Here is a 71,772-nt window from a genome sequence, read left to right on the forward strand (position 1 = left end):
GGTTCAGGGCATATTTGTGTGGTGTTCTGTAATGGTACGTTCCAGTGAGACAGAGAGGTTTTGCACGGTATAGGATCAGGGCATATTTGAGTGGAGATCGGCATTGGTGCGCTCCAGTGAGACTGGTAGGTTATGGTCGGGTACAGGTTCAGGGCATATTTGTGTGGTGTTCTGCAATGGTACGTTCCAGTGAGACTGGGAGGTTATGGAGGGGTACAGGTTCAGGGCATATTTGAGTGGAGTTCTGCATTTCTATGTTCCAGTGAGTCAGGGAGGTTATTGAGGGTACAGGTTCAGGGCATATTTGTGTGGAGTTCTGCATTGGTACGTTCCAGTGAGACAGGGAGGTTATGGAGGGGTACAGGTTCAGGGCAAATTTGTGTGGAGTTCTGCATTGGTGCCATCCAGTGAGACAAGTGGGTTATGGGCGGGTACACTTTCAGGGCATATTTGTGTGGTGTTCTGTAATGGTACGCTCCAGTGAGACAGAGAGGTTTTGCACGGTATAGGATCAGGGCATATTTGAGTGGAGATCGGCATTGGTGCGCTCCAGTGAGACTGGTAGGTTATGGTCGGGTACAGGTTCAGGGCATATTTGTGTGGTGTTCTGCAATGGTGCGTTCCAGTGAGACAAGGAGGTTATGGGCGGGTACACGTTCAGGGCATATTTGTGTGGAATTCTGCATTGGTACGTTCCAGAGAGACAGGGAGGTTATGGAGGGTACCGGTTCAGGGCATATTTGTGTGGAGTTCTGCATTGGTACGTTCCAGTGAGATAGGGAGGTTATGGAGGGTTACAGGTTCAGGGCCTATTTGTGTGGAGTTATGCATTGATACGTTCCAGTGAGACAGGGAGGTTATGCACGGTACAGGATCAGGGCATATTTGAGTGGAATTCTGCATTGGTACGTTCCAGTGAGACAGGGAGGCTATGGAGGGTTACAGGTTCAGGGCATATTTGTGTGGAGTTCTGCATTGGTACGTTCCAGTGAGACAGGGAGGTTATGGAGGTGTACAGGTTCAGGGCACATTTGTCTGGAGTTCTGCATTGGTACGTTCCATTGAGACAGGGAGGTTATGGAGGGTACATATTCAGGGCATATTTGTGTGGAGTTCTGCAGTGGTACGTTCCAGTGAGACAGGGAGGTTATGGTCGGGTGCAGGTTCAGGGCATATTTGTGTGGAGTTCTGCATTGGTACTTTCCAGTGAGACAGGGAGGTTATGGAGGGGTACAGGTTCAGGGCATATTTGTGTGGTGTTCTGTAATGGTACGCTCCAGTGAGACAGAGAGGTTTTGCACGGTATAGGATCAGGGCATATTTGAGTGGAGATCGGCATTGGTACGTTCCAGTGAGACAGGGAGGTTATTGAGGGTACAGGTTCAGGGCATATCTGTGTGGAGTTCTGCATTGGTACGTTCCAGTGAGACAGGGAGGTTATGGAGGGGTACAGGTTCAGGGCATATTTGTGTGGAGTTCTGCAGTGGTACGTTCCACTGAGACAGGGAGGTTATGGTCGGGTGCAGGTTCAGGGCATATTTGTGTGGAGTTCTGCATTGGTACTTTCCAGTGAGACAGGGAGGTTATGGAGGGGTACAGGTTCAGGGCATATTTGTGTGGTGTTCTGTAATGGTACGTTCCAGTGAGACAGAGAGGTTTTGCACGGTATAGGATCAGGGCATATTTGAGTGGAGATCGGCATTGGTGCGCTCCAGTGAGACTGGTAGGTTATGGTCGGGTACAGGTTCAGGGCATATTTGTGTGGTGTTCTGCAATGGTACGTTCCAGTGAGACTGGGAGGTTATGGAGGGGTACAGGTTCAGGGCATATTTGAGTGTAGTTCTGCATTTCTATGTTCCAGTGAGTCAGGGAGGTTATTGAGGGTACAGGTTCAGGGCATATTTGTGTGGAGTTCTGCATTGGTACGTTCCAGTGAGACAGGGAGGTTATGGAGGGGTACAGGTTCAGGGCAAATTTGTGTGGAGTTCTGCATTGGTGCCTTCCAGTGAGACAAGTGGGTTATGGGCGGGTGCACTTTCAGGGCATATTTGTGTGGTGTTCTGCAAAAGTACGTTCCAGTTAGACAGAAGGTTATGGAGGGTACAGGTTCAGGGCATATTTGTGTGGAGTTCTGCATTGGTACGTTCCAGTGAGACAGGGAGGTTATGGAGGGGTACAGGTTCAGGGCAAATTTGTGTGGAGTTCTGCATTGGTGCGTTCCAGTGAGACAAGGAGGTTATGGGCGGGTACACGTTCAGGGCATATTTGTGTGGAATTCTGCATTGGTACGTTCCAGAGAGACAGGGAGGTTATGGAGGGTACCGGTTCAGGGCATATTTGTGTGGAGTTCTGCATTGGTACGTTCCAGTGAGATAGGGAGGTTATGGAGGGTTACAGGTTCAGGGCCTATTTGTGTGGAGTTATGCATTGATACGTTCCAGTGAGACAGGGAGGTTATGCACGGTACAGGATCAGGGCATATTTGAGTGGAATTCTGCATTGGTACGTTCCAGTGAGACAGGGAGGTTATTGAGGGTACAGGTTCAGGGCATATTTGTGTGGAGTTCTGCATTGGTACGTTCCAGTGAGACAGGGAGGTTATGGAGGGGTACAGGTTCAGGGCAAATTTGTGTGGAGTTCTGCATTGGTGCGTTCCAGTGAGACAAGGAGGTTATGGGCGGGTACACGTTCAGGGCATATTTGTGTGGAATTCTGCATTGGTACGTTCCAGAGAGACAGGGAGGTTATGGAGGGTACCGGTTCAGGGCATATTTGTGTGGAGTTCTGCATTGGTACGTTCCAGTGAGATAGGGAGGTTATGGAGGGTTACAGGTTCAGGGCCTATTTGTGTGGAGTTATGCATTGATACGTTCCAGTGAGACAGGGAGGTTATGCACGGTACAGGATCAGGGCATATTTGAGTGGAATTCTGCATTGGTACGTTCCAGTGAGACAGGGAGGTTTATGCACGGTACAGGATCAGGGCATATTTGTGTGGTGTTCTGTAATGGTACGTTCCAGTGAGACAGAGAGGTTTTGCACGGTATAGGATCAGGGCATATTTGAGTGGAGATCGGCATTGGTGCGCTCCAGTGAGACTGGTAGGTTATGGTCGGGTACAGGTTCAGGGCATATTTGTGTGGTGTTCTGCAATGGTACGTTCCAGTGAGACTCTGAGGTTATGGAGGGGTACAGGTTCAGGGCATATTTGAGTGTAGTTCTGCATTTCAATGTTCCAGTGAGTCAGGGAGGTTATTGAGGGTACAGGTTCAGGGCATATTTGTGTGGAGTTCTGCATTGGTACGTTCCAGTGAGACAGGGAGGTTATGGAGGGGTACAGGTTCAGGGCAAATTTGTGTGGAGTTCTGCATTGGTGCCTTCCAGTGAGACAAGGGGGTTATGGGCGGGTACACTTTCAGGGCATATTTGTGTGGTGTTCTGCAATGGTACGTTCCAGTTAGACAGAAGGTTATGGAGGGAACAGGTTCAGGGCATATTTGTGTGGAGTTCTGCATTGGTACGTTCCAGTGAGACAGGGAGGTTATGGAGGGGTACAGGTTCAGGGCAAATTTGTGTGGAGTTCTGCATTGGTGCCTTCCAGTGAGACAAGTAGGTTATGGGCGGGTACACGTTCAGGGCATATTTGTGTGGAATTCTGCATTGGTACGTTCCAGAGAGACAGGGAGGTTATGGAGGGTACCGGTTCAGGGCATATTTGTGTGGAGTTCTGCATTGGTACGTTCCAGTGAGACAGGGAGGTTATGGAGGGTTACAGGTTCAGGGCCTATTTGTGTGGAGTTATGCATTGATACGTTCCAGTGAGACAGGGAGGTTATACACGGTACAGGATCAGGGCATATTTGAGTGGAATTCTGCATTGGTACGTTCCAGTGAGACAGGGAGGTTATGGTCAGGTGCAGGTTCAGGGCATATTTGTGTGGAGTTCTGCAATGGTACGTTCCAGTGAGACAGGGAGGTTTATGCACGGTACAGGATCAGGGCATATTTGAGTGAAGTTCGGCATTGGTGCGTTCCAGTGAGACAGGGAGGTTATGGAGGGTTACAGGTTCAGGGCATATTTGTGTGGAGTTCTGCATTGGTACATTCCAGTGAGACAGGGAGGTTATGGTCAGGTGCAGGTTCAGGGCATATTTGTGTGGAGTTCTGCAATGGTACGTTCCAGTGAGACAGGGAGGTTTATGCACGCTACAGGATCAGGGCATATTTGAGTGAAGTTCGGCATTGGTGCGTTCCAGTGAGACAGGGAGGTTATGGAGGGTACCGGTTCATGGCATATTTGTGTGGAGTTCTGCAGTGGGACGATCCAATGAGACAGGGAGGTTATGGACCAGTACAGGTTCAGGGCATATTTGTGTGGAGTTCTGCACTGGTACGTTCCAGTGAGACAGGGAGGTTATGGAGGGGTATAGTTTCAGGGCATATTTGTGTGGTGTTCTGCAATGGTACGTTCCAGTGAGACAGGGAGCTTATGCACGGTACAGGATCAGGGCATATTTGAGTGGAGTTCGGCATTGGTGCGTTCCAGTGAGACAAGGAGATTATGGAGGGGTACAGGTTCAGGGCATACTTGTGTGGAGTTCTGCATTGGTACGTTCCAGTGAGACAGGAGGTTATGGAGGGGTACAGGTTCAGGGCAAATTTGTGTGGAGTTCTGCATTGGTGCGTTCCAGTGAGACAAGGAGGTTATGGGCGTGTACACGTTCAGGGCATATTTGTGTGGAATTCTGCTTTGGTACGTTCCAGTGCGACAGGGAGGTTATGCACGGTACAGGATCAGGGCATATTTGAGTGGAGTTCTGCATTGGTACGTTCCAGTGAGACAGGGAGGTTATTGAGGGGTACAGGTTCAGGGCAAATTTGTGTGGAGTTCTGCATTGGTGCGTTCCAGTGAGACAAGGAGGTTATGGGCGGGTACACGTTCAGGGCATATTTGTGTGGAATTCTGCATTGGTACGTTCCAGTGAGACAGGGAGGTTTATGCACGGTACAGGATCAGGGCATATTTGTGTGGTGTTCTGTAATGGTACGTTCCAGTGAGACAGAGAGGTTTTGCACGGTATAGGATCAGGGCATATTTGAGTGGAGATCGGCATTGGTGCGCTCCAGTGAGACTGGTAGGTTATGGTCGCGTACAGGTTCAGGGCATATTTGAGTGTAGTTCTGCATTTCTATGTTCCAGTGAGTCAGGGAGGTTATTGAGGGTACAGGTTCAGGGCATATTTGTGTGGAGTTCTGCATTGGTACGTTCCAGTGAGACAGGGAGGTTATGGAGGGGTACAGGTTCAGGGCAAATTTGTGTGGAGTTCTGCATTGGTGCCTTCCAGTGAGACAAGGGGGTTATGGGCGGGTACACTTTCAGGGCATATTTGTGTGGTGTTCTGCAATGGTACGTTCCAGTTAGACAGAAGGTTATGGAGGGTACAGGTTCAGGGCATATTTGTGTGGAGTTCTGCATTGGTACGTTCCAGTGAGACAGGGAGGTTATGGAGGGGTACAGGTTCAGGGCAAATTTGTGTGGATTTCTGCATTGGTGCCTTCCAGTGAGACAAGTAGGTTATGGGCGGGTACACGTTCAGGGCATATTTGTGTGGAATTCTGCATTGGTACGTTCCAGAGAGACAGGGAGGTTATGGAGGGTACCGGTTCAGGGCATATTTGTGTGGAGTTCTGCATTGGTGCGTTCCAGTGAGACAAGGAGGTTATGGGAGTGTACACGTTCAGGGCATATTTGTGTGGAATTCTGCTTTGGTACGTTCCAGTGCGACAGGGAGGTTATGCACGGTACAGGATCAGGGCATATTTGAGTGGAGTTCTGCATTGGTACGTTCCAGTGAGACAGGGAGGTTATTGAGGGGTACAGGTTCAGGGCAAATTTGTGTGGAGTTCTGCATTGGTGCGTTCCAGTGAGACAAGGAGGTTATGGGCGGGTACACGTTCAGGGCATATTTGTGTGGAATTCTGCATTTTTACGTTCCAGTGAGACAGGGAGGCTATGGAGGGTTACAGGTTCAGGGCATATTTGTGTGGAGTTCTGCATTGGTACGTTCCAGTGAGACAGGGAGGTTATGGAGGGTACATATTCAGGGCATATTTGTGTGGAGTTCTGCAGTGGTACGTTCCAGTGAGACAGGGAGGTTATGGTCGGGTGCAGGTTCAGGGCATATTTGTGTGGAGTTCTGCATTGGTACTTTCCAGTGAGACAGGGAGGTTATGGAGGGGTACAGGTTCAGGGCATATTTGTGTGGAGTTCTGCAGTGGTACGTTCCAGTGAGACAGGGAGGTTATGGTCGGGTGCAGGTTCAGGGCATATTTGTGTGGAGTTCTCCATTGGTACTTTCCAGTGAGACAGGGAGGTTATGGAGGGGTACAGGTTCAGGGCATATTTGTGTGGTGTTCTGTAATGGTACGTTCCAGTGAGACAGAGAGGTTTTGCACGGTATAGGATCAGGGCATATTTGAGTGGAGATCGGCATTGGTGCGCTCCAGTGAGACTGGTAGGTTATGGTCGGGTACAGGTTCAGGGCATATTTGTGTGGTGTTCTGCAATGGTACGTTCCAGTGAGACTGGGAGGTTATGGAGGGGTACAGGTTCAGGGCATATTTGAGTGTAGTTCTGCATTTCTATGTTCCAGTGAGTCAGGGAGGTTATTGAGGGTACAGGTTCAGGGCATATTTGTGTGGAGTTCTGCATTGGTACGTTCCAGTGAGACAGGGAGGTTATGGAGGGGTACAGGTTCAGGGCAAATTTGTGTGGAGTTCTGCATTGGTGCCTTCCAGTGAGACAAGTGGGTTATGGGCGGGTACACTTTCGGGGCATATTTGTGTGGTGTTCTGCAAAAGTACGTTCCAGTTAGACAGAAGGTTATGGAGGGTACAGGTTCAGGGCATATTTGTGTGGAGTTCTGCATTGGTACGTTCCAGTGAGACAGGGAGGTTATGGAGGGGTACAGGTTCAGGGCAAATTTGTGTGGAGTTCTGCATTGGTGCGTTCCAGTGAGACAGGGAGGTTATGGTCGGGTGCAGGTTCAGGGCATATTTGTGTGGAGTTCTGCATTGGTACTTTCCAGTGAGACAGGGAGGTTATGGAGGGGTACAGGTTCAGGGCATATTTGTGTGGAGTTCTGCAGTGGTACGTTCCAGTGAGACAGGGAGGTTATGGTCGGGTGCAGGTTCAGGGCATATTTGTGTGGAGTTCTGCATTGGTACTTTCCAGTGAGACAGGGAGGTTATGGAGGGGTACAGGTTCAGGGCATATTTGTGTGGTGTTCTGTAATGGTACGCTCCAGTGAGACAGAGAGGTTTTGCACGGTATAGGATCAGGGCATATTTGAGTGGAGATCGGCATTGGTACGTTCCAGTGAGACAGGGAGGTTATTGAGGGTACAGGTTCAGGGCATATTTGTGTGGAGTTCTGCATTGGTACGTTCCAGTGAGACAGGGAGGTTATGGAGGGGTACAGGTTCAGGGCATATTTGTGTGGAGTTCTGCAGTGGTACGTTCCAGTGAGACAGGGAGGTTATGGTCGGGTGCAGGTTCAGGGCATATTTGTGTGGAGTTCTGCATTGGTACTTTCCAGTGAGACAGGGAGGTTATGGAGGGGTACAGGTTCAGGGCATATTTGTGTGGTGTTCTGTAATGGTACGTTCCAGTGAGACAGAGAGGTTTTGCACGGTATAGGATCAGGGCATATTTGAGTGGAGATCGGCATTGGTGCGCTCCAGTGAGACTGGTAGGTTATGGTCGGGTACAGGTTCAGGGCATATTTGTGTGGTGTTCTGCAATGGTACGTTCCAGTGAGACTGGGAGGTTATGGAGGGGTACAGGTTCAGGGCATATTTGAGTGGAGTTCTGCATTTCTATGTTCCAGTGAGTCAGGGAGGTTATTGAGGGTACAGGTTCAGGGCATATTTGTGTGGAGTTCTGCATTGGTACGTTCCAGTGAGACAGGGAGGTTATGGAGGGGTACAGGTTCAGGGCAAATTTGTGTGGAGTTCTGCATTGGTGCGTTCCAGTGAGACAAGGAGGTTATGGGCGGGTACACGTTCAGGGCATATTTGTGTGGAATTCTGCATTGGTACGTTCCAGAGAGACAGGGAGGTTATGGAGGGTACCGGTTCAGGGCATATTTGTGTGGAGTTCTGCATTGGTACGTTCCAGTGAGATAGGGAGGTTATGGAGGGTTACAGGTTCAGGGCCTATTTGTGTGGAGTTATGCATTGATACGTTCCAGTGAGACAGGGAGGTTATGCACGGTACAGGATCAGGGCATATTTGAGTGGAATTCTGCATTGGTACGTTCCAGTGAGACAGGGAGGCTATGGAGGGTTACAGGTTCAGGGCATATTTGTGTGGAGTTCTGCATTGGTACGTTCCAGTGAGACAGGGAGGTTATGGAGGTGTACAGGTTCAGGGCACATTTGTCTGGAGTTCTGCATTGGTACGTTCCATTGAGACAGGGAGGTTATGGAGGGTACATATTCAGGGCATATTTGTGTGGAGTTCTGCAGTGGTACGTTCCAGTGAGACAGGGAGGTTATGGTCGGGTGCAGGTTCAGGGCATATTTGTGTGGAGTTCTGCATTGGTACTTTCCAGTGAGACAGGGAGGTTATGGAGGGGTACAGGTTCAGGGCATATTTGTGTGGAGTTCTGCAGTGGTACGTTCCAGTGAGACAGGGAGGTTATGGTCGGGTGCAGGTTCAGGGCATATTTGTGTGGAGTTCTGCATTGGTACTTTCCAGTGAGACAGGGAGGTTATGGAGGGGTACAGGTTCAGGGCATATTTGTGTGGTGTTCTGTAATGGTACGCTCCAGTGAGACAGAGAGGTTTTGCACGGTATAGGATCAGGGCATATTTGAGTGGAGATCGGCATTGGTACGTTCCAGTGAGACAGGGAGGTTATTGAGGGTACAGGTTCAGGGCATATCTGTGTGGAGTTCTGCATTGGTACGTTCCAGTGAGACAGGGAGGTTATGGAGGGGTACAGGTTCAGGGCATATTTGTGTGGAGTTCTGCAGTGGTACGTTCCACTGAGACAGGGAGGTTATGGTCGGGTGCAGGTTCAGGGCATATTTGTGTGGAGTTCTGCATTGGTACTTTCCAGTGAGACAGGGAGGTTATGGAGGGGTACAGGTTCAGGGCATATTTGTGTGGTGTTCTGTAATGGTACGTTCCAGTGAGACAGAGAGGTTTTGCACGGTATAGGATCAGGGCATATTTGAGTGGAGATCGGCATTGGTGCGCTCCAGTGAGACTGGTAGGTTATGGTCGGGTACAGGTTCAGGGCATATTTGTGTGGTGTTCTGCAATGGTACGTTCCAGTGAGACTGGGAGGTTATGGAGGGGTACAGGTTCAGGGCATATTTGAGTGTAGTTCTGCATTTCTATGTTCCAGTGAGTCAGGGAGGTTATTGAGGGTACAGGTTCAGGGCATATTTGTGTGGAGTTCTGCATTGGTACGTTCCAGTGAGACAGGGAGGTTATGGAGGGGTACAGGTTCAGGGCAAATTTGTGTGGAGTTCTGCATTGGTGCCTTCCAGTGAGACAAGTGGGTTATGGGCGGGTGCACTTTCAGGGCATATTTGTGTGGTGTTCTGCAAAAGTACGTTCCAGTTAGACAGAAGGTTATGGAGGGTACAGGTTCAGGGCATATTTGTGTGGAGTTCTGCATTGGTACGTTCCAGTGAGACAGGGAGGTTATGGAGGGGTACAGGTTCAGGGCAAATTTGTGTGGAGTTCTGCATTGGTGCGTTCCAGTGAGACAAGGAGGTTATGGGCGGGTACACGTTCAGGGCATATTTGTGTGGAATTCTGCATTGGTACGTTCCAGAGAGACAGGGAGGTTATGGAGGGTACCGGTTCAGGGCATATTTGTGTGGAGTTCTGCATTGGTACGTTCCAGTGAGATAGGGAGGTTATGGAGGGTTACAGGTTCAGGGCCTATTTGTGTGGAGTTATGCATTAATACGTTCCAGTGAGACAGGGAGGTTATGCACGGTACAGGATCAGGGCATATTTGAGTGGAATTCTGCATTGGTACGTTCCAGTGAGACAGGGAGGCTATGGAGGGTTACAGGTTCAGGGCATATTTGTGTGGAGTTCTGCATTGGTACGTTCCAGTGAGACAGGGAGGTTATGGAGGTGTACAGGTTCAGGGCACATTTGTCTGGAGTTCTGCATTGGTACGTTCCAGTGAGACAGGGAGGTTATGGAGGGTACATATTCAGGGCATATTTGTGTGGAGTTCTGCAGTGGTACGTTCCAGTGAGACAGGGAGGTTATGGAGGGGTACAGGTTCAGGGCAAATTTGTGTGGAGTTCTGCATTGGTGCGTTCCAGTGAGACAGGGAGGTTATGGTCGGGTGCAGGTTCAGGGCATATTTGTGTGGAGTTCTGCATTGGTACTTTCCAGTGAGACAGGGAGGTTATGGAGGGGTACAGGTTCAGGGCATATTTGTGTGGAGTTCTGCAGTGGTACGTTCCAGTAAGACAGGGAGGTTATGGTCGGGTGCAGGTTCAGGGCATATTTGTGTGGAGTTCTGCATTGGTACTTTCCAGTGAGACAGGGAGGTTATGGAGGGGTACAGGTTCAGGGCATATTTGTGTGGTGTTCTGTAATGGTACGCTCCAGTGAGACAGAGAGGTTTTGCACGGTATAGGATCAGGGCATATTTGAGTGGAGATCGGCATTGGTACGTTCCAGTGAGACAGGGAGGTTATTGAGGGTACAGGTTCAGGGCATATTTGTGTGGAGTTCTGCATTGGTACGTTCCAGTGAGACAGGGAGGTTATGGAGGGGTACAGGTTCAGGGCATATTTGTGTGGAGTTCTGCAGTGGTACGTTCCAGTGAGACAGGGATGTTATGGTCGGGTGCAGGTTCAGGGCATATTTGTGTGGAGTTCTGCATTGGTACTTTCCAGTGAGACAGGGAGGTTATGGAGGGGTACAGGTTCAGGGCATATTTGTGTGGTGTTCTGTAATGGTACGTTCCAGTGAGACAGAGAGGTTTTGCACGGTATAGGATCAGGGCATATTTGAGTGGAGATCGGCATTGGTGCGCTCCAGTGAGACTGGTAGGTTATGGTCGGGTACAGGTTCAGGGCATATTTGTGTGGTGTTCTGCAATGGTACGTTCCAGTGAGACTGGGAGGTTATGGAGGGGTACAGGTTCAGGGCATATTTGAGTGGAGTTCTGCATTTCTATGTTCCAGTGAGTCAGGGAGGTTATTGAGGGTACAGGTTCAGGGCATATTTGTGTGGAGTTCTGCATTGGTACGTTCCAGTGAGACAGGGAGGTTATGGAGGGGTACAGGTTCAGGGCAAATTTGTGTGGAGTTCTGCATTGGTGCCTTCCAGTGAGACAAGTGGGTTATGGGCGGGTACACTTTCAGGGCATATTTGTGTGGTGTTCTGCAAAAGTACGTTCCAGTTAGACAGAAGGTTATGGAGGGTACAGGTTCAGGGCATATTTGTGTGGAGTTCTGCATTGGTACGTTCCAGTGAGACAGGGAGGTTATGGAGGGGTACAGGTTCAGGGCAAATTTGTGTGGAGTTCTGCATTGGTGCGTTCCAGTGAGACAAGGAGGTTATGGGCGGGTACACGTTCAGGGCATATTTGTGTGGAATTCTGCATTGGTACGTTCCAGAGAGACAGGGAGGTTATGGAGGGTACCGGTTCAGGGCATATTTGTGTGGAGTTCTGCATTGGTACGTTCCAGTGAGATAGGGAGGTTATGGAGGGTTACAGGTTCAGGGCCTATTTGTGTGGAGTTATGCATTGATACGTTCCAGTGAGACAGGGAGGTTATGCACGGTACAGGATCAGGGCATATTTGAGTGGAATTCTGCATTGGTACGTTCCAGTGAGACAGGGAGGCTATGGAGGGTTACAGGTTCAGGGCATATTTGTGTGGAGTTCTGCATTGGTACGTTCCAGTGAGACAGGGAGGTTATGGAGGTGTACAGGTTCAGGGCACATTTGTCTGGAGTTCTGCATTGGTACGTTCCATTGAGACAGGGAGGTTATGGAGGGTACATATTCAGGGCATATTTGTGTGGAGTTCTGCAGTGGTACGTTCCAGTGAGACAGGGAGGTTATGGTCGGGTGCAGGTTCAGGGCATATTTGTGTGGAGTTCTGCATTGGTACTTTCCAGTGAGACAGGGAGGTTATGGAGGGGTACAGGTTCAGGGCATATTTGTGTGGTGTTCTGTAATGGTACGCTCCAGTGAGACAGAGAGGTTTTGCACGGTATAGGATCAGGGCATATTTGAGTGGAGATCGGCATTGGTACGTTCCAGTGAGACAGGGAGGTTATTGAGGGTACAGGTTCAGGGCATATTTGTGTGGAGTTCTGCATTGGTACGTTCCAGTGAGACAGGGAGGTTATGGAGGGGTACAGGTTCAGGGCATATTTGTGTGGAGTTCTGCAGTGGTACGTTCCACTGAGACAGGGAGGTTATGGTCGGGTGCAGGTTCAGGGCATATTTGTGTGGAGTTCTGCATTGGTACTTTCCAGTGAGACAGGGAGGTTATGGAGGGGTACAGGTTCAGGGCATATTTGTGTGGTGTTCTGTAATGGTACGTTCCAGTGAGACAGAGAGGTTTTGCACGGTATAGGATCAGGGCATATTTGAGTGGAGATCGGCATTGGTGCGCTCCAGTGAGACTGGTAGGTTATGGTCGGGTACAGGTTCAGGGCATATTTGTGTGGTGTTCTGCAATGGTACGTTCCAGTGAGACTGGGAGGTTATGGAGGGGTATAGGTTCAGGGCATATTTGAGTGTAGTTCTGCATTTCTATGTTCCAGTGAGTCAGGGAGGTTATTGAGGGTACAGGTTCAGGGCATATTTGTGTGGAGTTCTGCATTGGTACGTTCCAGTGAGACAGGGAGGTTATGGAGGGGTACAGGTTCAGGGCAAATTTGTGTGGAGTTCTGCATTGGTGCCTTCCAGTGAGACAAGTGGGTTATGGGCGGGTGCACTTTCAGGGCATATTTGTGTGGTGTTCTGCAAAAGTACGTTCCAGTTAGACAGAAGGTTATGGAGGGTACAGGTTCAGGGCATATTTGTGTGGAGTTCTGCATTGGTACGTTCCAGTGAGACAGGGAGGTTATGGAGGGGTACAGGTTCAGGGCAAATTTGTGTGGAGTTCTGCATTGGTGCGTTCCAGTGAGACAAGGAGGTTATGGGCGGGTACACGTTCAGGGCATATTTGTGTGGAATTCTGCATTGGTACGTTCCAGAGAGACAGGGAGGTTATGGAGGGTACCGGTTCAGGGCATATTTGTGTGGAGTTCTGCATTGGTACGTTCCAGTGAGATAGGGAGGTTATGGAGGGTTACAGGTTCAGGGCCTATTTGTGTGGAGTTATGCATTAATACGTTCCAGTGAGACAGGGAGGTTATGCACGGTACAGGATCAGGGCATATTTGAGTGGAATTCTGCATTGGTACGTTCCAGTGAGACAGGGAGGCTATGGAGGGTTACAGGTTCAGGGCATATTTGTGTGGAGTTCTGCATTGGTACGTTCCAGTGAGACAGGGAGGTTATGGAGGTGTACAGGTTCAGGGCACATTTGTCTGGAGTTCTGCATTGGTACGTTCCAGTGAGACAGGGAGGTTATGGAGGGTACATATTCAGGGCATATTTGTGTGGAGTTCTGCAGTGGTACGTTCCAGTGAGACAGGGAGGTTATGGAGGTGTACAGGTTCAGGGCACATTTGTCTGGAGTTCTGCATTGGTACGTTCCATTGAGACAGGGAGGTTATGGAGGGTACATATTCAGGGCATATTTGTGTGGAGTTCTGCAGTGGTACGTTCCAGTGAGACAGGGAGGTTATGGTCGGGTGCAGGTTCAGGGCATATTTGTGTGGAGTTCTGCATTGGTACTTTCCAGTGAGACAGGGAGGTTATGGAGGGGTACTGGTTCAGGGCATATTTGTGTGGAGTTCTGCAGTGGTACGTTCCAGTGAGACAGGGAGGTTATGGTCGGGTGCAGGTTCAGGGCATATTTGTGTGGAGTTCTGCATTGGTACTTTCCAGTGAGACTGGGAGGTTATGGAGGGGTACAGGTTCAGGGCATATTTGTGTGGTGTTCTGTAATGGTACGCTCCAGTGAGACAGAGAGGTTTTGTACGGTATAGGATCAGGGCATATTTGAGTGGAGATCGGCATTGGTACGTTCCAGTGAGACAGGGAGGTTATTGAGGGTACAGGTTCAGGGCATATTTGTGTGGAGTTCTGCATTGGTACGTTCCAGTGAGACAGGGAGGTTATGGAGGGGTACAGGTTCAGGGCATATTTGTGTGGAGTTCTGCAGTGGTACGTTCCAGTGAGACAGGGAGGTTATGGTCGGGTGCAGGTTCAGGGCATATTTGTGTGGAGTTCTGCATTGGTACTTTCCAGTGAGACAGGGAGGTTATGGAGGGGTACAGGTTCAGGGCATATTTGTGTGGTGTTCTGTAATGGTACGTTCCAGTGAGACAGAGAGGTTTTGCACGGTATAGGATCAGGGCATATTTGAGTGGAGATCGGCATTGGTGCGCTCCAGTGAGACTGGTAGGTTATGGTCGGGTACAGGTTCAGGGCATATTTGTGTGGTGTTCTGCAATGGTACGTTCCAGTGAGACTGGGAGGTTATGGAGGGGTACAGGTTCAGGGCATATTTGAGTGTAGTTCTGCATTTCTATGTTCCAGTGAGTCAGGGAGGTTATTGAGGGTACAGGTTCAGGGCATATTTGTGTGGAGTTCTGCATTGGTACGTTCCAGTGAGACAGGGAGGTTATGGAGGGGTACAGGTTCAGGGCAAATTTGTGTGGAGTTCTGCATTGGAGCCTTCCAGTGAGACAAGTGGGTTATGGGCGGGTACACTTTCAGGGCATATTTGTGTGGTGTTCTGCAAAAGTACGTTCCAGTTAGACAGAAGGTTATGGAGGGTACAGGTTCAGGGCATATTTGTGTGGAGTTCTGCATTGGTACGTTCCAGTGAGACAGGGAGGTTATGGAGGGGTACAGGTTCAGGGCAAATTTGTGTGGAGTTCTGCATTGGTGCGTTCCAGTGAGACAAGGAGGTTATGGGCGGGTACACGTTCAGGGCATATTTGTGTGGAATTCTGCATTGGTACGTTCCAGAGAGACAGGGAGGTTATGGAGGGTACCGGTTCAGGGCATATTTGTGTGGAGTTCTGCATTGGTACGTTCCAGTGAGATAGGGAGGTTATGGAATGTTACAGGTTCAGGGCCTATTTGTGTGGAGTTATGCATTAATACGTTCCAGTGAGACAGGGAGGTTATGCACGGTACAGGATCAGGGCATATTTGAGTGGAATTCTGCATTGGTACGTTCCAGTGAGACAGGGAGGTTATGGAGGGGTACAGGTTCAGGGCAAATTTGTGTGGAGTTCTGCATTGGTGCCTTCCAGTGAGACAAGTGGGTTATGGGCGGGTGCACTTTCAGGGCATATTTGTGTGGTGTTCTGCAAAAGTACGTTCCAGTTAGACAGAAGGTTATGGAGGGTACAGGTTCAGGGCATATTTGTGTGGAGTTCTGCATTGGTACGTTCCAGTGAGACAGGGAGGTTATGGAGGGGTACAGGTTCAGGGCAAATTTGTGTGGAGTTCTGCATTGGTGCGTTCCAGTGAGACAAGGAGGTTATGGGCGGGTACACGTTCAGGGCATATTTGTGTGGAATTCTGCATTGGTACGTTCCAGAGAGACAGGGAGGTTATGGAGGGTACCGGTTCAGGGCATATTTGTGTGGAGTTCTGCATTGGTACGTTCCAGTGAGATAGGGTGGTTATGGAGGGTTACAGGTTCAGGGCCTATTTGTGTGGAGTTATGCATTAATACGTTCCAGTGAGACAGGGAGGTTATGCACGGTACAGGATCAGGGCATATTTGAGTGGAATTCTGCATTGGTACGTTCCAGTGAGACAGGGAGGCTATGGAGGGTTACAGGTTCAGGGCATATTTGTGTGGAGTTCTGCATTGGTACGTTCCAGTGAGACAGGGAGGTTATGGAGGTGTACAGGTTCAGGGCACATTTGTCTGGAGTTCTGCATTGGTACGTTCCAGTGAGACAGGGAGGTTATGGAGGGTACATATTCAGGGCATATTTGTGTGGAGTTCTGCAGTGGTACGTTCCAGTGAGACAGGGAGGTTATGGAGGTGTACAGGTTCAGGGCACATTTGTCTGGAGTTCTGCATTGGTACGTTCCATTGAGACAGGGAGGTTATGGAGGGTACATATTCAGGGCATATTTGTGTGGAGTTCTGCAGTGGTACGTTCCAGTGAGACAGGGAGGTTATGGTCGGGTGCAGGTTCAGGGCATATTTGTGTGGAGTTCTGCATTGGTACTTTCCAGTGAGACAGGGAGGTTATGGAGGGGTACTGGTTCAGGGCATATTTGTGTGGAGTTCTGCAGTGGTACGTTCCAGTGAGACAGGGAGGTTATGGTCGGGTGCAGGTTCAGGGCATATTTGTGTGGAGTTCTGCATTGGTACTTTCCAGTGAGACTGGGAGGTTATGGAGGGGTACAGGTTCAGGGCATATTTGTGTGGTGTTCTGTAATGGTACGCTCCAGTGAGACAGAGAGGTTTTGTACGGTATAGGATCAGGGCATATTTGAGTGGAGATCGGCATTGGTACGTTCCAGTGAGACAGGGAGGTTATTGAGGGTACAGGTTCAGGGCATATTTGTGTGGAGTTCTGCATTGGTACGTTCCAGTGAGACAGGGAGGTTATGGAGGGGTACAGGTTCAGGGCATATTTGTGTGGAGTTCTGCAGTGGTACGTTCCAGTGAGACAGGGAGGTTATGGTCGGGTGCAGGTTCAGGGCATATTTGTGTGGAGTTCTGCATTGGTACTTTCCAGTGAGACAGGGAGGTTATGGAGGGGTACAGGTTCAGGGCATATTTGTGTGGTGTTCTGTAATGGTACGTTCCAGTGAGACAGAGAGGTTTTGCACGGTATAGGATCAGGGCATATTTGAGTGGAGATCGGCATTGGTGCGCTCCAGTGAGACTGGTAGGTTATGGTCGGGTACAGGTTCAGGGCATATTTGTGTGGTGTTCTGCAATGGTACGTTCCAGTGAGACTGGGAGGTTATGGAGGGGTACAGGTTCAGGGCATATTTGAGTGTAGTTCTGCATTTCTATGTTCCAGTGAGTCAGGGAGGTTATTGAGGGTACAGGTTCAGGGCATATTTGTGTGGAGTTCTGCATTGGTACGTTCCAGTGAGACAGGGAGGTTATGGAGGGGTACAGGTTCAGGGCAAATTTGTGTGGAGTTCTGCATTGGTGCCTTCCAGTGAGACAAGTGGGTTATGGGCGGGTACACTTTCAGGGCATATTTGTGTGGTGTTCTGCAAAAGTACGTTCCAGTTAGACAGAAGGTTATGGAGGGTACAGGTTCAGGGCATATTTGTGTGGAGTTCTGCATTGGTACGTTCCAGTGAGACAGGGAGGTTATGGAGGGGTACAGGTTCAGGGCAAATTTGTGTGGAGTTCTGCATTGGTGCGTTCCAGTGAGACAAGGAGGTTATGGGCGGGTACACGTTCAGGGCATATTTGTGTGGAATTCTGCATTGGTACGTTCCAGAGAGACAGGGAGGTTATGGAGGGTACCGGTTCAGGGCATATTTGTGTGGAGTTCTGCATTGGTACGTTCCAGTGAGATAGGGAGGTTATGGAATGTTACAGGTTCAGGGCCTATTTGTGTGGAGTTATGCATTAATACGTTCCAGTGAGACAGGGAGGTTATGCACGGTACAGGATCAGGGCATATTTGAGTGGAATTCTGCATTGGTACGTTCCAGTGAGACAGGGAGGCTATGGAGGGTTACAGGTTCAGGGCATATTTGTGTGGAGTTCTGCATTGGTACGTTCCAGTGAGACAGGGAGGTTATGGAGGTGTACAGGTTCAGGGCACATTTGTCTGGAGTTCTGCATTGGTACGTTCCAGTGAGACAGGGAGGTTATGGAGGGTACATATTCAGGGCATATTTGTGTGGAGTTCTGCAGTGGTACGTTCCAGTGAGACAGGGAGGTTATGGTCGGGTGCAGGTTCAGGGCATATTTGTGTGGAGTTCTGCATTGGTACTTTCCAGTGAGACAGGGAGGTTATGGAGGGGTACAGGTTCAGGGCATATTTGTGTGGAGTTCTGCAGTGGTACGTTCCAGTGAGACAGGGAGGTTATGGTCGGGTGCAGGTTCAGGGCATATTTGTGTGGAGTTCTGCATTGGTACTTTCCAGTGAGACAGGGAGGTTATGGAGGGGTACAGGTTCAGGGCATATTTGTGTGGTGTTCTGTAATGGTACGCTCCAGTGAGACAGAGAGGTTTTGCACGGTATAGGATCAGGGCATATTTGAGTGGAGATCGGCATTGGTACGTTCCAGTGAGACAGGGAGGTTATTGAGGGTACAGGTTCAGGGCATATTTGTGTGGAGTTCTGCATTGGTACGTTCCAGTGAGACAGGGAGGTTATGGAGGGTTACAGGTTCAGGGCAAATTTGTGTGGAGTTCTGCATTGGTGCGTTCCAGTGAGACAAGGAGGTTATGGGCGGGTACACGTTCAGGGCATATTTTTGTGGAATTCTGCATTGGTACGTTCCAGAGAGACAGGGAGGTTATGGAGGGTACCGGTTCAGGGCATATTTGTGTGGAGTTCTGCATTGGTACGTTCCAGTGAGATAGGGAGGTTATGGAGGGTTACAGGTTCAGGGCCTATTTGTGTGGAGTTATGCATTGATACGTTCCAGTGAGACAGGGAGGTTATGCACGGTACAGGATCAGGGCATATTTGAGTGGAATTCTGCATTGGTACGTTCCAGTGAGACAGGGAGGTTTATGCACGGTACAGGATCAGGGCATATTTGTGTGGTGTTCTGTAATGGTACGTTCCAGTGAGACAGAGAGGTTTTGCACGGTATAGGATCAGGGCATATTTGTGTGGTGTTCTGCAATGGTACGTTCCAGTGAGACTGGGAGGTTATGGAGGGGTACAGGTTCAGGGCATATTTGAGTGGAGTTCTGCATTTCTATGTTCCAGTGAGTCAGGGAGGTTATTGAGGGTACAGGTTCAGGGCATATTTGTGTGGAGTTCTGCATTGGTACGTTCCAGTGAGACAGGGAGGTTATGGAGGGGTACAGGTTCAGGGCAAATTTGTGTGGAGTTCTGCATTGGTGCCTTCCAGTGAGACAAGGGGGTTATGGGCGGGTACACTTTCAGGGCATATTTGTGTGGTGTTCTGCAATGGTACGTTCCAGTTAGACAGAAGGTTATGGAGGGTACAGGTTCAGGGCATATTTGTGTGGAGTTCTGCATTGGTACGTTCCAGTGAGACAGGGAGGTTATGGAGGGGTACAGGTTCAGGGCAAATTTGTGTGGAGTTCTGCATTGGTGCCTTCCAGTGAGACAAGTAGGTTATGGGCGGGTACACGTTCAGGGCATATTTGTGTGGAATTCTGCATTGGTACGTTCCAGAGAGACAGGGAGGTTATGGAGGGTACCGGTTCAGGGCATATTTGTGTGGAGTTCTGCATTGGTACGTTCCAGTGAGACAGCGAGGTTATGGAGGGTTACAGGTTCAGGGCCTATTTGTGTGGAGTTATGCATTGATACGTTCCAGTGAGACAGGGAGGTTATACACGGTACAGGATCAGGGCATATTTGAGTGGAATTCTGCATTGGTACGTTCCAGTGAGACAGGGAGGTTATGGAGGTGTACAGGTTCAGGGCACATTTGTCTGGAGTTCTGCATTGGTACGTTCCAGTGAGACAGGGAGGTTATGGAGGGTACATATTCAGGGCATATTTGTGTGGAGTTCTGCAGTGGTACGTTCCAGTGAGACAGGGAGGTTATGGTCGGGTGCAGGTTCAGGGCATATTTGGGTGGAGTTCTGCATTGGTACTTTCCAGTGAGACAGGGAGGTTATGGAGGGGTACAGGTTCAGGGCATATTTGTGTGGAGTTCTGCAGTGGTACGTTCCAGTGAGACAGGGAGGTTATGGTCGGGTGCAGGTTCAGGGCATATTTGTGTGGAGTTCTGCATTGGTACTTTCCAGTGAGACAGGGAGGTTATGGAGGGGTACAGGTTCAGGGCATATTTGTGTGGTGTTCTGTAATGGTACGCTCCAGTGAGACAGAGAGGTTTTGCACGGTATAGGATCAGGGCATATTTGAGTGGAGATCGGCATTGGTGCGCTCCAGTGAGACTGGTAGGTTATGGTCGGGTACAGGTTCAGGGCATATTTGTGTGGTGTTCTGCAATGGTACGTTCCAGTGAGACTGGGAGGTTATGGAGGGGTACAGGTTCAGGGCATATTTGAGTGTAGTTCTGCATTTCTATGTTCCAGTGAGTCAGGGAGGTTATTAAGGGTACAGGTTCAGGGCATATTTGTGTGGAGTTCTGCATTGGTGCGTTCCAGTGAGACAAGGAGGTTATGGGAGTGTACACGTTCAGGGCATATTTGTGTGGAATTCTGCTTTGGTACGTTCCAGTGAGACAGGGAGGTTATGCACGGTACAGGATCAGGGCATATTTGAGTGGAGTTCTGCATTGGTACGTTCCAGTGAGACAGGGAGGTTATTGAGGGTGCAGGTTCAGGGCATATTTGTGTGGAGTTCTGCATTGGTGCGTTCCAGTGAGACAAGGAGGTTATGGGCGGGTACACGTTCAGGGCATATTTGTGTGGAATTCTGCATTGGTACGTTCCAGAGAGACAGGGAGGTTATGGAGGGTACCGGTTCAGGGCATATTTGTGTGGAGTTCTGCATTGGTACGTTCCAGTGAGATAGGGAGGTTATGGAGGGTTACAGGTTCAGGGCCTATTTGTGTGGAGTTATGCATTGATACTTTCCAGTGAGACAGGGAGGTTATGCACGGTACAGGATCAGGGCATATTTGAGTGGAATTCTGCATTGGTACGTTCCAGTGAGACAGGGAGGTTTATGCACGGTACAGGATCAGGGCATATTTGTGTGGTGTTCTGTAATGGTACGTTCCAGTGAGACAGAGAGGTTTTGCACGGTATAGGATCAGGGCATATTTGAGTGGAGATCGGCATTGGTGCGCTCCAGTGAGACTGGTAGGTTATGGTCGGGTACAGGTTCAGGGCATATTTGTGTGGTGTTCTGCAATGGTACGTTCCAGTGAGACTGGGAGGTTATGTAGGGGTACAGGTTCAGGGCATATTTGAGTGTAGTTCTGCATTTCTATGTTCCAGTGAGTCAGGGAGGTTATTGAGGGTACAGGTTCAGGGCATATTTGTGTGGAGTTCTGCATTGGTACGTTCCAGTGAGACAGGGAGGTTATGGAGGGGTACAGGTTCAGGGCAAATTTGTGTGGAGTTCTGCATTGGTGCCTTCCAGTGAGACAAGGGGGTTATGGGCGGGTACACTTTCAGGGCATATTTGTGTGGTGTTCTGCAATGGTACGTTCCAGTTAGACAGAAGGTTATGGAGGGTACAGGTTCAAAGCATATTTGTGTGGAGTTCTGCATTGGTACGTTCCAGTGAGACAGGGAGGTTATGGAGGGGTACAGGTTCAGGGCAAATTTGTGTGGAGTTCTGCATTGGTGCCTTCCAGTGAGACAAGTAGGTTATGGGCGGGTACACGTTCAGGGCATATTTGTGTGGAAATCTGCATTGGTACGTTCCAGAGAGACAGGGAGGTTATGGAGGGTACCGGTTCAGGGCATATTTGTGTGGAGTTCTGCATTGGTACGTTCCAGTGAGACAGGGAGGTTATGGAGGGTTACAGGTTCAGGGCCTATTTGTGTGGAGTTATGCATTGATACGTTCCAGTGAGACAGGGAGGTTATACACGGTACAGGATCAGGGCATATTTGAGTGGAATTCTGCATTGGTACGTTCCAGTGAGACAGGGAGGTTTATGCACGGTACAGGATCAGGGCATATTTGTGTGGAGTTCTGCATTGGTACGTTCCAGTGAGACAGTTAGGTTATGGAGGGTTACAGGTTCAGGGCATATTTGTGTGGAGTTCTGCATTGGTACATTCCAGTGAGACAGGGAGGTTATGGTCAGGTGCAGGTTCAGGGCATATTTGTGTGGAGTTCTGCAATGGTACGTTCCAGTGAGACAGGGAGGTTTATGCACGGTACAGGATCAGGGCATATTTGAGTGAAGTTCGGCATTGGTGCGTTCCAGTGAGACAGGGAGGTTATGGAGGTGTACAGGTTCAGGGCACATTTGTCTGGAGTTCTGCATTGGTACGTTCCAGTGAGACAGGGAGGTTATGGAGGGTACATATTCAGGGCATATTTGTGTGGAGTTCTGCAGTGGTACGTTCCAGTGAGACAGGGAGGTTATGGTCGGGTGCAGGTTCAGGGCATATTTGTGTGGAGTTCTGCATTGGTACTTTCCAGTGAGACAGGGAGGTTATGGAGGGGTACAGGTTCAGGGCATATTTGTGTGGAGTTCTGCAGTGGTACGTTCCAGTGAGACAGGGAGGTTATGGTCGGGTGCAGGTTCAGGGCATATTTGTGTGGAGTTCTGCATTGGTACTTTCCAGTGAGACAGGGAGGTTATGGAGGGGTACAGGTTCAGGGCATATTTGTGTGGTGTTCTGTAATGGTACGCTCCAGTGAGACAGAGAGGTTTTGCACGGTATAGGATCAGGGCATATTTGAGTGGAGATCGGCATTGGTACGTTCCAGTGAGACAGGGAGGTTATTGAGGGTACAGGTTCAGGGCATATTTGTGTGGAGTTCTGCATTGGTACGTTCCAGTGAGACAGGGAGGTTATGGAGGGTTACAGGTTCAGGGCAAATTTGTGTGGAGTTCTGCATTGGTGCGTTCCAGTGAGACAAGGAGGTTATGGGCGGGTACACGTTCAGGGCATATTTTTGTGGAATTCTGCATTGGTACGTTCCAGAGAGACAGGGAGGTTATGGAGGGTACCGGTTCAGGGCATATTTGTGTGGAGTTCTGCATTGGTACGTTCCAGTGAGATAGGGAGGTTATGGAGGGTTACAGGTTCAGGGCCTATTTGTGTGGAGTTATGCATTGATACGTTCCAGTGAGACAGGGAGGTTATGCACGGTACAGGATCAGGGCATATTTGAGTGGAATTCTGCATTGGTACGTTCCAGTGAGACAGGGAGGTTTATGCACGGTACAGGATCAGGGCATATTTGTGTGGTGTTCTGTAATGGTACGTTCCAGTGAGACAGAGAGGTTTTGCACGGTATAGGATCAGGGCATATTTGTGTGGTGTTCTGCAATGGTACGTTCCAGTGAGACTGGGAGGTTATGGAGGGGTACAGGTTCAGGGCATATTTGAGTGGAGTTCTGCATTTCTATGTTCCAGTGAGTCAGGGAGGTTATTGAGGGTACAGGTTCAGGGCATATTTGTGTGGAGTTCTGCATTGGTACGTTCCAGTGAGACAGGGAGGTTATGGAGGGGTACAGGTTCAGGGCAAATTTGTGTGGAGTTCTGCATTGGTGCCTTCCAGTGAGACAAGGGGGTTATGGGCGGGTACACTTTCAGGGCATATTTGTGTGGTGTTCTGCAATGGTACGTTCCAGTTAGACAGAAGGTTATGGAGGGTACAGGTTCAGGGCATATTTGTGTGGAGTTCTGCATTGGTACGTTCCAGTGAGACAGGGAGGTTATGGAGGGGTACAGGTTCAGGGCAAATTTGTGTGGAGTTCTGCATTGGTGCCTTCCAGTGAGACAAGTAGGTTATGGGCGGGTACACGTTCAGGGCATATTTGTGTGGAATTCTGCATTGGTACGTTCCAGAGAGACAGGGAGGTTATGGAGGGTACCGGTTCAGGGCATATTTGTGTGGAGTTCTGCATTGGTACGTTCCAGTGAGACAGCGAGGTTATGGAGGGTTACAGGTTCAGGGCCTATTTGTGTGGAGTTATGCATTGATACGTTCCAGTGAGACAGGGAGGTTATACACGGTACAGGATCAGGGCATATTTGAGTGGAATTCTGCATTGGTACGTTCCAGTGAGACAGGGAGGTTATGGAGGTGTACAGGTTCAGGGCACATTTGTCTGGAGTTCTGCATTGGTACGTTCCAGTGAGACAGGGAGGTTATGGAGGGTACATATTCAGGGCATATTTGTGTGGAGTTCTGCAGTGGTACGTTCCAGTGAGACAGGGAGGTTATGGTCGGGTGCAGGTTCAGGGCATATTTGGGTGGAGTTCTGCATTGGTACTTTCCAGTGAGACAGGGAGGTTATGGAGGGGTACAGGTTCAGGGCATATTTGTGTGGAGTTCTGCAGTGGTACGTTCCAGTGAGACAGGGAGGTTATGGTCGGGTGCAGGTTCAGGGCATATTTGTGTGGAGTTCTGCATTGGTACTTTCCAGTGAGACAGGGAGGTTATGGAGGGGTACAGGTTCAGGGCATATTTGTGTGGTGTTCTGTAATGGTACGCTCCAGTGAGACAGAGAGGTTTTGCACGGTATAGGATCAGGGCATATTTGAGTGGAGATCGGCATTGGTGCGCTCCAGTGAGACTGGTAGGTTATGGTCGGGTACAGGTTCAGGGCATATTTGTGTGGTGTTCTGCAATGGTACGTTCCAGTGAGACTGGGAGGTTATGGAGGGGTACAGGTTCAGGGCATATTTGAGTGTAGTTCTGCATTTCTATGTTCCAGTGAGTCAGGGAGGTTATTAAGGGTACAGGTTCAGGGCATATTTGTGTGGAGTTCTGCATTGGTGCGTTCCAGTGAGACAAGGAGGTTATGGGAGTGTACACGTTCAGGGCATATTTGTGTGGAATTCTGCTTTGGTACGTTCCAGTGAGACAGGGAGGTTATGCACGGTACAGGATCAGGGCATATTTGAGTGGAGTTCTGCATTGGTACGTTCCAGTGAGACAGGGAGGTTATTGAGGGTGCAGGTTCAGGGCATATTTGTGTGGAGTTCTGCATTGGTGCGTTCCAGTGAGACAAGGAGGTTATGGGCGGGTACACGTTCAGGGCATATTTGTGTGGAATTCTGCATTGGTACGTTCCAGAGAGACAGGGAGGTTATGGAGGGTACCGGTTCAGGGCATATTTGTGTGGAGTTCTGCATTGGTACGTTCCAGTGAGATAGGGAGGTTATGGAGGGTTACAGGTTCAGGGCCTATTTGTGTGGAGTTATGCATTGATACTTTCCAGTGAGACAGGGAGGTTATGCACGGTACAGGATCAGGGCATATTTGAGTGGAATTCTGCATTGGTACGTTCCAGTGAGACAGGGAGGTTTATGCACGGTACAGGATCAGGGCATATTTGTGTGGTGTTCTGTAATGGTACGTTCCAGTGAGACAGAGAGGTTTTGCACGGTATAGGATCAGGGCATATTTGAGTGGAGATCGGCATTGGTGCGCTCCAGTGAGACTGGTAGGTTATGGTCGGGTACAGGTTCAGGGCATATTTGTGTGGTGTTCTGCAATGGTACGTTCCAGTGAGACTGGGAGGTTATGTAGGGGTACAGGTTCAGGGCATATTTGAGTGTAGTTCTGCATTTCTATGTTCCAGTGAGTCAGGGAGGTTATTGAGGGTACAGGTTCAGGGCATATTTGTGTGGAGTTCTGCATTGGTACGTTCCAGTGAGACAGGGAGGTTATGGAGGGGTACAGGTTCAGGGCAAATTTGTGTGGAGTTCTGCATTGGTGCCTTCCAGTGAGACAAGGGGGTTATGGGCGGGTACACTTTCAGGGCATATTTGTGTGGTGTTCTGCAATGGTACGTTCCAGTTAGACAGAAGGTTATGGAGGGTACAGGTTCAAAGCATATTTGTGTGGAGTTCTGCATTGGTACGTTCCAGTGAGACAGGGAGGTTATGGAGGGGTACAGGTTCAGGGCAAATTTGTGTGGAGTTCTGCATTGGTGCCTTCCAGTGAGACAAGTAGGTTATGGGCGGGTACACGTTCAGGGCATATTTGTGTGGAAATCTGCATTGGTACGTTCCAGAGAGACAGGGAGGTTATGGAGGGTACCGGTTCAGGGCATATTTGTGTGGAGTTCTGCATTGGTACGTTCCAGTGAGACAGGGAGGTTATGGAGGGTTACAGGTTCAGGGCCTATTTGTGTGGAGTTATGCATTGATACGTTCCAGTGAGACAGGGAGGTTATACACGGTACAGGATCAGGGCATATTTGAGTGGAATTCTGCATTGGTACGTTCCAGTGAGACAGGGAGGTTTATGCACGGTACAGGATCAGGGCATATTTGTGTGGAGTTCTGCATTGGTACGTTCCAGTGAGACAGTTAGGTTATGGAGGGTTACAGGTTCAGGGCATATTTGTGTGGAGTTCTGCATTGGTACATTCCAGTGAGACAGGGAGGTTATGGTCAGGTGCAGGTTCAGGGCATATTTGTGTGGAGTTCTGCAATGGTACGTTCCAGTGAGACAGGGAGGTTTATGCACGGTACAGGATCAGGGCATATTTGAGTGAAGTTCGGCATTGGTGCGTTCCAGTGAGACAGGGAGGTTATGGAGGGTACCGGTTCATGGCATATTTGTGTGGAGTTCTGCAGTGGGACGATCCAATGAGACAGGGAGGTTATGGACCAGTACAGGTTCAGGGCATATTTGTGTGGAGTTCTGCACTGGTACGTTCCAGTGAGACAGGGAGGTTATGGAGGGGTATAGTTTCAGGGCATATTTGTGTGGTGTTCTGCAATGGTACGTTCCAGTGAGACAGGGAGATTATGCACGGTACAGGATCAGGGCATATTTGAGTGGAGTTCGGCATTGGTGCGTTCCAGTGAGACAAGGAGATTATGGAGGGGTACAGGTTCAGGGCATACTTGTGTGGAGTTCTGCATTGGTACGTTCCAGTGAGACAGGAGGTTATGGAGGGGTACAGGTTCAGGGCAAATTTGTGTGGAGTTCTGCATTGGTGCGTTCCAGTGAGACAAGGAGGTTATGGGCGTGTACACGTTCAGGGCATATTTGTGTGGAATTCTGCTTTGGTACGTTCCAGTGCGACAGGGAGGTTATGCACGGTACAGGATCAGGGCATATTTGAGTGGAGTTCTTCATTGGTACGTTCCAGTGAGACAGGGAGGTTATTGAGGGGTACAGGTTCAGGGCAAATTTGTGTGGAGTTCTGCATTGGTGCGTTCCAGTGAGACAAGGAGGTTATGGGCGGGTACACGTTCAGGGCATATTTGTGTGGAATTCTGCATTGGTACGTTCCAGTGAGACAGGGAGGTTATGGAGGGTTACAGGTTCAGGGCCTATTTGTGTGGAGTTATGCATTGATACGTTCCAGTGAGACAGGGAGGTTATGCACGGTACAGGATCAGGGCATATTTGAGTGGAATTCTGCATTGGTACGTTCCAGTGAGACAGGGAGGTTTATGCACGGTACAGGATCAGGGCATATTTGTGTGGTGTTCTGTAATGGTACGTTCCAGTGAGACAGAGAGGTTTTGCACGGTATAGGATCAGGGCATATTTGAGTGGAGATCGGCATTGGTGCGCTCCAGTGAGACTGGTAGGTTATGGTCGGGTACAGGTTCAGGGCATATTTGTGTGGTGTTCTGCAATGGTACGTTCCAGTGAGACTGGGAGGTTATGGAGTGGTACAGGTTCAGGGCATATTTGAGTGTAGTTCTGCATTTCTATGTTCCAGTGAGTCAGGGAGGTTATTGAGGGTACAGGTTCAGGGCATATTTGTGTGGAGTTCTGCATTGGTACGTTCCAGTGAGACAGGGAGGTTATGGAGGGGTACAGGTTCAGGGCAAATTTGTGTGGAGTTCTGCATTGGTGCCTTCCAGTGAGACAAGGGGGTTATGGGCGGGTACACTTTCAGGGCATATTTGTGTGGTGTTCTGCAATGGTACGTTCCAGTTAGACAGAAGGTTATGGAGGGTACAGGTTCAGGGCATATTTGTGTGGAGTTCTGCATTGGTACGTTCCAGTGAGACAGGGAGGTTATGGAGGGGTACAGGTTCAGGGCAAATTTGTGTGGAGTTCTGCATTGGTGCCTTCCAGTGAGACAATTAGGTTATGGGCGGGTACACGTTCAGGGCATATTTGTGTGGAATTCTGCATTGGTACGTTCCAGAGAGACAGGGAGGTTATGGAGGGTACCGGTTCAGGGCATATTTGTGTGGAGTTCTGCATTGGTACGTTCCAGTGAGACAGGGAGGTTATGGAGGGTTACAGGTTCAGGGCCTATTTGTGTGGAGTTATGCATTGATACGTTCCAGTGAGACAGGGAGGTTATACACGGTACAGGATCAAGGCATATTTGAGTGGAATTCTGCATTGGTACGTTCCAGTGAGACAGGGAGGTTTATGCACGGTACAGGATCAGGGCATATTTGTGTGGAGTTCTGCATTGGTACGTTCCAGTGAGACAGTTAGGTTATGGAGGGTTACAGGTTCAGGGCATATTTGTGTGGAGTTCTGCATTGGTACATTCCAGTGAGACAGGGAGGTTATGGTCAGGTGCAGGTTCAGGGCATATTTGTGTGGAGTTCTGCAATGGTACGTTCCAGTGAGACAGGGAGGTTTATGCACGGTACAGGATCAGGGCATATTTAGGTGAAGTTCGGCATTGGTGCGTTCCAGTGAGACAGGGAGGTTATGGAGGGTACCGGTTCATGGCATATTTGTGTGGAGTTCTGCAGTGGGACGATCCAATGAGACAGGGAGGTTATGGACCAGTACAGGTTCAGGGCATATTTGTGTGGAGTTCTGCACTGGTACGTTCCAGTGAGACAGGGAGGTTATGGAGGGGTATAGTTTCAGGGCATATTTGTGTGGTGTTCTGCAATGGTACGTTCCAGTGAGACAGGGAGATTATGCACGGTACAGGATCAGGGCATATTTGAGTGGAGTTCGGCATTGGTGCGTTCCAGTGAGACAAGGAGATTATGGAGGGGTACAGGTTCAGGGCATACTTGTGTGGAGTTCTGCATTGGTACGTTCCAGTGAGACAGGAGGTTATGGAGGGGTACAGGTTCAGGGCAAATTTGTGTGGAGTTCTGCATTGGTGCGTTCCAGTGAGACAAGGAGGTTATGGGCGTGTACACGTTCAGGGCATATTTGTGTGGAATTCTGCTTTGGTACGTTCCAGTGCGACAGGGAGCTTATGCACGGTACAGGATCAGGGCATATTTGAGTGGAGTTCTGCATTGGTACGTTCCAGTGAGACAGGGAGGTTATTGAGGGGTACAGGTTCAGGGCAAATTTGTGTGGAGTTCTGCATTGGTGCGTTCCAGTGAGACAAGGAGGTTATGGGCGGGTACACGTTCAGGGCATATTTGTGTGGAATTCTGCATTGGTACGTTCCAGTGAGACAGGGAGGTTATGGAGGGTTACAGGTTCAGGGCCTATTTGTGTGGAGTTCTGCATTGGTACGTTCCAGTGAGACAGGGAGGTTATGCACGGTACAGGATCAGGGCATATTTGTGTGGCGTTCTGCAGTGGTACGTTCCAGTGAGACAGGGAGGTTATGGTCGGGTGCAGGTTCAGGGCATATTTGTGTGGAGTTCTGCATTGGTACTTTCCAGTGAGACAGGGAGGTTATGGAGGGGTACAGGTTCAGGGCATATTTGTGTGGTGTTCTGTAATGGTACGTTCCAGTGAGACAGAGAGGTTTTGCACGGTATAGGATCAGGGCATATTTGAGTGGAGATCTGCATTGGTGCGCTCCAGTGAGACTGGCAGGTTATGGTCGGGTACAGGTTCAGGGCATATTTGTGTGGTGTTCTGCAATGGTACGTTCCAGTGAGACTGGGAGGTCATGGAGGGGTACAGGTTCAGGGCATATTTGAGTGTAGTTCTGCATTTCTATGTTCCAGTGAGTCAGGGAGGTTATTGAGGGTACAGGTTCAGGGCATATTTGTGTGGAGTTCTGCATTGGTACGTTCCAGTGAGACAGGGAGGTTATGGAGGGGTACAGGTTCAGGGCAAATTTGTGTGGAGTTCTGCATTGGTGCGTTCCAGTGAGACAAGGAGGTTATGGGCGGGTACACGTTCAGGGCATATTTGTGTGGAATTCTGCATTGGTACGTTCCAGAGAGACAGAGAGGTTATGGAGGGTACCGGTTCAGGGCATATTTGTGTGGAGTTCTGCATTGGTACGTTCCAGTGAGACAGGGAGGTTATGGAGGGTACATATTCAGGGCATATTTGTGTGGAGATCTGCAGTGGTACGTACCAGTGAGAAAGGGAGGTTATGGTCGGGTGCAGGTTCAGGGCATATTTGAGTGGAGTTCGGCATTGGTGCGTTCCAGTGAGACAGGGAGGTTATGGAGGGTTACAGGTTCAGGGCATATTTGTGTGGAGTTCTGCATTGGTACATTCCAGTGAGACAGGGAGGTTATGGTCAGGTGCAGGTTCAGGGCATATTTGTGTGGAGTTCTGCAATGGTACGTTCCAGTGAGACAGGGAGGTTTATGCACGGTACAGGATCAGGGCATATTTGAGTGGAGTTCGGCATTGGTGCGTTCCAGTGAGACAGGGAGGTTATGGTCGGGTACAGGTTCAGGGCATATTTGTGTGTAGATCAGCATTGGACCGTTCCAGTGCGTCAGGGAGGTTATGGAGGGTACAGGTTCACGGCATATTTGTGTGGAGTTCTGCGTTGGTGCGTTCCAGAGAGACAGGGAGGTTATGAAAGGAACCGGTTCAGGGCATATTTGTGTGGAGTTCTGCATTGGTACGTTCCAGTGAGACAGGGAGGTTATGGAGGGGTACAGGTTCAGGAAATGATTGTGTGTAGTTCTGCATTGGTACGTTCCAGTGAGACAGGGAGGTTATGGAGGCTACAGGTTCAGGGCATATTTGTGTAGAGTTCTGCAGTGGTACGTTCCAGTGAGAGAGGGAGGTTATGGTCGGGTAAAGGTTCAGGGCATATTTGTGTGGAGTTCTGCATTGGTACTTTCCAGTGAGACAGGGAGGTTATGGAGGGTACCGGTTCATGGCATATTTGTGTGGAGTTCTGCAGTGGGACGATCCAATGTGACAGGGAGGTTATGGACCAGTACAGGTTCAGGGCATATTTGTGTGGAGTTCTGCACTGGTACGTTCCAGTGAGACAGGGAGGTTATGGAGGGCTATAGGTTCAGGGCATATTTGTGTGGTGTTCTGCAATGGTACGTTCCAGTGAGACAGGGAGATTATGCACGGTACAGGATCAGGGCATATTTGAGTGGAGTTCGGCATTGCTGCGTTCCAGTGAGACAAGGAGATTATGGAGGGGTACAGGTTCAGGGCATACTTGAGTGGAGTTCTGCATTGGTACGTTCCAGTGAGACAGGAGGTTATGGAGGGGTACAGGTTCAGGGCAAATTTGTGTGGAGTTCTGCATTGGTACGTTCCAGTGAGACAGGGAGGTTATTGAGGGGTACAGGTTCAGGGCATATTTGTGTGGTGTTCTGTAATGGTACGCTCCAGTGAGACAGAGAGGTTTTGCACGGTATAGGATCAGGGCATATTTGAGTGGAGATCGGCATTGGTGCGCTCCAGTGAGACTGGTAGGTTATGGTCGGGTACAGGTTCAGGGCATATTTGTGTGGTGTTCTGCAATGGTACGTTCCAGTGAGACTGGGAGGTTATGGAGGGGTACAGGTTCAGGGCATATTTGAGTGTAGTTCTGCATTTCTATGTCCAGTGAGTCAGGGAGGTTATTAAGGGTACAGGTTCAGGGCATATTTGTGTGGAGTTCTGCATTGGTACGTTCCAGTGAGACAGGGAGGTTATGGAGGGGTACAGATTCAGGGCAAATTTGTGTGGAGTTCTGCATTGGTGCCTTCCAGTGAGACAAGGGGTTTATGGGCGGGTACACTTTCAGGGCATATTTGTGTGGTGTTCTGCAATGGTACGTTCCAGTTAGACAGAAGGTTATGGAGGGTACAGGTTCAGGGCATATTTGTGTGGAGTTCTGCATTGGTACGTTCCAGTGAGACAGGGAGGTTATGGAGGGGTACAGGTTCAGGGCAAATTTGTGTGGAGCTCTGCATTGGTGCGTTCCAGTGAGACAAGGAGGTTATGGGCGGGTACACGTTCAGGGCATATTTGTGTGGAATTCTGCATTGGTACGTTCCAGAGAGACAGGGAGGTTATGGAGGGTACCGGTTCAGGGCATATTTGTGTGGAGTTCTGCATTGGTACGTTCCAGTGAGACAGGGAGGATATGGAGGGTTACAGGTTCAGGGCCTATTTGTGTGGAGTTATGCATTGATACGTTCCAGTGAGACAGGGAGGTTATGCACGGTACAGGATCAGGGCATATTTGAGTGGAATTCTGCATTGGTACGTTCCAGTGAGACAGGGAGGTTTATGCACGTTACAGGATCAGGGCATATTTGTGTGGAGTTCTGCATTGGTACGTTCCAGTGAGACAGGGAGTTTATGGAGGGTTACAGGTTCAGGGCATATTTGTGTGGAGTTCTGCATTGGTACATTCCAGTGAGACAGGGAGGTTATGGTCAGGTGCAGGTTCAGGGCATATTTGTGTGGAGTTCTGCAATGGTACGTTCCAGTGAGACAGGGAGGTTTATGCACGGTACAGGATCAGGGCATATTTGAGTGGAGTTCGGCATTGGTGCGTTCCAGTGAGACAGGGAGGTTATGGTCGGGTACAGGTTCAGGGCATATTTGTGTGTAGATCAGCATTGGACCGTTCCAGTGAGACAGGGAGGTTATGGTCGGGTACAGGTTCAGGGCATATTTGTGTGGAGTTCTGCATTGGTACTTTCCAGTGAGACAGGGAGGTTATGGAGGGTACCGGTTCATGGCATATTTGTGTGGAGTTCTGCAGTGGGACGATCCAATGAGACAGGGAGGTTATGGACCAGTACAGGTTCAGGGCATATTTGTGTGGAGTTCTGCACTGGTACGTTCCAGTGAGACAGGGAGGTTATTGAGGGGTACAGGTTCAGGGCCTATTTGTGTGGAGTTATGCATTGATACGTTCCAGTGAGACAGGGAGGTTATGCACGGTACAGGATCAGGGCATATTTGAGTGGAATTCTGCATTGGTACGTTCCAGTGAGACAGGGAGGTTTATGCACGTTACAGGATCAGGGCATATTTGTGTGGAGTTCTGCATTGGTACGTTCCAGTGAGACAGGGAGTTTATGGAGGGTACAGGTTCACGGCATATTTGTGTGGAGTTCTGCGTTGGTGCGTTCCAGAGAGACAGGGAGGTTATGAAAGGAACCGGTTCAGGGCATATTTGTGTGGAGTTCTGCATTGGTACGTTCCAGTGAGACAGGGAGGTTATGGAGGGGTACAGGTTCAGGAAATGTTTGTGTGTAGTTCTGCATTGGTACGTTCCAGTGAGACAGGGAGGTTATGGAGGCTACAGGTTCAGGGCATATTTGTGTAGAGTTCTGCAGTGGTACGTTCCAGTGAGACAGGGAGGTTATGGTCGGGTACAGGTTCAGGGCATATTTGTGTGGAGTTCTGCATTGGTACTTTCCAGTGAGACAGGGAGGTTATGGAGGGTACCGGTTCATGGCATATTTGTGTGGAGTTCTGCAGTGGGACGATCCAATGAGACAGGGAGGTTATGGACCAGTACAGGTTCAGGGCATATTTGTGTGGAGTTCTGCACTGGTACGTTCCAGTGAGACAGGGAGGTTATGGAGGGCTATAGGTTCAGGGCATATTTGTGTGGTGTTCTGCAATGGTAAGTTCCAGTGAGACAGGGAGATTATGCACGGTACAGGATCAGGGCATATTTGAGTGGAGTTCGGCATTGGTGCGTTCCAGTGAGACAAGGAGATTATGGAGGGGTACAGGTTCAGGGCATACTTGTGTGGAGTTCTGCATTGGTACGTTCCAGTGAGACAGGAGGTTATGGAGGGGTACACGTTCAGGGCATATTTGTGTGGAATTCTGCTTTGGTACGTTCCAGTGCGACAGGGAGGTTATGCACGGTACAGGATCAGGGCATATTTGAGTGGAGTTCTGCATTGGTACGTTCCAGTGAGACAGGGAGGTTATTGAGGGGTACAGGTTCAGGGCAAATTTGTGTGGAGTTCTGCATTGGTGCGTTCCAGTGAGACAAGGAGGTTATGGGCGGGTACACGTTCAGGGCATATTTGTGTGGAGTTCTGCATTGGTACGTTCCAGTGAGACAGGGAGGTTATGGAGGCTACAGGTTCAGGGCATATTTGTGTGGAGTTCTGCAGTGGTACGTTCCAGTGAGACAGGTAGGTTATGGTCGGGTACAGGTTCAGGGCATATTTGCGTGGAGTTCTGCATTGGTACTTTCCAGTGAGACAGGGAGGTTATGGAGGGTACCGGTTCATGGCATATTTGTGTGGAGTTCTGCAGTGGGACGATCCAATGAGACAGGGAGGTTATGGACCAGTACAGGTTCAGGGCATATTTGTGTGGAGTTCTGCACTGGTACGTTCCAGTGAGACAGGGAGGTTATGGAGGGGTATAGGTTCAGGGCATATTTGTGTGGTGTTCTGCAATGGTACGTTCCAGTGAGACAGGGAGATTATGCACGGTACAGGATCAGGGCATATTTGAGTGGAGTTCGGCATTGGTGCGTTCCAGTGAGACAAGGAGATTATGGAGGGTTACAGGTTCAGGGCATACTTGTGTGGAGTTCTGCATTGGTACGTTCCAGTGAGACAAGGAGGTTATGGGCGTGTACACGTTCAGGGCATATTTGTGTGGAATTCTGCTTTGGTACGTTCCAGTGCGACAGGGAGGTTATGCACGGTACAGGATCAGGGCATATTTGAGTGGAGTTCTGCATTGGTACGTTCCACTGAGACAGGGAGTTTATTGAGGGGTACAGGTTCAGGGCAAATTTGTGTGGAGTTCTGCATTGGTGCGTTCCAGTGAGACAAGGAGGTTATGGGCGGGTAGACGTTCAGGGCATATTTGTGTGGAATTCTGCATTGGTACTTTCCAGTGAGACAGGGAGGTTATGGAGGGTTAAAGGTTCAGGGCATATTTGTGTGGAGTTCTGCATTGGTACGTTCCAGTGAGACAGGGAGGTTATGGAGGTGTACAGGTTCAGGGCATACTTGTGTGGAGTTCTGCATTGGTACGTTCCAGTGAGACAGGAGGTTATGGAGGGGTACAGGTTCAGGGCAAATTTGTGTGGAGTTCTGCATCGGTGCGTTCCAGTGAGACAAGGAGGTTATGGGCGTGTACACGTTCAGGGCATATTTGTGTGGAATTCTGCTTTGGTACGTTCCAGTGCGACAGGGAGGTTATGCACGGTACAGGATCAGGGCATATTTGAGTGGAGTTCTGCATTGGTACGTTCCAGTGAGACAGGGAGGTTATTGAGGGGTACAGGTTCAGGGCAAATTTGTGTGGAGTTCTGCATTGGTGCGTTCCAGTGAGACAAGGAGGTTATGGGCGGGTACACGTTCAGGGCATATTTGTGTGGAATTCTGCATTGGTACGTTCCAGTGAGACAGGGAGGTTATGGAGGGTTACAGGTTCAGGGCATATTTGTGTGGAGTTCTGCATTGGTACGTTCCAGTGAGACAGGGAGGTTATGGAGGTGTACAGGTTCAGGGCACATTTGTCTGGAGTTCTGCATTGGTACGTTCCAGTGAGACAGTGAGGTTATGGAGGGTACATATTCAGGGCATATTTGTGTGGAGTTCTGCAGTGGTACGTTCCAGTGAGACAGGGAGGTTATGGTCGGGTGCAGGTTCAGGGCATATTTGTGTGGAGTTCTGCATTGGTACTTTCCAGTGAGACAGGGAGGTTATGGAGGGGTACAGGTTCAGGGCATATTTGTGTGGTGTTCTGTAATGGTACGTTCCAGTGAGACAGAGAGGTTTTGCACGGTATAGGGTCAGGGCATATTTGAGTGGAGATCGGCATTGGTGCGCTCCAGTGAGACTGGTAGGTTATGGTCGGGTACAGGTTCAGGGCATATTTGTGTGGTGTTCTGCAATGGTACGTTCCAGTGAGACTGGGAGGTTATGGAGGGGTACAGGTTCAGGGCATATTTGAGTGTAGTTCTGCATTTCTATGTTCCAGTGAGTCAGGGAGGTTATTGAGGGTACAGGTTCAGGGCATATTTGTGTGGAGTTCTGCATTGGTACGTTCCAGTGAGACAGGGAGGTTATGGAGGGGTTCAGGTTCAGGGCAAATTTGTGTGGAGCTCTGCATTGGTGCGTTCCAGTGAGACAAGGAGGTTATGGGCGGGTACACGTTCAGGGCATATTTGTGTGGAATTCTGCATTGGTACGTTCCAGAGAGACAGGGAGGTTATGGAGGGTACCGGTTCAGGGCATATTTGTGTGGAGTTCTGCATTGGTACGTTCCAGTGAGACAGGGAGGATATGGAGGGTTACAGGTTCAGGGCCTATTTGTGTGGAGTTATGCATTGATACGTTCCAGTGAGACAGGGAGGTTATGCACGGTACAGGATCAGGGCATATTTGAGTGGAATTCTGCATTGGTACGTTCCAGTGAGACAGGGAGGTTTATGCACGTTACAGGATCAGGGCATATTTGTGTGGAGTTCTGCATTGGTACGTTCCAGTGAGACAGGGAGTTTATGGAGGGTTACAGGTTCAGGGCATATTTGTGTGGAGTTCTGCATTGGTACATTCCAGTGAGACAGGGAGGTTATGGTCAGGTGCAGGTTCAGGGCATATTTGTGTGGAGTTCTGCAATGGTACGTTCCAGTGAGACAGGGAGGTTTATGCACGGTACAGGATCAGGGCATATTTGAGTGGAGTTCGGCATTGGTGCGTTCCAGTGAGACAGGGAGGTTATGGTCGGGTACAGGTTCAGGGCATATTTGTGTGTAGATCAGCATTGGACCGTTCCAGTGAGACAGGGAGGTTATGGTCGGGTACAGGTTCAGGGCATATTTGTGTGGAGTTCTGCATTGGTACTTTCCAGTGAGACAGGGAGGTTATGGAGGGTACCGGTTCATGGCATATTTGTGTGGAGTTCTGCAGTGGGACGATCCAATGAGACAGGGAGGTTATGGACCAGTACAGGTTCAGGGCATATTTGTGTGGAGTTCTGCACTGGTACGTTCCAGTGAGACAGGGAGGTTATTGAGGGGTACAGGTTCAGGGCCTATTTGTGTGGAGTTATGCATTGATACGTTCCAGTGAGACAGGGAGGTTATGCACGGTACAGGATCAGGGCATATTTGAGTGGAATTCTGCATTGGTACGTTCCAGTGAGACAGGGAGGTTTATGCACGTTACAGGATCAGGGCATATTTGTGTGGAGTTCTGCATTGGTACGTTCCAGTGAGACAGGGAGTTTATGGAGGGTACAGGTTCACGGCATATTTGTGTGGAGTTCTGCGTTGGTGCGTTCCAGAGAGACAGGGAGGTTATGAAAGGAACCGGTTCAGGGCATATTTGTGTGGAGTTCTGCATTGGTACGTTCCAGTGAGACAGGGAGGTTATGGAGGGGTACAGGTTCAGGAAATGTTTGTGTGTAGTTCTGCATTGGTACGTTCCAGTGAGACAGGGAGGTTATGGAGGCTACAGGTTCAGGGCATATTTGTGTAGAGTTCTGCAGTGGTACGTTCCAGTGAGACAGGGAGGTTATGGTCGGGTACAGGTTCAGGGCATATTTGTGTGGAGTTCTGCATTGGTACTTTCCAGTGAGACAGGGAGGTTATGGAGGGTACCGGTTCATGGCATATTTGTGTGGAGTTCTGCAGTGGGACGATCCAATGAGACAGGGAGGTTATGGACCAGTACAGGTTCAGGGCATATTTGTGTGGAGTTCTGCACTGGTACGTTCCAGTGAGACAGGGAGGTTATGGAGGGCTATAGGTTCAGGGCATATTTGTGTGGTGTTCTGCAATGGTAAGTTCCAGTGAGACAGGGAGATTATGCACGGTACAGGATCAGGGCATATTTGAGTGGAGTTCGGCATTGGTGCGTTCCAGTGAGACAAGGAGATTATGGAGGGGTACAGGTTCAGGGCATACTTGTGTGGAGTTCTGCATTGGTACGTTCCAGTGAGACAGGAGGTTATGGAGGGGTACACGTTCAGGGCATATTTGTGTGGAATTCTGCTTTGGTACGTTCCAGTGCGACAGGGAGGTTATGCACGGTACAGGATCAGGGCATATTTGAGTGGAGTTCTGCATTGGTACGTTCCAGTGAGACAGGGAGGTTATTGAGGGGTACAGGTTCAGGGCAAATTTGTGTGGAGTTCTGCATTGGTGCGTTCCAGTGAGACAAGGAGGTTATGGGCGGGTACACGTTCAGGGCATATTTGTGTGGAGTTCTGCATTGGTACGTTCCAGTGAGACAGGGAGGTTATGGAGGCTACAGGTTCAGGGCATATTTGTGTGGAGTTCTGCAGTGGTACGTTCCAGTGAGACAGGTAGGTTATGGTCGGGTACAGGTTCAGGGCATATTTGCGTGGAGTTCTGCATTGGTACTTTCCAGTGAGACAGGGAGGTTATGGAGGGTACCGGTTCATGGCATATTTGTGTGGAGTTCTGCAGTGGGACGATCCAATGAGACAGGGAGGTTATGGACCAGTACAGGTTCAGGGCATATTTGTGTGGAGTTCTGCACTGGTACGTTCCAGTGAGACAGGGAGGTTATGGAGGGGTATAGGTTCAGGGCATATTTGTGTGGTGTTCTGCAATGGTACGTTCCAGTGAGACAGGGAGATTATGCACGGTACAGGATCAGGGCATATTTGAGTGGAGTTCGGCATTGGTGCGTTCCAGTGAGACAAGGAGATTATGGAGGGTTACAGGTTCAGGGCATACTTGTGTGGAGTTCTGCATTGGTACGTTCCAGTGAGACAAGGAGGTTATGGGCGTGTACACGTTCAGGGCATATTTGTGTGGAATTCTGCTTTGGTACGTTCCAGTGCGACAGGGAGGTTATGCACGGTACAGGATCAGGGCATATTTGAGTGGAGTTCTGCATTGGTACGTTCCACTGAGACAGGGAGTTTATTGAGGGGTACAGGTTCAGGGCAAATTTGTGTGGAGTTCTGCATTGGTGCGTTCCAGTGAGACAAGGAGGTTATGGGCGGGTAGACGTTCAGGGCATATTTGTGTGGAATTCTGCATTGGTACTTTCCAGTGAGACAGGGAGGTTATGGAGGGTTAAAGGTTCAGGGCATATTTGTGTGGAGTTCTGCATTGGTACGTTCCAGTGAGACAGGGAGGTTATGGAGGTGTACAGGTTCAGGGCATACTTGTGTGGAGTTCTGCATTGGTACGTTCCAGTGAGACAGGAGGTTATGGAGGGGTACAGGTTCAGGGCAAATTTGTGTGGAGTTCTGCATCGGTGCGTTCCAGTGAGACAAGGAGGTTATGGGCGTGTACACGTTCAGGGCATATTTGTGTGGAATTCTGCTTTGGTACGTTCCAGTGCGACAGGGAGGTTATGCACGGTACAGGATCAGGGCATATTTGAGTGGAGTTCTGCATTGGTACGTTCCAGTGAGACAGGGAGGTTATTGAGGGGTACAGGTTCAGGGCAAATTTGTGTGGAGTTCTGCATTGGTGCGTTCCAGTGAGACAAGGAGGTTATGGGCGGGTACACGTTCAGGGCATATTTGTGTGGAATTCTGCATTGGTACGTTCCAGTGAGACAGGGAGGTTATGGAGGGTTACAGGTTCAGGGCATATTTGTGTGGAGTTCTGCATTGGTACGTTCCAGTGAGACAGGGAGGTTATGGAGGTGTACAGGTTCAGGGCACATTTGTCTGGAGTTCTGCATTGGTACGTTCCAGTGAGACAGTGAGGTTATGGAGGGTACATATTCAGGGCATATTTGTGTGGAGTTCTGCAGTGGTACGTTCCAGTGAGACAGGGAGGTTATGGTCGGGTGCAGGTTCAGGGCATATTTGTGTGGAGTTCTGCATTGGTACTTTCCAGTGAGACAGGGAGGTTATGGAGGGGTACAGGTTCAGGGCATATTTGTGTGGTGTTCTGTAATGGTACGTTCCAGTGAGACAGAGAGGTTTTGCACGGTATAGGGTCAGGGCATATTTGAGTGGAGATCGGCATTGGTGCGCTCCAGTGAGACTGGTAGGTTATGGTCGGGTACAGGTTCAGGGCATATTTGTGTGGTGTTCTGCAATGGTACGTTCCAGTGAGACTGGGAGGTTATGGAGGGGTACAGGTTCAGGGCATATTTGAGTGTAGTTCTGCATTTCTATGTTCCAGTGAGTCAGGGAGGTTATTGAGGGTACAGGTTCAGGGCATATTTGTGTGGAGTTCTGCATTGGTACGTTCCAGTGAGACAGGGAGGTTATGGAGGGGTTCAGGTTCAGGGCAAATTTGTGTGGAGTTCTGCATTGGTGCCTTCCAGTGAGACAAGGGGGTTATGGAGGGTACCGGTTCATGGCATATTTGTGTGGAGTTCTGCAGTGGGACGATCCAATGAGACAGGGAGGTTATGGACCAGTACAGGTTCAGGGCATATTTGTGTGGAGTTCTGCACTGGTACGTTCCAGTGAGACAGGGAGGTTATGGAGGGCTATAGGTTCAGGGCATATTTGTGTGGTGTTCTGCAATGGTAAGTTCCAGTGAGACAGGGAGATTATGCACGGTACAGGATCAGGGCATATTTGAGTGGAGTTCGGCATTGGTGCGTTCCAGTGAGACAAGGAGATTATGGAGGGGTACAGGTTCAGGGCATACTTGTGTGGAGTTCTGCATTGGTACGTTCCAGTGAGACAGGAGGTTATGGAGGGGTACAGGTTCAGGGCAAATTTGTGTGGAGTTCTGCATCGGTGCGTTCCAGTGAGACAAGGAGGTTATGGGCGTGTACACGTTCAGGGCATATTTGTGTGGAATTCTGCTTTGGTACGTTCCAGTGCGACAGGGAGGTTATGCACGGTACAGGATCAGGGCATATTTGAGTGGAGTTCTGCATTGGTACGTTCCAGTGAGACAGGGAGGTTATTGAGGGGTACAGGTTCAGGGCAAATTTGTGTGGAGTTCTGCATTGGTGCGTTCCAGTGAGACAAGGAGGTTATGGGCGGGTACACGTTCAGGGCATATTTGTGTGGAGTTCTGCATTGGTACGTTCCAGTGAGACAGGGAGGTTATGGAGGCTACAGGTTCAGGGCATATTTGTGTGGAGTTCTGCAGTGGTACGTTCCAGTGAGACAGGTAGGTTATGGTCGGGTACAGGTTCAGGGCATATTTGCGTGGAGTTCTGCATTGGTACTTTCCAGTGAGACAGGGAGGTTATGGAGGGTACCGGTTCATGGCATATTTGTGTGGAGTTCTGCAGTGGGACGATCCAATGAGACAGGTAGGTTATGGTCGGGTACAGGTTCAGGGCATATTTGTGTGGAGTTCTGCACTGGTACGTTCCAGTGAGACAGGGAGGTTATGGAGATGTATAGGTTCAGGGCATATTTGTGTGGTGTTCTGCAATGGTACGTTCCAGTGAGACAGGGAGATTATGCACGGTACAGGATCAGGGCATATTTGAGTGGAGTTCGGCATTGGTGCGTTCCAGTGAGACAAGGAGATTATGGAGGGGTACAGGTTCAGGGCATACTTGTGTGGAGTTCTGCATTGGTACGTTCCAGTGTGACAAGGAGGTTATGGGCGTGTACACGTTCAGGGCATATTTGTGTGGAATTCTGCTTTGGTACGTTCCAGTGCGACAGGGAGGTTATGCACGGTACAGGATCAGGGCATATTTGAGTGGAGTTCTGCATTGGTACGTTCCACTGAGACAGGGAGTTTATTGAGGGGTACAGGTTCAGGGCAAATTTGTGTGGAGTTCTGCATTGGTGCGTTCCAGTGAGACAAGGAGGTTATGGGCGGGTAGACGTTCAGGGCATATTTGTGTGGAATTCTGCATTGGTACTTTCCAGTGAGACAGGGAGGTTATGGAGGGTTACAGGTTCAGGGCATATTTGTGTGGAGTTCTGCATTGGTACGTTCCAGTGAGACAGGGAGGTTATGGAGGTGTACAGGTTCAGGGCATACTTGTGTGGAGTTCTGCATTGGTACGTTCCAGTGAGACAGGAGGTTATGGAGGGGTACAGGTTCAGGGCAAATTTGTGTGGAGTTCTGCATCGGTGCGTTCCAGTGAGACAAGGAGGTTATGGGCGTGTACACGTTCAGGGCATATTTGTGTGGAATTCTGCTTTGGTACGTTCCAGTGCGACAGGGAGGTTATGCACGGTACAGGATCAGGGCATATTTGAGTGGAGTTCTGCATTGGTACGTTCCAGTGAGACAGGGAGGTTATTGAGGGGTACAGGTTCAGGGCAAATTTGTGTGGAGTTCTGCATTGGTGCGTTCCAGTGAGACAAGGAGGTTATGGGCGGGTACACGTTCAGGGCATATTTGTGTGGAATTCTGCATTGGTACGTTCCAGTGAGACAGGGAGGTTATGGAGGGTTACAGGTTCAGGGCATATTTGTGTGGAGTTCTGCATTGGTACGTTCCAGTGAGACAGGGAGGTTATGGAGGTGTACAGGTTCAGGGCACATTTGTCTGGAGTTCTGCATTGGTACGTTCCAGTGAGACAGTGAGGTTATGGAGGGTACATATTCAGGGCATATTTGTGTGGAGTTCTGCAGTGGTACGTTCCAGTGAGACAGGGAGGTTATGGTCGGGTGCAGGTTCAGGGCATATTTGTGTGGAGTTCTGCATTGGTACTTTCCAGTGAGACAGGGAGGTTATGGAGGGGTACAGGTTCAGGGCATATTTGTGTGGTGTTCTGTAATGGTACGTTCCAGTGAGACAGAGAGGTTTTGCACGGTATAGGGTCAGGGCATATTTGAGTGGAGATCGGCATTTGTGCGCTCCAGTGAGACTGGTAGGTTATGGTCGGGTACAGGTTCAGGGCATATTTGTGTGGTGTTCTGCAATGGTACGTTCCAGTGAGACTGGGAGGTTATGGAGGGGTACAGGTTCAGGGCATATTTGAGTGTAGTTCTGCATTTCTATGTTCCAGTGAGTCAGGGAGGTTATTGAGGGTACAGGTTCAGGGCATATTTGTGTGGAGTTCTGCATTGGTACGTTCCAGTGAGACAGGGAGGTTATGGAGGGGTTCAGGTTCAGGGCAAATTTGTGTGGAGTTCTGCATTGGTGCCTTCCAGTGAGACAAGGGGGTTATGGGCGGGTACACTTTCAGGGCATATTTGTGTGGTGTTCTGCAATGGTACGTTCCAGTTAGACAGAAGGTTATGGAGGGTACAGGTTCAGGGCATATTTGTGTGGAGTTCTGCATTGGTACGTTCCAGTGAGACAGGGAGGTTATGGAGGGGTACAGGTTCAGGGCAAATTTGTGTGGTGTTCTGCATTGGTGCGTTCCAGTGAGACAAGGAGGTTATGCACGGTACAGGATCAGGGCATATTTGAGTGGAATTCTGCATTGGTACGTTCCAGTGAGACAGGGAGGTTTATGCACGGTACAGGATCAGGGCATATTTGTGTGGAGTTCTGCATTGGTACGTTCCAGTGAGACAGGGAGGTTATGGAGGGTTACAGGTTCAGGGCATATTTGTGTGGAGTTCTGCATTGGTACATTCCAGTGAGACAGGGAGGTTATGGTCAGGTGCAGGTTCAGGGCATATTTGTGTGGAGTTCTGCAATGGTACGTTCCAGTGAGACAGGGAGGTTTATGCACGGTACAGGATCAGGTCATATTTGAGTGGAGTTCGGCATTGGTGCGTTCCAGTGAGACAGTGAGGTTATGGTCGGGTACAGGTTCAGGGCATATTTGTGTGTAGATCAGCATTGGACCGTTCCAGTGCGTCAGGGAGGTTATGGAGGGTACAGGTTCACGGCATATTTGTGTGGAGTTCTGCGTTGGTGCGTTCCAGAGAGACAGGGAGGTTATGAAAGGAACCGGTTCAGGGCATATTTGTGTGGAGTTCTGCATTGGTACGTTCCAGTGAGACAGGTAGGTTATGGAGGGGTACAGGTTCAGGAAATGTTTGTGTGTAGTTCTGCATTGGTACGTTCCAGTGAGACAGGGAGGTTATGGAGGCTACAGGTTCAGGGCATATTTGTGTGGAGTTCTGCAGTGGTACGTTCCAGTGAGACAGGTAGGTTATGGTCGGGTACAGGTTCAGGGCATATTTGTGTGGATTTCTGCATTGGTACTTTCCAGTGAGACAGGGAGGTTATGGAGGGTACTGGTTCATGGCATATTTGTGTGGAGTTCTGCAGTGGGACGATCCAATGAGACAGGGAGGTTATGGACCAGTACAGGTTCAGGGCATATTTGTGTGGAGTTCTGCACTGGTACGTTCCAGTGAGACAGGGAGGTTATGGAGGGGTATAGGTTCAGGGCATATTTGTGTGGTGTTCTGCAATGGTACGTTCCAGTGAGACAGGGAGATTATGCACGGTACAGGATCAGGGCATATTTGAGTGGAGTTCGGCATTGGTGCGTTCCAGTGAGACAAGGAGATTATGGAGGGGTGCAGGTTCAGGGCATACTTGTGTGGAGTTCTGCATTGGTGCGTTCCAGTGAGACAAGGAGGTTATGGGCGGGTAGACGTTCAGGGCATATTTGTGTGGAATTCTGCATTGGTACGTTCCAGTGAGACAGGGAGGTTATGGAGGGTTACAGGTTCAGGGCATATTTGTGTGGAGTTCTGCATTGGTACGTTCCAGTGTGACAGGGAGGTTATGGAGGTGTACAGGTTCAGGGCATACTTGTGTGGAGTTCTGCATTGGTACGTTCCAGTGAGACAGGAGGTTATGGAGGGGTACAGGTTCAGGGCAAATTTGTGTGGAGTTCTGCATCGGTGCGTTCCAGTGAGACAAGGAGGTTATGGGCGTGTACACGTTCAGGGCATATTTGTGTGGAATTCTGCTTTGGTACGTTCCAGTGCGACAGGGAGGTTATGCACGGTACAGGATCAGGGCATATTTGAGTGGAGTTCTGCATTGGTACGTTCCAGTGAGACAGGGAGGTTATTGAGGGGTACAGGTTCAGGGCATATTTGTGTGGAGTTCTGCATTGGTACGTTCCAGTGAGACAGGGAGGTTATGGAGGTGTACAGGTTCAGGGCACATTTGTCTGGAGTTCTGCATTGGTACGTTCCAGTGAGACAGTGAGGTTATGGAGGGTACATATTCAGGGCATATTTGTGTGGAGTTCTGCAGTGGTACGTTCCAGTGAGACAGGGAGGTTATGGTCGGGTGCAGGTTCAGGGCATATTTGTGTGGTGTTCTGTAATGGTACGTTCCAGTGAGACAGAGAGGTTTTGCACGGTATAGGGTCAGGGCATATTTGAGTGGAGATCGGCATTGGTGCGCTCCAGTGAGACTGGTAGGTTATGGTCGGGTACAGGTTCAGGGCATATTTGTGTGGTGTTCTGCAATGGTACGTTCCAGTGAGACTGGGAGGTTATGGAGGGGTACAGGTTCAGGGCATATTTGAGTGTAGTTCTGCATTTCTATGTTCCAGTGAGTCAGGGAGGTTATTGAGGGTACAGGTTCAGGGCATATTTGTGTGGAGTTCTGCATTGGTACGTTCCAGTGAGACAGGGAGGTTATGGAGGGGTTCAGGTTCAGGGCAAATATGTGTGGAGTTCTGCATTGGTGCCTTCCAGTGAGACAAGGGGGTTATGGGCGGGTACACTTTCAGGGCATATTTGTGTGGTGTTCTGCAATGGTACGTTCCAGTTAGACAGAAGGTTATGGAGGGTACAGGTTCAGGGCATATTTGTGTGGAGTTCTGCATTGGTACGTTCCAGTGAGACAGGGAGGTTATGGAGGGGTACAGGTTCAGGGCAAATTTGTGTGGAGTTCTGCATTGGTGCGTTCCAGTGAGACAAGGAGGTTATGGGCGGGTACACGTTCAGGGCATATTTGTGTGGAATTCTGCATTGGTACGTTCCAGAGAGACAGGGAGGTTATGGAGGGTACCGTTTCAGGGCATATTTGTGTGGAGTTCTGCATTGGTACGTTCCAGTGAGACAGTGAGGTTATGGAGGGTTACAGGTTCAGGGCCTATTTGTGTGGAGTTATGCATTGATACGTTCCAGTGAGACAGGGAGGTTATGCACGGTACAGGATCAGGGCGTATTTGAGTGGAATTCTGCATTGGTACGTTCCAGTGAGACAGGGAGGTTTATGCACGGTACAGGATCAGGGCATATTTGTGTGGAGTTCTGCATTGGTACGTTCCAGTGAGACAGGGAGGTTATGGAGGGTTACAGGTTCAGGTCATATTTGTGTGGAGTTCTGCATTGGTACATTCCAGTGAGACAGGGAGGTTATGGTCAGGTGCAGGTTCAGGGCATATTTGTGTGGAGTTCTGCAATGGTACGTTCCAGTGAGACAGGGAGGTTTATGCACGGTACAGGATCAGGTCATATTTGAGTGGAGTTCGGCATTGGTGCGTTCCAGTGAGACAGTGAGGTTATGGTCGGGTACAGGTTCAGGGCATATTTGTGTGTAGATCAGCATTGGACCGTTCCAGTGCGTCAGGGAGGTTATGGAGGGTACAGGTTCACGGCATATTTGTGTGGAGTTCTGCGTTGGTGCGTTCCAGAGAGACAGGGAGGTTATGAAAGGAACCGGTTCAGGGCATATTTGTGTGGAGTTCTGCATTGGTACGTTCCAGTGAGACAGGGAGGTTATGGAGGGGTACAGGTTCAGGAAATGTTTGTGTGGAGTTCTGCAGTGGTACGTTCCAGTGAGACAGGTAGGTTATGGTCGGGTACAGGTTCAGGGCATATTTGCGTGGAGTTCGGCATTGGTACTTTCCAGTGAGACAGGGAGGTTATGGAGGGTACCGGTTCATGGCATATTTGTGTGGAGTTCTGCAGTGGGACGATCCAATGAGACAGGGAGGTTATGGACCAGTACAGGTTCAGGGCATATTTGTGTGGAGTTCTGCACTGGTACGTTCCAGTGAGACAGGGAGGTTATGGAGGGGTATAGGTTCAGGGCATATTTGTGTGGTGTTCTGCAATGGTACGTTCCAGTGAGACAGGGAGATTATGCACGGTACAGGATCAGGGCATATTTGAGTGGAGTTCGGCATTGGTGCGTTCCAGTGAGACAAGGAGATTATGGAAGGGTACAGGTTCAGGGCATACTTGTGTGGAGTTCTGCATTGGTACGTTCCAGTGAGACAAGGAGGTTATGGGCGTGTACACGTTCAGGGCATATTTGTGTGGAATTCTGCTTTGGTACGTTCCAGTGCGACAGGGAGGTTATGCACGGTACAGGATCAGGGCATATTTGAGTGGAGTTCTGCATTGGTACGTTCCACTGAGACAGGGAGTTTATTGAGGGGTACAGGTTCAGGGCAAATTTGTGTGGAGTTCTGCATTGGTGCGTTCCAGTGAGACAAGGAGGTTATGGGCGGGTAGACGTTCAGGGCATATTTGTGTGGAATTCTGCATTGGTACTTTCCAGTGAGACAGGGAGGTTATGGAGGGTTACAGGTTCAGGGCATATTTGTGTGGAGTTCTGCATTGGTACGTTCCAGTGAGACAGGGAGGTTATGGAGGTGTACAGGTTCAGGGCATACTTGTGTGGAGTTCTGCATTGGTACGTTCCAGTGAGACAGGAGGTTATGGAGGGGTACAGGTTCAGGGCAAATTTGTGTGGAGTTCTGCATCGGTGCGTTCCAGTGAGACAAGGAGGTTATGGGCGTGTACACGTTCAGGGCATATTTGTGTGGAATTCTGCTTTGGTACGTTCCAGTGCGACAGGGAGGTTATGCACGGTACAGGATCAGGGCATATTTGAGTGGAGTTCTGCATTGGTACGTTCCAGTGAGACAGGGAGGTTATTGAGGGGTACAGGTTCAGGGCAAATTTGTGTGGAGTTCTGCATTGGTGCGTTCCAGTGAGACAAGGAGGTTATGGGCGGGTACACGTTCAGGGCATATTTGTGTGGAATTCTGCATTGGTACGTTCCAGTGAGACAGGGAGGTTATGGAGGGTTACAGGTTCAGGGCATATTTGTGTGGAGTTCTGCATTGGTACGTTCCAGTGAGACAGGGAGGTTATGGAGGTGTACAGGTTCAGGGCACATTTGTCTGGAGTTCTGCATTGGTACGTTCCAGTGAGACAGTGAGGTTATGGAGGGTACATATTCAGGGCATATTTGTGTGGAGTTCTGCAGTGGTACGTTCCAGTGAGACAGGGAGGTTATGGTCGGGTGCAGGTTCAGGGCATATTTGTGTGGAGTTCTGCATTGGTACTTTCCAGTGAGACAGGGAGGTTATGGAGGGGTACAGGTTCAGGGCATATTTGTGTGGTGTTCTGTAATGGTACGTTCCAGTGAGACAGAGAGGTTTTGCACGGTATAGGGTCAGGGCATATTTGAGTGGAGATCGGCATTGGTGCGCTCCAGTGAGACTGGTAGGTTATGGTCGGGTACAGGTTCAGGGCATATTTGTGTGGTGTTCTGCAATGGTACGTTCCAGTGAGACTGGGAGGTTATGGAGGGGTACAGGTTCAGGGCATATTTGAGTGTAGTTCTGCATTTCTATGTTCCAGTGAGTCAGGGAGGTTATTGAGGGTACAGGTTCAGGGCTTATTTGTGTGGAGTTCTGCATTGGTACGTTCCAGTGAGACAGGGAGGTTATGGAGGGGTTCAGGTTCAGGGCAAATTTGTGTGGAGTTCTGCATTGGTGCCTTCCAGTGAGACAAGGGGGTTATGGAGGGTACCGGTTCATGGCATATTTGTGTGGAGTTCTGCAGTGGGACGATCCAATGAGACAGGGAGGTTATGGACCAGTACAGGTTCAGGGCATATTTGTGTGGAGTTCTGCACTGGTACGTTCCAGTGAGACAGGGAGGTTATGGAGGGCTCTTGGTTCAGGGCATATTTGTGTGGTGTTCTGCAATGGTAAGTTCCAGTGAGACAGGGAGATTATGCACGGTACAGGATCAGGGCATATTTGAGTGGAGTTCGGCATTGGTGCGTTCCAGTGAGACAAGGAGATTATGGAGGGGTACAGGTTCAGGGCATACTTGTGTGGAGTTCTGCATTGGTACGTTCCAGTGAGACAGGAGGTTATGGAGGGGTACAGGTTCAGGGCAAATTTGTGTGGAGTTCTGCATCGGTGCGTTCCAGTGAGACAAGGAGGTTATGGGCGTGTACACGTTCAGGGCATATTTGTGTGGAATTCTGCTTTGGTACGTTCCAGTGCGACAGGGAGGTTATGCACGGTACAGGATCAGGGCATATTTGAGTGGAGTTCTGCATTGGTACGTTCCAGTGAGACAGGGAGGTTATTGAGGGGTACAGGTTCAGGGCAAATTTGTGTGGAGTTCTGCATTGGTGCGTTCCAGTGAGACAAGGAGGTTATGGGCGGGTACACGTTCAGGGCATATTTGTGTGGAGTTCTGCATTGGTACGTTCCAGTGAGACAGGGAGGTTATGGAGGCTACAGGTTCAGGGCATATTTGTGTGGAGTTCTGCAGTGGTACGTTCCAGTGAGACAGGTAGGTTATGGTCGGGTACAGGTTCAGGGCATATTTGCGTGGAGTTCTGCATTGGTACTTTCCAGTGAGACAGGGAGGTTATGGAGGGTACCGGTTCATGGCATATTTGTGTGGAGTTCTGCAGTGGGACGATCCAATGAGACAGGGAGGTTATGGACCAGTACAGGTTCAGGGCATATTTGTGTGGAGTTCTGCACTGGTACGTTCCAGTGAGACAGGGAGGTTATGGAGGGGTATAGGTTCAGGGCATATTTGTGTGGTGTTCTGCAATGGTACGTTCCAGTGAGACAGGGAGATTATGCACGGTACAGGATCAGGGCATATTTGAGTGGAGTTCGGCATTGGTGCGTTCCAGTGAGACAAGGAGATTATGGAGGGGTACAGGTTCAGGGCATACTTGTGTGGAGTTCTGCATTGGTACGTTCCAGTGAGACAAGGAGGTTATGGGCGTGTACACGTTCAGGGCATATTTGTGTGGAATTCTGCTTTGGTACGTTCCAGTGCGACAGGGAGGTTATGCACGGTACAGGATCAGGGCATATTTGAGTGGAGTTCTGCATTGGTACGTTCCACTGAGACAGGGAGTTTATTGAGGGGTACAGGTTCAGGGCAAATTTGTGTGGAGTTCTGCATTGGTGCGTTCCAGTGAGACAAGGAGGTTATGGGCGGGTAGACGTTCAGGGCATATTTGTGTGGAATTCTGCATTGGTACTTTCCAGTGAGACAGGGAGGTTATGGAGGGTTACAGGTTCAGGGCATATTTGTGTGGAGTTCTGCATTGGTACGTTCCAGTGAGACAGGGAGGTTATGGAGGTGTACAGGTTCAGGGCATACTTGTGTGGAGTTCTGCATTGGTACGTTCCAGTGAGACAGGAGGTTATGGAGGGGTACAGGTTCAGGGCAAATTTGTGTGGAGTTCTGCATCGGTGCATTCCAGTGAGACAAGGAGGTTATGGGCGTGTACACGTTCAGGGCATATTTGTGTGGAATTCTGCTTTGGTACGTTCCAGTGCGACAGGGAGGTTATGCACGGTACAGGATCAGGGCATATTTGAGTGGAGTTCTGCATTGGTACGTTCCAGTGAGACAGGGAGGTTATTGAGGGGTACAGGTTCAGGGCAAATTTGTGTGGAGTTCTGCATTGGTGCGTTCCAGTGAGACAAGGAGGTTATGGGCGGGTACACGTTCAGGGCATATTTGTGTGGAATTCTGCATTGGTACGTTCCAGTGAGACAGGGAGGTTATGGAGGGTTACAGGTTCAGGGCATATTTGTGTGGAGTTCTGCATTGGTACGTTCCAGTGAGACAGGGAGGTTATGGAGGTGTACAGGTTCAGGGCACATTTGTCTGGAGTTCTGCATTGGTACGTTCCAGTGAGACAGTGAGGTTATGGAGGGTACATGTTCAGGGCATATTTGTGTGGAGTTCTGCAGTGGTACGTTCCAGTGAGACAGGGAGGTTATGGTCGGGTGCAGGTTCAGGGCATATTTGTGTGGAGTTCTGCATTGGTACTTTCCAGTGAGACAGGGAGGTTATGGAGGGGTACAGGTTCAGGGCATATTTGTGTGGTGTTCTGTAATGGTACGTTCCAGTGAGACAGAGAGGTTTTGCACGGTATAGGGTCAGGGCATATTTGAGTGGAGATCGGCATTGGTGCGCTCCAGTGAGACTGGTAGGTTATGGTCGGGTACAGGTTCAGGGCATATTTGTGTGGTGTTCTGCAATGGTACGTTCCAGTGAGACTGGGAGGTTATGGAGGGGTACAGGTTCAGGGCATATTTGAGTGTAGTTCTGCATTTCTATGTTCCAGTGAGTCAGGGAGGTTATTGAGGGTACAGGTTCAGGGCATATTTGTGTGGAGTTCTGCATTGGTACGTTCCAGTGAGACAGGGAGGTTATGGAGGGGTTCAGGTTCAGGGCAAATTTGTGTGGAGTTCTGCATTGGTGCCTTCCAGTGAGACAAGGGGGTTATGGGCGGGTACACTTTCAGGGCATATTTGTGTGGTGTTCTGCAATGGTACGTTCCAGTTAGACAGAAGGTTATGGAGGGTACAGGTTCAGGGCATATTTGTGTGGAGTTCTGCATTGGTACGTTCCAGTGAGACAGGGAGGTTATGGAGGGGTACAGGTTCAGGGCAAATTTGTGTGGAGTTCTGCATTGGTGCGTTCCAGTGAGACAAGGAGGTTATGGGCGGGTACACGTTCAGGGCATATTTGTGTGGAATTCTGCATTGGTACGTTCCAGAGAGACAGGGAGGTTATGGAGGGTACCGTTTCAGGGCATATTTGTGTGGAGTTCTGCATTGGTACGTTCCAGTGAGACAGTGAGGTTATGGAGGGTTACAGGTTCAGGGCCTATTTGTGTGGAGTTATGCATTGATACGTTCCAGTGAGACAGGGAGGTTATGCACGGTACAGGATCAGGGCATATTTGAGTGGAATTCTGCATTGGTACGTTCCAGTGAGACAGGGAGGTTTATGCACGGTACAGGATCAGGGCATATTTGTGTGGAGTTCTGCATTGGTACGTTCCAGTGAGACAGGGAGGTTATGGAGGGTTACAGGTTCAGGGCATATTTGTGTGGAGTTCTGCATTGGTACATTCCAGTGAGACAGGGAGGTTATGGTCAGGTGCAGGTTCAGGGCATATTTGTGTGGAGTTCTGCAATGGTACGTTCCAGTGAGACAGGGAGGTTTATGCACGGTACAGGATCAGGTCATATTTGAGTGGAGTTCGGCATTGGTGCGTTCCAGTGAGACAGTGAGGTTATGGTCGGGTACAGGTTCAGGGCATATTTGTGTGTAGATCAGCATTGGACCGTTCCAGTGCGTCAGGGAGGTTATGGAGGGTACAGGTTATTAACCATATAACAATCACAGCACGGAAACAGGCCATTCCGGCCCTCCTAGTCCGTGCCGAACTCTTAATCTCACCTAGTCCCACCTACCCGCACTCAGCCCATAACCCTCCACTCCTTTCCTATCCATATACCTATCCAATTTTACCTTAAATGACACAACTGATCTGGCCTCTACTACTTCTACAGGAAGCTCATTCCACACAGCTATCACTCTCTGAGTAAAGAAATACCCCCTCGTGTTTCCCTTAAACTTTTGCCCCCTAACTCTCAAATCATGTCCTCTCGTTTGAATCTCCCCTACTCTCAATGGAAACAGCCTATTCACGTCAACTCTATCTATCCCTCTCAACATTTTAAATACCTCGATCAAATCCCCCCTCAACCTTCTACGCTCCAATGAATAGAGACCTAACTTGTTCAACCTTTCTCTGTAACTTAAGTGCTGAAACCCTGGTAACATCCTAGTAAATCGTCTCTGCACTCTCTCTAATTTATTGATATCTTTCCTATAATTCGGTGACCAGAACTGTACACAATATTCCAAATTTGGCCTTACCAATGCCTTGTACAATTTTAACATTACATCCCAACTTCTGTACTCAATGCTCTGATTTATAAAGGCCAGCGTTCCAAAAGCCTTCTTCACCACCCTATCTACATGAGACTCCACCTTCAGGGAACTATGCACTGTTATTCCTAGATCTCTCTGTTCCACTGCATTCCTCAATGCCCTACCATTTACCCTGTATGTTCTATTTGGATTATTCCTGCCAAAATGTAGAACCTCACACTTCTCAGCATTAAACTCCATCTGCCAACGTTCAGCCCATTCTTCTAACCGGCATAAATCTCCCTGCAAGCTTTGAAAACCCACCTCATTATCCACAACACCTCCTACCTTAGTATCATCAGCATACTTACTAATCCAATTTACCACCCCATCATCCAGATCATTTATGTATATTACAAACAACATTGGGCCCAAAACAGATCCCTGAGGCACCCCGCTAGTCACCGGCCTCCATCCCGATAAACAATTATCCACCACTACTCTCTGGCATCTCCCATCTAGCCACTGTTGAATCCATTTTATTACTCCAGCACTAATACCTAACGACTGAACCTTCTTAACTAACCTTCCATGTGGAACTTTGTCAAAGGCCTTGCTGAAGTCCATATAGACTACATCCACTGCCTTACCCTCGTCAACATTCCTCGTAACTACTTCAAAAAATTCAATAAGGTTTGTCAAACATGACCTTCCACGCACAAATCCATGCTGGCTACTCCTAATCAGATCCTGTCTATCCAGATAATTATAAATACTATCTCTAAGAATACTTTCCATTAATTTACCCACCACTGATGTCAAACTGACAGGTCTATAATTGCCAGGCTTACTTCTAGAACCCTTTTTAAACAATGGAACCACATGAGCAATACGCCAATCCTCCGGCACAATCCCTGTTTCTAATGACATCTGAAAGATCTCCGTCAGAGCTCCTGCTATCTCTACACAAACTTCCCTCAAGGTCCTGGGGAATATCCGGTCAGGACCCGGAGATTTATCCACTTTTAAATTTCTTAAAAGCGCCAGTACTTCCACCTCTTTAATTGTCATAGGTTCCATAACTTCCTTACTTGTTTCCCACACCTTACACCATTCGATATCCTTCTCCTTAGTGAATACCGAAGAGAAGAAATCGTTCAAAATCTCTCCCATCTCCCTCGGCTCCACACATAGCTGACCACCCTGATTCTCTAAGGGACCAATTTTATCCCTCACTATCCTCTTGCTTTTAATATAACTGTAGAAGCCTTTCGGATTTACTTCCACCTTATTTGCCAAACCAAACTCGTAACTTCTTTTAGCTTTTCTAATCTCTTTCTTAAGTTTCCTTTTACATTCTTTATATTCCTCGAGCAATTCCTTTACTCCATGCTGCCTATATCTATTGTAGACATCCCTCTTTTTTCGAACCAAGTTTCTAATATCCCTTGAAAACCATGGCGCTTTCAAACCTTTAATCTTTCCTTTCAACCGAACAGGAACATAAAGATTCTGTACCCTCATAATTTCACCCTTAAATGACCTCCATTTCTCTATTACATCCTTCCCATAAAACAACTTGACCCATTCCACTCTCTCTAAATCCCTGCGCATCTCCTCAAAGTTAGCCTTTCTCCAATCAAAAATCTCAACTCTAGGTCCAGTCCTGTCCTTCTCCATAATTATATTGAAGCTAATGCTATTGTGATCACTGGACCCGAAGTGCTCCCCAACACATACATCTGTCAGCTGACCTATCGCATTCCCTAACAGGAGATCCAACACTGCCCCATCTCTAGTCACGGCATATTTGTGTGGAGTTCTGCGTTGGTGCGTTCCAGAGAGACAGGGAGGTTATGAAAGGAACCGGTTCAGGGCATATTTGTGTGGAGTTCTGCATTGGTACGTTCCAGTGAGACAGGGAGGTTATGGAGGGGTACAGGTTCAGGAAATGTTTGTGTGTAGTTCTGCATTGGTACGTTCCAGTGAGCCAGGGAGGTTATGGAGGCTACAGGTTCAGGGCATATTTGTGTGGAGTTCTGCAGTGGTACGTTCCAGTGAGACAGGTAGGTTATGGTCGGGTACAGGTTCAGGGCATATTTGTGTGGAGTTCTGCATTGGTACTTTCCAGTGAGACAGGGAGGTTATGGAGGGTACCGGTTCATGGCATATTTGTGTGGAGTTCTGCAGTGGGACGATCCAATGAGACAGGGAGGTTATGGACCAGTACAGGTTCAGGGCATATTTGTGTGGAGTTCTGCACTGGTACGTTCCAGTGAGACAGGGAGGTTATGGAGGGGTATAGGTTCAGGGCATATTTGTATGGTGTTCTGCAATGGTACGTTCCAGTGAGACAGGGAGATTATGCACGGTACAGGATCAGGGCATATTTGAGTGGAGTTCGGCATTGGTGCGTTCCAGTGAGACAAGGAGATTATGGAGGGGTGCAGGTTCAGGGCATGCTTGTGTGGAGTTCTGCATTGGTACGTTCCAGTGAGACAAGGAGGTTATGGGCGTGTACACGTTCAGGGCATATTTGTGTGGAATTCTGCTTTGGTACGTTCCAGTGCGACAGGGAGGTTATGCACGGTACAGGATCAGGGCATATTTGAGTGGAGTTCTGCATTGGTACGTTCCACTGAGACAGGGAGTTTATTGAGGGGTACAGGTTCAGGGCAAATTTGTGTGGAGTTCTGCATTGGTGCGTTCCAGTGAGACAAGGAGGTTATGGGCGGGTAGACGTTCAGGGCATATTTGTGTGGAATTCTGCATTGGTACGTTCCAGTGAGACAGGGAGTTTATGGAGGGTTACAGGTTCAGGGCATATTTGTGTGGAGTTCTGCATTGGTACGTTCCAGTGTGACAGGGAGGTTATGGAGGTGTACAGGTTCAGGGCATACTTGTGTGGAGTTCTGCATTGGTACGTTCCAGTGAGACAGGAGGTTATGGAGGGGTACAGGTTCAGGGCAAATTTGTGTGGAGTTCTGCATCGGTGCGTTCCAGTGAGACAAGGAGGTTATGGGCGTGTACACGTTCAGGGCATATTTGTGTGGAATTCTGCTTTGGTACGTTCCAGTGCGACAGGGAAGTTATGCACGGTACAGGATCAGGGCATATTTGAGTGGAGTTCTGCATTGGTACGTTCCAGTGAGACAGGGAGGTTATTGATGGGTACAGGTTCAGGGCAAATTTGTGTGGAGTTCTGCATTGGTGCGTTCCAGTGAGACAAGGAGGTTATGGGCGGGTACACGTTCAGGGCATATTTGTGTGGAATTCTGCATTGGAACGTTCCAGTGAGACAGGGAGGTTATGGAGGGTTACAGGTTCAGGGCATATTTGTGTGGAGTTCTGCATTGGTACGTTCCAGTGAGACAGGGAGGTTATGGAGGTGTACAGGTTCAGGGCACATTTGTCTGGAGTTCTGCATTGGTACGTTCCAGTGAGACAGTGAGGTTATGGAGGGTACATATTCAGGGCATATTTGTGTGGAGTTCTGCAGTGGTACGTTCCAGTGAGACAGGGAGATTATGGTCGGGTGCAGGTTCAGGGCATATTTGTGTGGTGTTCTGTAATGGTACGTTCCAGTGAGACAGAGAGGTTTTGCACGGTATAGGGTCAGGGCATATTTGAGTGGAGATCGGCATTGGTGCGCTCCAGTCAGACTGGTAGGTTATGGTCGGGTACAGGTTCAGGGCATATTTGTGTGGTGTTCTGCAATGGTACGTTCCAGTGAGACTGGGAGGTTATGGAGGGGTACAGGTTCAGGGCATATTTGAGTGTAGTTCTGCATTTCTATGTTCCAGTGAGTCAGGGAGGTTATTGAGGGTACAGGTTCAGGGCATATTTGTGTGGAGTTCTGCATTGGTACGTTCCAGTGAGACAGGGAGGTTATGGAGGGGTTCAGGTTCAGGGCAAATATGTGTGGAGTTCTGCATTGGTGCCTTCCAGTGAGACAAGGGGGTTATGGGCGGGTACACTTTCAGGGCATATTTGTGTGGTGTTCTGCAATGGTACGTTCCAGTTAGACAGAAGGTTATGGAGGGTACAGGTTCAGGGCATATTTGTGTGGAGTTCTGCATTGGTACGTTCCAGTGAGACAGGGAGGTTATGGAGGGGTACAGGTTCAGGGCAAATTTGTGTGGAGTTCTGCATTGGTGCGTTCCAGTGAGACAAGGAGGTTATGGGCGGGTACACGTTCAGGGCATATTTGTGTGGAATTCTGCATTGGTACGTTCCAGAGAGACAGGGAGGTTATGGAGGGTACCGTTTCAGGGCATATTTGTGTGGAGTTCTGCATTGGTACGTTCCAGTGAGACAGTGAGGTTATGGAGGGTTACAGGTTCAGGGCCTATTTGTGTGGAGTTATGCATTGATACGTTCCAGTGAGACAGGGAGGTTATGCACGGTACAGGATCAGGGCGTATTTGAGTGGAATTCTGCATTGGTACGTTCCAGTGAGACAGTGAGGTTATGGTCGGGTACAGGTTCAGGGCATATTTGTGTGTAGATCAGCATTGGACCGTTCCAGTGCGTCAGGGAGGTTATGGAGTGTACAGGTTCACGGCATATTTGTGTGGAGTTCTGCGTTGGTGCGTTCCAGAGAGACAGGGAGGTTATGAAAGGAACCGGTTCAGGGCATATTTGTGTGGAGTTCTGCATTGGTACGTTCCAGTGAGACAGGGAGGTTATGGAGGGGTACAGGTTCAGGAAATGTTTGTGTGTAGTTCTGCATTGGTACGTTCCAGTGAGACAGGGAGGTTATGGAGGCTACAGGTTCAGGGCATATTTGTGTGGAGTTCTGCAGTGGTACGTTCCAGTGAGACAGGTAGGTTATGGTCGGGTACAGGTTCAGGGCATATTTGTGTGGAGTTCTGCATTGGTACTTTCCAGTGAGACAGGGAGGTTATGGAGGGTACCGGTTCATGGCATATTTGTGTGGAGTTCTGCAGTGGGACGATCCAATGAGACAGGGAGGTTATGGACCAGTACAGGTTCAGGGCATATTTGTGTGGAGTTCTGCACTGGTACGTTCCTGTGAGACAGGGAGGTTATGGAGGGGTATAGGTTCAGGGCATATTTGTGTGGTGTTCTGCAATGGTACGTTCCAGTGAGACAGGGAGATTATGCACGGTACAGGATCAGGGCATATTTGAGTGGAGTTCGGCATTGGTGCGTTCCAGTGAGACAAGGAGATTATGGAGGGGTACAGGTTCAGGGCATACTTGTGTGGAGTTCTGCATTGGTACGTTCCAGTGAGACAAGGAGGTTATGGGCGTGTACACGTTCAGGGCATATTTGTGTGGAATTCTGCTTTGGTACGTTCCAGTGCGACAGGGAGGTTATGCACGGTACAGGATCAGGGCATATTTGAGTGGAGTTCTGCATTGGTACGTTCCACTGAGACAGGGAGTTTATTGAGGGGTACAGGTTCAGGGCAAATTTGTGTGGAGTTCTGCATTGGTGCGTTCCAGTGAGACAAGGAGGTTATGGGCGGGTAGACGTTCAGGGCATATTTGTGTGGAATTCTGCTTTGGTACGTTCCAGTGAGACAGGGAGGTTATGGAGGGTTACAGGTTCAGGGCATATTTGTGTGGAGTTCTGCATTGGTACGTTCCAGTGAGACAGGGAGGTTATGGAGGTGTACAGGTTCAGGGCATACTTGTGTGGAGTTCTGCATTGGTACGTTCCAGTGAGACAGGAGGTTATGGAGGGGTACAGGTTCAGGGCAAATTTGTGTGGAGTTCTGCATCGGTGCGTTCCAGTGAGACAAGGAGGTTATGGGCGTTTACACGTTCAGGGCATATTTGTGTGGAATTCTGCTTTGGTACGTTCCAGTGCGACAGGGAGGTTATGCACGGTACAGGATCAGGGCATATTTGAGTGGAGTTCTGCATTGGTACGTTCCAGTGAGACAGGGAGGTTATTGAGGGGTATAGGTTCAGGGCAAATTTGTGTGGAGTTCTGCATTGGTGCGTTCCAGTGAGACAAGGAGGTTATGGGCGGGTACACGTTCAGGGCATATTTGTGTGGAATTCTGCATTGGTACGTTCCAGTGAGACAGGGAGGTTATGGAGGGTTACAGGTTCAGGGCATATTTGTGTGGAGTTCTGCATTGGTACGTTCCAGTGAGACAGGGAGGTTATGGAGGTGTACAGGTTCAGGGCACATTTGTCTGGAGTTCTGCATTGGTATTCCAGTGAGACAGTGAGGTTATGGAGGGTACATATTCAGGGCATATTTGTGTGGAGTTCTGCAGTGGTACGTTCCAGTGAGACAGGGAGGTTATGGTCGGGTGCAGGTTCAGGGCATATTTGTGTGGAGTTCTGCATTGGTACTTTCCAGTGAGACAGGGAGGTTATGGAGGGGTACAGGTTCAGGGCATATTTGTGTGGTGTTCTGTAATGGTACGTTCCAGTGAGACAGAGAGGTTTTGCACGGTATAGGGTCAGGGCATATTTGAGTGGAGATCGGCATTGGTGCGCTCCAGTGAGACTGGTAGGTTATGGTCGGGTACAGGTTCAGGGCATATTTGTGTGGTGTTCTGCAATGGTACGTTCCAGTGAGACTGGGAGGTTATGGAGGGGTACAGGTTCAGGGCATATTTGAGTGTAGTTCTGCATTTCTATGTTCCAGTGAGTCAGGGAGGTTATTGAGGGTACAGGTTCAGGGCATATTTGTGTGGAGTTCTGCATTGGTACGTTCCAGTGAGACAGGGAGGTTATGGAGGGGTTCAGGTTCAGGGCAAATTTGTGTGGAGTTCTGCATTGGTGCCATCCAGTGAGACAAGGGGGTTATGGGCGGGTACACTTTCAGGGCATATTTGTGTGGTGTTCTGCAATGGTACGTTCCAGTTAGACAGAAGGTTATGGAGGGTACAGGTTCAGGGCATATTTGTGTGGAGTTCTGCATTGGTACGTTCCAGTGAGACAGGGAGGTTATGGAGGGGTACAGGTTCAGGGCAAATTTGTGTGGAGTTCTGCATTGGTGCGTTCCAGTGAGACAAGGAGGTTATGGGCGGGTAGACGTTCAGGGCATATTTGTGTGGAATTCTGCATTGGTACGTTCCAGTGAGACAGGGAGGTTATGGAGGGTTACAGGTTCAGGGCATACTTGTGTGGAGTTCTGCATTGGTACGTTCCAGTGAGACAGGAGGTTATGGAGGGGTACAGGTTCAGGGCAAATTTGTGTGGAGTTCTGCATTGGTGCCTTCCAGTGAGACAAGGTGGTTATGGGCGGGTACACTTTCAGGGCATATTTGTGTGGTGTTCTGCAATGGTACGTTCCAGTTAGACAGAAGGTTATGGAGGGTACAGGTTCAGGGCATATTTGTGTGGAGTTCTGCATTGGTACGTTCCAGTGAGACAGGGAGGTTATGCACGGTACAGGATCAGGGCGTATTTGAGTGGAATTCTGCATTGGTACGTTCCAGTGAGACAGGGAGGTTTATGCACGGTACAGGATCAGGGCATATTTGTGTGGAGTTCTGCATTGGTACGTTCCAGTGAGACAGGGAGGTTATGGAGGGTTACAGGTTCAGGGCATATTTGTGTGGAGTTCTGCATTGGTACATTCCAGTGAGACAGGGAGGTTATGGTCAGGTGCAGGTTCAGGGCATATTTGTGTGGAGTTCTGCAATGGTACGTTCCAGTGAGACAGGGAGGTTTATGCACGGTACAGGATCAGGTCATATTTGAGTGGAGTTCGGCATTGGTGCGTTCCAGTGAGACAGTGAGGTTATGGTCGGGTACAGGTTCAGGGCATATTTGTGTGTAGATCAGCATTGGACCGTTCCAGTGCGTCAGGGAGGTTATGGAGGGTACAGGTTCACGGCATATTTGTGTGGAGTTCTGCGTTGGTGCGTTCCAGAGAGACAGGGAGGTTATGAAAGGAACCGGTTCAGGGCATATTTGTGTGGAGTTCTGCATTGGTACGTTCCAGTGAGACAGGGAGGTTATGGAGGGGTACAGGTTCAGGAAATGTTTGTGTGTAGTTCTGCATTGGTACGTTCCAGTGAGACAGGGAGGTTATGGAGGCTACAGGTTCAGGGCATATTTGTGTGGAGTTCTGCAGTGGTACGTTCCAGTGAGACAGGTAGGTTATGGTCGGGTACAGGTTCAGGGCATATTTGTGTGGAGTTCTGCATTGGTACTTTCCAGTGAGACAGGGAGGTTATGGAGGGTACCGGTTCATGGCATATTTGTGTGGAGTTCTGCAGTGGGACGATCCAATGAGACAGGGAGGTTATGGACCAGTACAGGTTCAGGGCATATTTGTGTGGAGTTCTGCACTGGTACGTTCCAGTGAGACAGGGAGGTTATGGAGGGGTATAGGTTCAGGGCATATTTGTGTGGTGTTCTGCAATGGTACGTTCCAGTGAGACAGGGAGATTATGCACGGTACAGGATCAGGGCATATTTGAGTGGAGTTCGGCATTGGTGCGTTCCAGTGAGACAAGGAGATTATGGAGGGGTACAGTTTCAGGGCATACTTGTGTGGAGTTCTGCATTGGTACGTTCCAGTGAGACAAGGAGGTTATGGGCGTGTACACGTTCAGGGCATATTTGTGTGGAATTCTGCTTTGGTACGTTCCAGTGCGACAGGGAGGTTATGCACGGTACAGGATCAGGGCATATTTGAGTGGAGTTCTGCATTGGTACGTTCCACTGAGACAGGGAGTTTATTGAGGGGTACAGGTTCAGGGCAAATTTGTGTGGAGTTCTGCATTGGTGCGTTCCAGTGAGACAAGGAGGTTATGGGCGGGTAGACGTTCAGGGCATATTTGTGTGGAATTCTGCATTGGTACGTTCCAGTGAGACAGGGAGGTTATGGAGGGTTACAGGTTCAGGGCATATTTGTGTGGAGTTCTGCATTGGTACGTTCCAGTGAGACAGGGAGGTTATGGAGGTGTACAGGTTCAGGGCATACTTGTGTGGAGTTCTGCATTGGTACGTTCCAGTGAGACAGGAGGTTATGGAGGGGTACAGGTTCAGGGCAAATTTGTGTGGAGTTCTGCATCGGTGCGTTCCAGTGAGACAAGGAGGTTATGGGCGTGTACACGTTCAGGGCATATTTGTGTGGAATTCTGCTTTGGTATGTTCCAGTGCGACAGGGAGGTTATGCACGGTACAGGATCAGGGCATATTTGAGTGGAGTTCTGCATTGGTACGTTCCAGTGAGACAGGGAGGTTATGGAGGTGTACAGGTTCAGGGCATACTTGTGTGGAGTTCTGCATTGGTACGTTCCAGTGAGACAGGAGGTTATGGAGGGGTACAGGTTCAGGGCAAATTTGTGTGGAGTTCTGCATCGGTGCGATCCAGTGAGACAAGGAGGTTATGGGCGTGTACACGTTCAGGGCATATTTGTGTGGAATTCTGCTTTGGTACGTTCCAGTGCGACAGGGAGGTTATGCACGGTACAGGATCAGGGCATATTTGAGTGGAGTTCTGCATTGGTACGTTCCAGTGAGACAGGGAGGTTATTGAGGGGTACAGGTTCAGGGCAAATTTCTGTGGAGTTCTGCATTGGTGCGTTCCAGTGAGACAAGGAGGTTATGGGCGGGTACACGTTCAGGGCATATTTGTGTGGAATTCTGCATTGGTACGTTCCAGTGAGACAGGGAGGTTATGGAGGGTTACAGGTTCAGGGCATATTTGTGTGGAGTTCTGCATTGGTACGTTCCAGTGAGACAGGGAGGTTATGGAGGTGTACAGGTTCAGGGCACATTTGTCTGGAGTTCTGCATTGGTACGTTCCAGTGAGACAGTGAGGTTATGGAGGGTACATATTCAGGGCATATTTGTGTGGAGTTCTGCAGTGGTACGTTCCAGTGAGACAGGGAGGTTATGGTCGGGTGCAGGTTCAGGGCATATTTGTGTGGAGTTCTGCATTGGTACTTTCCAGTGAGACAGGGAGGTTATGGAGGGGTACAGGTTCAGGGCATATTTGTGTGGTGTTCTGTAATGGTACGTTCCAGTGAGACAGAGAGGTTTTGCACGGTATAGGGTCAGGGCATATTTGAGTGGAGATCGGCATTGGTGCGCTCCAGTGAGACTGGTAGGTTATGGTCGGGTACAGGTTCAGGGCATATTTGTGTGGTGTTCTGCAATGGTACGTTCCAGTGAGACTGGGAGGTTATGGAGGGGTACAGGTTCAGGGCATATTTGAGTGTAGTTCTGCATTTCTATGTTCCAGTGAGTCAGGGAGGTTATTGAGGGTACAGGTTCAGGGCATATTTGTGTGGAGTTCTGCATTGGTACGTTCCAGTGAGACAGGGAGGTTATGGAGGGGTTCAGGTTCAGGGCAAATTTGTGTGGAGTTCTGCATTGGTGCCATCCAGTGAGACAAGGGGGTTATGGGCGGGTACACTTTCAGGGCATATTTGTGTGGTGTTCTGCAATGGTACGTTCCAGTTAGACAGAAGGTTATGGAGGGTACAGGTTCAGGGCATATTTGTGTGGAGTTCTGCATTGGTACGTTCCAGTGAGACAGGGAGGTTATGGAGGGGTACAGGTTCAGGGCAAATTTGTGTGGAGTTCTGCATTGGTGCGTTCCAGTGAGACAAGGAGGTTATGGGCGGGTAGACGTTCAGGGCATATTTGTGTGGAATTCTGCATTGGTACGTTCCAGTGAGACAGGGAGGTTATGGAGGGTTACAGGTTCAGGGCATATTTGTGTGGAGTTCTGCATTGGTACGTTCCAGTGAGACAGGGAGGTTATGGAGGTGTACAGGTTCAGGGCATACTTGTGTGGAGTTCTGCATTGGTACGTTCCAGTGAGACAGGAGGTTATGGAGGAGTACAGGTTCAGGGCAAATTTGTGTGGAGTTCTGCATTGGTGCCTTCCAGTGAGACAAGGTGGTTATGGGCGGGTACACTTTCAGGGCATATTTGTGTGGTGTTCTGCAATGGTACGTTCCAGTTAGACAGAAGGTTATGGAGGGTACAGGTTCAGGGCATATTTGTGTGGAGTTCTGCATTGGTACGTTCCAGTGAGACAGGGAGGTTATGCACGGTACAGGATCAGGGCGTATTTGAGTGGAATTCTGCATTGGTACGTTCCAGTGAGACAGGGAGGTTTATGCACGGTACAGGATCAGGGCATATTTGTGTGGAGTTCTGCATTGGTACGTTCCAGTGAGACAGGGAGGTTATGGAGGGTTACAGGTTCAGGGCATATTTGTGTGGAGTTCTGCATTGGTACATTCCAGTGAGACAGGGAGGTTATGGTCAGGTGCAGGTTCAGGGCATATTTGTGTGGAGTTCTGCAATGGTACGTTCCAGTGAGACAGGGAGGTTTATGCACGGTACAGGATCAGGTCATATTTGAGTGGAGTTCGGCATTGGTGCGTTCCAGTGAGACAGTGAGGTTATGGTCGGGTACAGGTTCAGGGCATATTTGTGTGTAGATCAGCATTGGACCGTTCCAGTGCGTCAGGGAGGTTATGGAGGGTACAGGTTCACGGCATATTTGTGTGGAGTTCTGCGTTGGTGCGTTCCAGAGAGACAGGGAGGTTATGAAAGGAACCGGTTCAGGGCATATTTGTGTGGAGTTCTGCATTGGTACGTTCCAGTGAGACAGGGAGGTTATGGAGGGGTACAGGTTCAGGAAATGTTTGTGTGTAGTTCTGCATTGGTACGTTCCAGTGAGACAGGGAGGTTATGGAGGCTACAGGTTCAGGGCATATTTGTGTGGAGTTCTGCAGTGGTACGTTCCAGTGAGACAGGTAGGTTATGGTCGGGTACAGGTTCAGGGCATATTTGTGTGGAGTTCTGCATTGGTACTTTCCAGTGAGACAGGGAGGTTATGGAGGGTACCGGTTCATGGCATATTTGTGTGGAGTTCTGCAGTGGGACGATCCAATGAGACAGGGAGGTTATGGACCAGTACAGGTTCAGGGCATATTTGTGTGGAGTTCTGCACTGGTACGTTCCAGTGAGACAGGGAGGTTATGGAGGGGTATAGGTTCAGGGCATATTTGTGTGGTGTTCTGCAATGGTACGTTCCAGTGAGACAGGGAGATTATGCACGGTACAGGATCAGGGCATATTTGAGTGGAGTTCGGCATTGGTGCGTTCCAGTGAGACAAGGAGATTATGGAGGGGTACAGTTTCAGGGCATACTTGTGTGGAGTTCTGCATTGGTACGTTCCAGTGAGACAAGGAGGTTATGGGCGTGTACACGTTCAGAGCATATTTGTGTGGAATTCTGCTTTGGTACGTTCCAGTGCGACAGGGAGGTTATGCACGGTACAGGATCAGGGCATATTTGAGTGGAGTTCTGCATTGGTACGTTCCACTGAGACAGGGAGTTTATTGAGGGGTACAGGTTCAGGGCAAATTTGTGTGGAGTTCTGCATTGGTGCGTTCCAGTGAGACAAGGAGGTTATGGGCGGGTAGACGTTCAGGGCATATTTGTGTGGAATTCTGCATTGGTACGTTCCAGTGAGACAGGGAGGTTATGGAGGGTTACAGGTTCAGGGCATATTTGTGTGGAGTTCTGCATTGGTACGTTCCAGTGAGACAGGGAGGTTATGGAGGTGTACAGGTTCAGGGCATACTTGTGTGGAGTTCTGCATTGGTACGTTCCAGTGAGACAGGAGGTTATGGAGGGGTACAGGTTCAGGGCAAATTTGTGTGGAGTTCTGCATCGGTGCGTTCCAGTGAGACAAGGAGGTTATGGGCGTGTACACGTTCAGGGCATATTTGTGTGGAATTCTGCTTTGGTACGTTCCAGTGCGACAGGGAGGTTATGCACGGTACAGGATCAGGGCATATTTGAGTGGAGTTCTGCATTGGTACGTTCCAGTGAGACAGGGAGGTTATTGAGGGGTACAGGTTCAGGGCAAATTTGTGTGGAGTTCTGCATTGGTGCGTTCCAGTGAGACAAGGAGGTTATGGGCGGGTACACGTTCAGGGCATATTTGTGTGGAATTCTGCATTGGTACGTTCCAGTGAGACAGGGAGGTTATGGAGGGTTACAGGTTCAGGGCATATTTGTGTGGAGTTCTGCATTGGTACGTTCCAGTGAGACAGGGAGGTTATGGAGGTGTACAGGTTCAGGGCACATTTGTCTGGAGTTCTGCATTGGTACGTTCCAGTGAGACAGTGAGGTTATGGAGGGTACATATTCAGGGCATATTTGTGTGGAGTTCTGCAGTGGTACGTTCCAGTGAGACAGGGAGGTTATGGTCGGGTGCAGGTTCAGGGCATATTTGTGTGGAGTTCTGCATTGGTACTTTCCAGTGAGACAGGGAGGTTATGGAGGGGTACAGGTTCAGGGCATATTTGTGTGGTGTTCTGTAATGGTACGTTCCAGTGAGACAGAGAGGTTTTGCACGGTATAGGGTCAGGGCATATTTGAGTGGAGATCGGCATTGGTGCGCTCCAGTGAGACTGGTAGGTTATGGTCGGGTACAGGTTCAGGGCATATTTGTGTGGTGTTCTGCAATGGTACGTTCCAGTGAGACTGGGAGGTTATGGAGGGGTACAGGTTCAGGGCATATTTGAGTGTAGTTCTGCATTTCTATGTTCCAGTGAGTCAGGGAGGTTATTGAGGGTACAGGTTCAGGGCATATTTGTGTGGAGTTCTGCATTGGTACGTTCCAGTGAGACAGGGAGGTTATGGAGGGGTTCAGGTTCAGGGCAAATTTGTGTGGAGTTCTGCATTGGTGCCTTCCAGTGAGACAAGGGGGTTATGGGCGGGTACACTTTCAGGGCATATTTGTGTGGTGTTCTGCAATGGTACGTTCCAGTTAGACAGAAGGTTATGGAGGGTACAGGTTCAGGGCATATTTGTGTGGAGTTCTGCATTGGTACGTTCCAGTGAGACAGGGAGGTTATGGAGGGGTACAGGTTCAGGGCAAATTTGTGTGGAGTTCTGCATTGGTGCGTTCCAGTGAGAAAAGGAGGTTATGGGCGGGTACACGTTCAGGGCATATTTGTGTGGAATTCTGCATTGGTACGTTCCAGAGAGACAGGGAGGTTATGGAGGGTACCGTTTCAGGGCATATTTGTGTGGAGTTCTGCATTGGTACGTTCCAGTGAGACAGTGAGGTTATGGAGGGTTACAGGTTCAGGGCCTATTTGTGTGGAGTTATGCATTGATACGTTCCAGTGAGACAGGGAGGTTATGCACGGTACAGGATCAGGGCATATTTGAGTGGAATTCTGCATTGGTACGTTCCAGTGAGACAGGGAGGTTTATGCACGGTACAGGATCAGGGCATATTTGTGTGGAGTTCTGCATTGGTACGTTCCAGTGAGACAGGGAGGTTATGGAGGGTTACAGGTTCAGGGCATATTTGTGTGGAGTTCTGCATTGGTACATTCCAGTGAGACAGGGAGGTTATGGTCAGGTGCAGGTTCAGGGCATATTTGTGTGGAGTTCTGCAATGGTACGTTCCAGTGAGACAGGGAGGTTTATGCACGGTACAGGATCAGGTCATATTTGAGTGGAGTTCGGCATTGGTGCGTTCCAGTGAGACAGTGAGGTTATGGTCGGGTACAGGTTCAGGGCATATTTGTGTGTAGATCAGCATTGGACCGTTCCAGTGCGTCAGGGAGGTTATGGAGGGTACAGGTTCACGGCATATTTGTGTGGAGTTCTGCGTTGGTGCGTTCCAGAGAGACAGGGAGGTTATGAAAGGAACCGGTTCAGGGCATATTTGTGTGGAGTTCTGCATTGGTACGTTCCAGTGAGACAGGGAGGTTATGGAGGGGTACAGGTTCAGGAAATGTTTGTGTGTAGTTCTGCATTGGTACGTTCCAGTGAGACAGGGAGGTTATGGAGGCTACAGGTTCAGGGCATATTTGTGTGGAGTTCTGCAGTGGTACGTTCCAGTGAGACAGGTAGGTTATGGTCGGGTACAGGTTCAGGGCATATTTGTGTGGAGTTCTGCATTGGTACTTTCCAGTGAGACAGGGAGGTTATGGAGGGTACCGGTTCATGGCATATTTGTGTGGAGTTCTGCAGTGGGACGATCCAATGAGACAGGGAGGTTATGGACCAGTACAGGTTCAGGGCATATTTGTGTGGAGTTCTGCACTGGTACGTTCCAGTGAGACAGGGAGGTTATGGAGGGGTATAGGTTCAGGGCATATTTGTGTGGTGTTCTGCAATGGTACGTTCCAGTGAGACAGGGAGATAATGCACGGTACAGGATCAGGGCATATTTGAGTGGAGTTCGGCATTGGTGCGTTCCAGTGAGACAAGGAGATTATGGAGGGGTACAGGTTCAGGGCATACTTGTGTGGAGTTCTGCATTGGTACGTTCCAGTGAGACAAGGAGGTTATGGGCGTGTACACGTTCAGGGCATATTTGTGTGGAATTCTGTTTGGTACGTTCCAGTGCGACAGGGATGTTATGCACGGTACAAGATCAGGGCATATTTGAGTGGAGTTCTGCATTGGTACGTTCCACTGAGACAGGGAGTTTATTGAGGGGTACAGGTTCAGGGCAAATTTGTGTGGAGTTCTGCATTGGTGCGTTCCAGTGAGACAAGGAGGTTATGGGCGGGTACACGTTCAGGGCATATTTGTGTGGAATTCTGCATTGGTACGTTCCAGTGAGACAGGGAGGTTATGGAGGGTTACAGGTTCAGGGCATATTTGTGTGGAGTTCTGCATTGGTACGTTCCAGTGAGACAGGGAGGTTATGGAGGTGTACAGGTTCAGGGCATACTTGTGTGGAGTTCTGCATTGGTACGTTCCAGTGAGACAGGAGGTTGTGGAGGGGTACAGGTTCAGGGCAAATTTGTGTGGAGTTCTGCATCGGTGCGTTCCAGTGAGACAAGGAGGTTATGGGCGTGTACACGTTCAGGGCATATTTGTGTGGAATTCTGCTTTGGTACGTTCCAGTGCGACAGGGAGGTTATGCACGGTACAGGATCAGGGCATATTTGAGTGGAGTTCTGCATTGGTACGTTCCAGTGAGACAGGGAGGTTATTGAGGGGTACAGGTTCAGGGCAAATTTGTGTGGAGTTCTGCATTGGTGCGTTCCAGTGAGACAAAGAGGTTATGGGCGGGTACACGTTCAGGGCATATTTGTGTGGAATTCTGCATTGGTACGTTCCAGTGAGACAGGGAGGTTATGGAGGGTTACAGGTTCAGGGCATATTTGTGTGGAGTTCTACATTGGTACGTTCCAGTGAGACAGGGAGGTTATGGAGGTGTACAGGTTCAGGGCACATTTGTCTGGAGTTCTGCATTGGTACGTTCCAGTGAGACAGTGAGGTTATGGAGGGTACATATTCAGGGCATATTTGTGTGGAGTTCTGCAGTGGTACGTTCCAGTGAGACAGGGAGGTTATGGTCGGGTGCAGGTTCAGGGCATATTTGTGTGGAGTTCTGCATTGGTACTTTCCAGTGAGACAGGGAGGTTATGGAGGGGTACAGGTTCAGGGCATATTTGTGTGGTGTTCTGTAATGGTACGTTCCAGTGAGACAGAGAGGTTTTGCACGGTATAGGGTCAGGGCATATTTGAGTGGAGATCGGCATTGGTGCGCTCCAGTGAGACTGGTAGGTTATGGTCGGGTACAGGTTCAGGGCATATTTGTGTGGTGTTCTGCAATGGTACGTTCCAGTGAGACTGGGAGGTTATGGAGGGGTACAGGTTCAGGGCATATTTGAGTGTAGTTCTGCATTTCTATGTTCCAGTGAGTCAGGGAGGTTATTGAGGGTACAGGTTCAGGGCATATTTGTGTGGAGTTCTGCATTGGTACGTTCCAGTGAGAGAGGGAGGTTATGGAGGGGTTCAGGTTCAGGGCAAATTTGTGTGGAGCTCTGCATTGGTGCCTTCCAGTGAGACAAGGGGGTTATGGGCGGGTACACTTTCAGGGCATATTTGTGTGGTGTTCTGCAATGGTACGTTCCAGTTAGACAGAAGGTTATGGAGGGTACAGGTTCAGGGCATATTTGTGTGGAGTTCTGCATTGGTACGTTCCAGTGAGACAGGGAGGTTATGGAGGGGTACAGGTTCAGGGCAAATTTGTGTGGAGTTCTGCATTGGTGCGTTCCAGTGAGACAAGGAGGTTATGGGCGGGTACACGTTCAGGGCATATTTGTGTGGAATTCTGCATTGGTACGTTCCAGAGAGACAGGGAGGTTATGGAGGGTACCGTTTCAGGGCATATTTGTGTGGAGTTCTGCATTGGTACGTTCCAGTGAGACAGTGAGGTTATGGAGGGTTACAGGTTCAGGGCCTATTTGTGTGGAGTTATGCATTGATACGTTCCAGTGAGACAGGGAGGTTATGCACGGTACAGGATCAGGGCATATTTGAGTAAGAATTCTGCATTGGTACGTTCCAGTGAGACAGGGAGGTTTATGCACGGTACAGGATCAGGGCATATTTGTGTGGAGTTCTGCATTGGTACGTTCCAGTGAGACAGGGAGGTTATGGAGGTGTACAGGTTCAGGGCATACTTGTGTGGAGTTCTGCATTGGTACGTTCCAGTGAGACAGGAGGTTATGGAGGGGTACAGGTTCAGGGCATATTTGTGTGGAGTTCTGGATTGGTACGTTCCAGTGAGACAGGGAGGTTATGGAGGTGTACAGGTTCAGGGCATACTTGTGTGGAGTTCTGCATTGGTACGTTCCAGTGAGACAGGAGGTTATGGAGGGGTACAGGTTCAGGGCAAATTTGTGTGGAGTTCTGCATCGGTGCGTTCCAGTGAGACAAGGAGGTTATGGGCGTGTACACGTTCAGGGCATATTTGTGTGGAATTCTGCTTTGGTACGTTCCAGTGCGACAGGGAGGTTATGCACGGTACAGGATCAGGGCATATTTGAGTGGAGTTCTGCATTGGTACGTTCCAGTGAGACAGGGAGGTTATTGAGGGGTACAGGTTCAGGGCAAATTTGTGTGGAGTTCTGCATTGGTGCGTTCCAGTGAGACAAGGAGGTTATGGGCGGGTACACGTTCAGGGCATATTTGTGTGGAATTCTGCATTGGTACGTTCCAGTGAGACAGGGAGGTTATGGAGGGTTACAGGTTCAGGGCATATTTGTGTGGAGTTCTGCATTGGTATGTTCCAGTGAGACAGGGAGGTTATGGAGGTGTACAGGTTCAGGGCACATTTGTCTGGAGTTCTGCATTGGTACGTTCCAGTGAGACAGTGAGGTTATGGAGGGTACATATTCAGGGCATATTTGTGTGGAGTTCTGCAGTGGTACGTTCCAGTGAGACAGGGAGGTTATGGTCGGGTGCAGGTTCAGGGCATATTTGTGTGGAGTTCTGCATTGGTACTTTCCAGTGAGACAGGGAGGTTATGGAGGGGTACAGGTTCAGGGCATATTTGTGTGGTGTTCTGTAATGGTACGTTCCAGTGAGACAGAGAGGTTTTGCACGGTATAGGGTCAGGGCATATTTGAGTGGAGATCGGCATTGGTGCGCTCCAGTGAGACTGGTAGGTTATGGTCGGGTACAGGTTCAGGGCATATTTGTGTGGTGTTCTGCAATGGTACGTTCCAGTGAGACTGGGAGGTTATGGAGGGGTACAGGTTCAGGGCATATTTGAGTGTAGTTCTGCATTTCTATGTTCCCGTGAGTCAGGGAGGTTATTGAGGGTACAGGTTCAGGGCATATTTGTGTGGAGTTCTGCATTGGTACGTTCCAGTGAGACAGGGAGGTTATGGAGGGGTTCAGGTTCAGGGCAAATTTGTGTGGAGCTCTGCATTGGTGCCTTCCAGTGAGACAAGGGGGTTATGGGCGGGTACACTTTCAGGGCATATTTGTGTGGTGTTCTGCAATGGTACGTTCCAGTTAGACAGAAGGTTATGGAGGGTACAGGTTCAGGGCATATTTGTGTGGAGTTCTGCATTGGTACGTTCCAGTGAGACAGGGAGGTTATGGAGGGGTACAGGTTCAGGGCATATTTGTGTGGAATTCTGCATTGGTACGTTCCAGAGAGACAGGGAGGTTATGGAGGGTACCGTTTCAGGGCATATTTGTGTGGAGTTCTGCATTGGTACGTTCCAGTGAGACAGTGAGGTTATGGAGG

Source organism: Hemitrygon akajei, unplaced genomic scaffold, assembly GCF_048418815.1.
Source record: "Hemitrygon akajei unplaced genomic scaffold, sHemAka1.3 Scf000066, whole genome shotgun sequence".
Lineage (NCBI taxonomy): Eukaryota > Metazoa > Chordata > Chondrichthyes > Myliobatiformes > Dasyatidae > Hemitrygon > Hemitrygon akajei.